The 72089-nt window shown below is 38.3% G+C and overlaps 1 protein-coding gene and 2 pseudogenes across 1 annotated transcript; 1 reads left to right on the top strand and 2 right to left on the bottom strand.

Moving 5' to 3' along the window:
- Window positions 1-38621: 38621 nt before the first annotated feature.
- On the bottom strand, window positions 38622-41740 carry LOC114905906 (annotated as a pseudogene).
- Window positions 41741-47100: 5360 nt separating this feature from the next.
- On the bottom strand, window positions 47101-49202 carry LOC114905905 (annotated as a pseudogene).
- Window positions 49203-63556: 14354 nt separating this feature from the next.
- CDR1 (cerebellar degeneration related protein 1) lies at window positions 63557-64450 on the top strand. Its single transcript, XM_029240242.1, is given in 6 exon segments — window positions 63557-63848; window positions 63885-63950; window positions 63953-64008; window positions 64010-64132; window positions 64134-64252; window positions 64420-64450. Coding segments are annotated over 6 exon segments (687 nt in total).
- The last annotated feature ends 7639 nt before the right edge of the window (window positions 64451-72089 follow it).

Here is a 72089-nt window from a genome sequence, read left to right as displayed (position 1 = left end):
ACTTTTTAAATATATTTATACATAAGGAAGGTGAAGGCTGGAACAAGAAACTTTGATCTTCCTGACTTGTTTTTTGTTTTTTTTTTTGTGGTACGCGGGCCTCTCGCTGTTGTGGCCTCTCCCGTTGCGGAGCACAGGCTCCGGACGCGCAGGCTCAGCGGCCAGGGCTCACGGGCCTAGCCGCTCTGTGGCACGTGGGATCCTCCCGGACTGGGGCACTAACCCGTGTCCCCTGAATCAGCAGGCAGACTCTCAATCACTGCGCCACCACAGAAGTCCCTGACGTTTTGTTTTTTTTTTTAAGACGACATAATTTTATTTTTCCTCTTCTACCCACAGGATGATCCAGGTAAGTGAGAATCTGAAGAATGTCCTAATGTGAGCATCTTATCAAAGATCGGATGCTAGATAGAACAGAATTAAGTGCTATAATTTTTCTACTCATTTGAAGAGTAAGCCAAATGGAGGTATATTAGGATGCAGGGTGTGATAGGTTTGGAGGGTTAACAGAAAAAGGTGATTTCTCCAGTCTTGCCTTTTCCCCAGTGCACTCCACTCTTAAAGGCAGAGCACTCTTTCTAAAAGGCAGCTCTTACCAGCTCTAACCTTGACTCAAAAATCAACCTTCTTAGTCTGGTGAGATAAACCTCAGGAAGCCATAATGCCAAACAAAATGAGCTTCTCACCAGACCCTGAGTGCACATTGTCCTTCAAGGATCAGCTCAGATGCCACTACCTCCCTCTCTGTTCTCCAAACCATATTCCCTCTTTACCCACATGTACTGGCAGTACTTTGCCCTTCTATTGCCAACTACAATTTGCCCAGGATTGGCATGATTTAAGTATATGTGAGTCTTCCCTTCTAGACTGTACATTCCAGAATCAAGTGCACATACTGACACATGAAAAGTACTCAAGAGTAGAAATAAACTGAGATGGGGACACCAAAGATTGCCTTCAGCATCAGAATACCCATGCCCCTCTTCACCATAGGAATCATAATGCTAGAAGTCTGGATGGCACAATGGTAGCCAAAGGTGACTGACTACTGCAGGCCAACTGAGGACAAGATGACTTGAGGATGACCATATCCTGGCTTCTGTCACTAACTGGTATTTTATTAGAAACAAGTAATTCTTAAAAGTTGCATCCATTGGTTGTTCCAGCTTTTGAACACTTCATTCCTAAATTTCTCTCTATACTAAAATGTGGCATCTTCTTTTCCACTTGGAGCATCTTGTGAAAAAATATGCTCTTTTCTCTCTCAAGTTCACTTTCTGTAGTATACTTACATAATTATACTCAATACATTTCAGTTGAGTGTACTTCTCTCTCCTCTTATTTATTTCTGATATTTTGTGGAAAATTACTTAACTGATGAAACACTCTGTTTCCAAGTATATCTTTAGGCAAAAGAAGAAGGAATGGATTTACAGACAGTGCATAAACCCAACATTATGAATATCTCCCAGCAAACTGATATTTACAACAAGCAGGCAATTTTTGCCATACTTACAAGAAGACATAAAATTTTCTGGAATCCATAATACATCATATGGACAACAGAAAGGAACTTCAGGCAGTTATTTCCTCATGGCAAAAGGGCAAAACAAGAAACCAAAAACCTGCTGGGATATCAAAGTAGTTACACCAGGATAGGATATTAATGTCAAATATAGCTTAAATGTTACAATTGTCAAAATAATAGAAGGATTCTTGCAGTAAATACTGAAGAATTACCCTGTAGTCTAGGCTACTTTTACTCTTCCACATTATTTTCACTATTTTAAAGATAACCCTTTAAATTGTAAATGTTTATTATAGAAAATATGAAAAATGAAAAAAACATGTAAAGAAAATAAATTCACCTGTAATATACCACCCAGGGATAAGGGACTTGAAAATACTGATAAACAGTTGCACCTCAAAATGGGTTGAACTGCATGGGTCACTTATATGTGGATTTTTTTCATTAAATACGTATAGTACTACCCATCCACAGTTGGTTGAATCTGCAGATGTGGACATGTAGATACAGAGGTGGACTATAAAGTTATAAGCAGATTTTCAACTGAGTGGGGGGTCAGTCCCTTTAACTCCCATGTTATTCAAGCGTCAACTGTACTTCTTCTCAGTCTTTTTTAATGCAAATACAGAAGACCTCTTATTTATTGTAAGCAGTCTAAAAAGTCAGCTAAAACAGGAATCAAAAATTATACTAAATATTTTTAATAGACTTTATTTTTTAGAGCATACAGTATGTAGTCTTTTCAGATTGGCTTCTCTCACTTAATAACGTGCACTTCCAGCAAGATTCCACCATCTCTTTTCATGGCTTGATAGGTCAGTCCTTTTTAGCTCTGAATAATATTCCACTGTCTGGAAGTACCACCGTTTATTTATCCATTCACTTACTGAAGGACATCTTGGTTGATTGCAGGTTTTGGCAATTATGAATAGAGCTGCTATAAACATCCATGTGCAGGTTTTTGCATGGACATCAGTTTTCAACTTTTTTGGAAAATACTAAGGAGTATGATTCCTGGATCGTATGTTTAGTTTGGTAAGAAACTGCCAAACAATCTTCCCAAGTAGCCGTACTATGTTGCTTTCCCACCGGCAATGAATGAGAGTTCCTATTACTCCACATCCCATCAGCATTTGGCATTGTCAGTGTTCTGGATTTTGGCTATTCTAATACTTGTGTAGTGGTATCTCATTGTGGTTTTAATTTGCGATTCCCTAATGATATATGTTGTTGAGCATCTTTTCATGTGCTTATTCACCATCTATATATCTTCTTTCATGAGGTGTCTCTTCAGGTCTCTCGCCCATTTTTTAATTGGGGTGTTGTTTTCTTACTGTTGCGTTTTAAGAGTTCTTTGTATATTTCGAGTTATATATTGGGTTACAGTCCTTTATCAGATATGTCTTTTGCAGTATTTTCTGCCAGTCTGTGGTTTGTCTTATTCTCTTGACAGCATCTTTTGCAGGGCATAAGTTTATAATTTTAATGAAGTTCAAGTTACCAATTATTTCTTTCATGGATCATGCCTTTGGTGTAGTATCTAAAATGTCATTGTCATATCCAAGGTCTTCTAGGTTTTCTGTGTTGACAAACTGATTCTAAAGTCAATGTCCACAAAATAATTCCCTGGGATTTTAACCGGGACTGCTTTGAATCTATAAAACAAGTTGGAAAGAACTGACATCTTGACAATATTGATTCTTCCTATCCATGCATATGGAATATCTCCATTTACTTAAATCTTTGATTTCTTTCACTAGAGTTTTGTAGTTGTTTTCCATATTTTTAACATAAAACATGAAAGTGTACATTCCTTAACCAGTCCTGTAATGTGAAGCCGAGGTCTTCTCTTGAGATGTATCCAGAGTTCTGTTCATCTTTCTTATGAAATGCATACTCATAGTGAATACAGTATAATTTCTAGTTACATTTTGTTTGAATTGGAGCAATAACTTAAAAAAACGCCTGCCAAACAGTCTGAGGGAGGCCTTCTAATTTTTAAAATATTTTTACAAATCTTTTAATTTTCTTGCTCATACCTAATTAATACAGATTTATTTTAGAGGCTCACCTTTACTGTGTCTTTCCAAGGCTTTTATCTGGGCATTCCTACAAGAAAAAAATCTTTCTTTTACAGTTATATCTCATTGGTTTTCTTGACATTTAATTAAATAGTTATGATACCAAGCTTAATTAGCATACAAAAAGATTGTGAGCATACAAATGATTCTTGATAAGCATACACCTCAACCAGTAGGAAAAGGGCCACATAGGCACATAGGGAGATGCCTACCAGCTATGAACTTTACATGTGCTGCAAGTATTACATGTATCATAGAGGAACCAGAAACCACTCAGCAGTCAGCTAACAGAACTCCTACTGTTTGGGAGTTTTTCTGTTTGTTTTTGTTTTATGAAACAGAAAAATCACAAAGGAAAACGGAACAAAAACCAACTTAATCTCCATACTTTAGAAACTGTCAATAGAATAGGTTTAAAAAATAGAATTTTAAAGGTTTTTTGGGGGGAGGGCATTGTGATGTTTACAGTGTGTTTGACATAAATTTTGCAGTTTGTTCTTTAATTATGAAATATTTTATATAGACTTTTTGATGATGGCCATTTTGACCGGAGTGAAGTGATAACCTCATTGTAGTTTTGATTTGCATTTCTCTAATAATTAGCTATGTTGAGTGTCTTTTCATGTGCCTGTTGGCCATCTGTATGTCTTCTTTGGATAAATGACTATTTAGATCTTCTGCCCATTTTTGATTGGGTATAAGAGAACTACAACGGACGTGCAGAAACTTGCAACTAGTAGCAACTAAACTGTTACCACCATTAGGCCCAAAGGGATAAGAAAAGGAGAGATGCCTGGAATCCAAAGAATAATCATGTAGAATTGGCCTCTTTGAAAGTAGCAGAGACCTCTGGTCAAGGGACATAGTCAGTTTGAGGTGACCTCATGGAGAGGGAGCCAGAAGAATACTCCCTAGTCTCTTTCTGATCTCCTACTGGCTTTCCCATTGTCCAAACCCATCCTGAAGCCACAGAACATGGAGAACCCACCAATGAGGTTGATACAGGTCAGCCTCCCCTGGCAGAGAGCAGAGTGGAGAAAAGAGTTAACTGAAGAGGTAGATACCAGTTATTCAGCTTTCTCATCCCATCCCACTCTCCTCCTTCCCTCCCTCCACAGAGGTATCACTAATCTGAATTTGGAGTTCAATAGTTCCATTCAAATCTGTGTACTTTTACTATACTTGTATATATCCATATGCACTACAGAGTATTGTTTAGTCTGGTAGTTATTAGAGTTATTCACCAAATACTTGGGGTGATCTTACCCTCAAAGCACATGGTAAGATTATCCTTCCCAGTCCCCTTAAAGTTCAGTGTAGCTATGTGACTTGTTTTGGACAAAGAAATATGAGTGAAAGTGAAATGTGCCACTTCCAGGAGAAGCTTTAAGAACTACCATGCAAGTCACTTTATCTGCTTCCCATTGGTAAAGTGATCAGTGAAGCATGTGATAAAATGAAGCTTATATCAGCCTGCGACTCTGAATTACTTATGAACAGAGGCCCCAAGTAATCTATGCCAGCCATATCATGGCTGTAAGCCACTAAGATTTGGGAGTGTTTCTTAAAGCAGCATAACCTAGCTTATCCAAACAGATACATTTTGCATAGTTTTTAACTTTGTATAAATGGTATCCTACCATATTTATCATTCAGCATTTTTTAACATCTTTATTGGAGTATAATTGCTTTACAATGTTGTGTTAGTTTCTGCTGTATAACAAAGTGAATCAGCTATACGCATACATATATCCCCATATCCCCTCCCTCTTGCGTCTCCCTCCCACCTTCCCTACCCCACCCCTCTAGGTGGCCACAAAGCACCGAGCTGATTTCCCTGTGCTATGCAGCTGCTTCCCACTAGCTATCTATTTTACATTTGGTAGTGTATATAGGTCAATGCTACTCTCTCACTTCGTCCCAGCTTACCCTTCCCCCTCCCTGTGTCCTCAAGTCCATTCTCTACGTCTGCGTCTTTATTCCTGTCCTGCCCCTAGGTTCATCAGCAACTTTTTGCTTGACAGTTTTGAGATGCACCCATGCTGATGGATGGAGCATATACAAATATATATAATTTATTTCTGTTATCCCATTGATAGAACACTTAAGATACTTACAATTTTTGCTATCACTAATAAAGAACATCCTGGTACATGCCATCTGTGCAGATGTGCAAGAATTTCTCTAGGCAATACACTCGGGGGAAGAACAATGTGCTTTTAAGCTTTTCTGAAAAAGTAACAGGTTCGGAGGAGACTTTGATCATTATGAACCGTAGTTTCCATCAAAACAGTTTTCAGAAATGTTTGTCCCTCAGGAGTGTGAAAACTGCCTTTCTCAAAACACTAAAATATAATATTCAGGAAAATTCTGTTTTAAAATTGGCCTGACCTTGAGAAGACCAAAGTCATCCTTAAAAATTAAAGAGACCCATCCTAGAGAACAAATGGTTACACAAAATAACACCAATTACGCTTTTAAAAATCTCTCAGGATAAAAGGCAAATTGAGATAAAGGAAAAAAATAGTATAATTTGGAGTCGGTTCTTGAAGAATTTCCTTTTTATAGATGTAATGAGAAATAAAAGAACATAATCAGTCACTAACTGATTAAAAGTATTATCAGCAAAGACAACTGGTGAATAAACAATGAGCTGCCAGTCATAGGTCAGAGACTAATAATACACAATTATCCATATTATCTTTTCCATTCTCAGTCTAGGTTACTAATATCAAACAATCACTGTAAAAAAGAACAATCTGAACAACGGGATTGGTCCCCCCACCCCCACCCCACTCCTGACCAAAGGTGCTGAGAAACAGAGAAACTAGTGACAGCCTAGTTTGTTTTTTAAAATATGGAGTCTGTAACAATATACATGAAACTATTAAGAGCTGTTCTCTAAGCAGTTGGATTGTGGATGCTTTTAATTTGTTTTTTATGTATACATATATCTAATTTTCTACAAAATTAAATATTAAAAACACATTAAGGACGTCCCTGGTGGTCCAGTGGTGAAGAATTTGCCTTCCAGGGGACGCAGGTTCAATCCCTGATCAGGGAACTGAGATCCCCCATGCCGCGGGGCAACTAAACCCGTGCGCCGCAACTAAAGAGAAGCCCACAACAAAGAGCCCACACACGCAACGAAGACCCAGCGCAGCCAAAAAAAAAAAATGCACATTATATATTACATTTACATTACTTACATTAAAAATTTGTTAATGGCTGGAGAAAAAAAAACAAAAATTTGTTTTTGCCTCCACATCAGCACTGCTCAACCGCCAGTTTCTTGACTTTCGGTGTAGGGCTTTTGAGTTGTCTTCATGCCTTCAGATCCAGGCCATTGGGATGTGCTCACCTCCAGAGGCTAGTGTGCTAATAAGAGGAGAATCCAAAAAAGAACCTTCTTTCCTAATGTCCAGAAACTCTTCTCCCTCCCTCTAGGCCTTTCTGAAGCCCAGAATAACAAAGCCTGTTGAGAAAGGTACAAACTGGCCCAGAACAGAGAAGTGGCTCATATCACAGAGCAAGAGTGCCCATCCAAGCTCTAAGGTCCTGTTTCACCTGCACACCATTTTCACACCAGTTCCCCCTACTCCTCCACAACACTTCACCCCATCCAAAGATCTTGTACCCATTCATTCTTAAACGACTTTAGGGCTATCCCTGGTGGCGCAGTGGTTGGGAGTCCGCCTGCCGATACAGGGGACACGGGTTCGTGCTCCGGTCCGGGAAGATCCCACGTGCCGCGGAGCGGCTGGGCCCGTGAGCCATGGCCGCTGAGCCTGCGCGTCCGGAGCCTGTGCTCCACAATGGGAGAGGCCACAACAGTGAGAGGCCCGCGTATCGGAAAAAAAAAAAAAAAAAAAAAGACTTTAAAGATAGGAAAACTCACAGTCAAGTTCCTTCATTTTACAGATGGAGATATTTCGAGCGAGGGAAAGCATCTTCTCCAAGGTCACACAACAGTACAGTAAATGTTAGATCTGACACAAGACCCATGTAATAGGTAAAGGGTTAGAAAACTGGGTTCTCTAATGTGATAGACACAGGTTCAAATCCCAGCTTTTCACTCCCTGAACCTTTGCTTGCTCAGTTGTAAATGGAGCAACCTAAGGTTGAACTGAGGACAAATGAGATCGTATGGGTACATGCTTTAGTGTACAGTGCCTGGCACATGGTACGCACCAAACAAATGACAGTTGCATTATTATTATTATTTCCATTAGAGCTTACGGAAAAACCCGAACAGACTTTTTGACCAACCCAACGCTAACACCTAAACTAACACTAATACAACAGTACTATTATATTGTGATGTACATTTGCTGCTTTTAAAGGTACATCAGCTTCCTCTAGACTCTTGCTTTAAGTAGCCCTTTTCTAGGATGACCTCACATCTTTGAAGTTTTTTGGTCACTCTGGCCAAATTAAATATCACTCATTAACCTTAAGTGCCTTGTGCAAGACCTGTCAATTTACAGCTGACATACTGACACTTGCTCTAATTTCAGTTGTGATGCACCCATTGCAGTTCTTCTTTTTTAAAGCATTTCATTTGTAGTCACTTGAGTACATTGTGACACCCGGTGATTTTTAAAATCAAATAAATAATTGATCAATTTCCTCCTGAGCTTTGATGAAATGTCAAAATCAGTACAGAAATTGATGAGAATTTGTGAAGGTCTTGTCAATAGCCCACTGCATCACCATTACTATCATTCCTAGTCAAACTCTAGGTGATTGGGCTTCCCTGGTGGCGCAGTGGCTGAGAGTCTGCCTGCCGGTGCAGGGGACACGGGTTCGTGCCCCGGTCTGGGAAGATCCCACATGCCGTGGAGTGGCTGGGCTCGTGAGCCATGGCCGCTGAGCCTGTGCGTCCGGAGCGTGTGCTCCGCAACGGGAGAGGCCACGACAGTGAGAGGCCCGCGTACGGTAAAAAAAAAAAAAAAAAAAAAGGTGATTTAAAGAGCACATTTTGACCCAAATTCAGGTTTTAATTATAATAATTGGGATACAATGATACATTGACTATTTTTGTTTGGGATTAATTTGGATGGCACAGTCAGTACTAAATTAGGACCAGGAGAACGTGGAGGGGGAAAATACCCAGATAATTTTAAAATGAGTGCTTGTCCAATAACTTCGACCTCTTCTCTAAAATATTCTGTGCAGAGTGATGAAAAAGTATCACATTTTAGGACTGTAATTGGTCACCCTCTCTTCCCCTTGCTGGGTTTCCTTCTGATCAGAATTCTAGCTCACCATGACATGTACAAAAAGTGGGCCATAGCAGAAAGGGAAAAGACCAGCCCAACAGAGACCCTGGAAAATCCACAATTTCAAAAATTAAGAATTGGCTTCATTGAAATGGAGATATCCCAAACCACGCATCACTCTGGGCAGGTGCCATACTCTAACTACACTCGCTGTTATACTGAAAGATAAGATAATGCTGTCAAAGGTGCAGATGGAACCGGCTGTAAAGTAGAAAATCAATAATGTCACTCCCAGAAGACTTACATAGTTTACAAAGTCAAATCTCTTCTACAACCAGAACTGCATGAACTACCTAGACTAAAGTACCTTTTTGATAGTGCCCAGATTACAAAAGGTCTAATCACACAGTGAAAAGAGCCACAGACTGCAAACCTGCAGACTTGTGTAATAGTTCCTACAACTCCACTAACTGTATGGCCTTGGGAAAGTCACTGTTCCTCCCGAAATCTCAGTCCTGTGGCAATATAAAAATGGAGGTACACCATGGATAATAATGTATGTGAAAATGCTTTAGCAACTATGAAGCACTATGTTAATGTAACTGATAATTATAAAAACAATAACTGCTCTAAATATTTATTATACATGCAGCACTGTAAGGAGATAAGAAAAAACTTCAAAGTTGATCTTTATCCTCAAGGTGCTTACAATCACATTGGGGAGACAAAAGTGCTAATGTCAATGAAACAACTAAACTTCAATACTAGACAGCATGTAGCTGCTCAGTGCCTTGAGTTTCCAAAAATCATTTGTAAGAATCATCTCATTTAACCCTCATAACAACCGTATGAGGCAGGTAGAATTATTACTACCATACCCATTTAACAGACAGGAATCAGAGTAAGTGAGTTACTTGCCCAGTGGGGCCACATGGGCACAAACCAAAATCTATGTCTTTGAACTCCTGATAAAGTACACTTCCTTGAGTTATACCATTCAGTCTGCTTATTAAGCTAGGTTAAGTAGTGTGGGCCCTATAACTTCTGTAGAAGTTCAGAGAAGGGATGAATGGTCCATGAATAAGAAATAACAAAGGTCTGAGAAGTCTTTATGGAGGCACTCCCAAAAGCTAGGTAGGATTTCAGTAGCCTGAGAAGCTATGAGAAAGCATTCATATTAAATTCCGGGCTTTTCAAGCTACACACCTGAGACCCTTCAGAATTTTATACGGCTCCATTTCCACACTGACTCTGCGAATCACTGCATTGTGAACCATCATTACTAAGAGGAATCTTCTACCTCAGGTCTGTTAAAGTACAAAAAGGCAAACCACCTAATCAGAGTCTAATTCCCTTGTCTGTCTCTCTCACACATTTATCCTTCCCCACAAAATAGGTTCGATGCCCTTTTCCTGTAAGCCTGAACTTGGACATTTTACAACAGTAAAAACAACTTTATTTCATTGAAAAAATATTAATATAAAGACAAATAAACATTAGTGACAGATCCTTCTGAGAAATTATTTATGCAGTTATTAAGTTAATGAAGCCAAATGACCTAATTTAATCACATGGCCTTCAACTCTCGACATTCCAGAATCCCTCCTTACAGATTGATGATAAGCTAACTGGAAAGGGAAAGAATATTAACAACACTATAAAAATTCAAATATTCCTTCAGTTCCCCAACCAAATTTTGATGAACACAGCAATTGCATTTCAACTGGAGAGCAAAAGGCTATTGCTTTGTTTCCAGGGGCTGTGCCCGAGATAGTTGGCAAAATGCACATCCATGTCATGAACATTGCAGGAAAATTCCCATAATGCCTCATTGCCAGGGCTATCCAGGCCATACCTGCCTACACCACCAGAAAGTCAGCCTACCTAAATTTGAGGTAGTTTAGGGTGAAGCATAGTGCTAAAGGGCTTGGATTACCAACAGAGTTTTACAGAACCCTTGGACTGCTTTGAAGTGCTTCAAGGGTACAGATATTTTGGATTGAGTTTAATTTTAGAAAAGCACTTTAAATTCTTTGTTAAACTATAGTAAACGTAATAAGCTCACTCAAACGTACCATGTTTGAGCACATTGAAAGCCATAGATGTATTTCCTTATGTAGTACAGAACAGGTTTTGGGGGCAGATCTCAGAATATAACTCTTCCTGTCACATCTAGCATGGATTTGAACTTCTTGGACATATATGACTGATTGAAGAAATTATAGGTTTCCACTCACCATTTTATTTCAGGCCTGTGTGGGTTCACTCACACAAAATTGTACGAATAAGAAGCGGATCATAGAACACACGTACTGGACCCAGTGAAATGCAAGACAAGGCACAGTCACGTCATCAGTGCTTGGTCTCACTTTCCGCATGGTAGTCAGTTGTGCAACTACAAAGGTACACATAACATGTTGCATTATGAAAGTATTATCATACTTATAAGTGCTGCAGCAGGTTTTCCATAGGGGCTTCTTGTCAGACTTTTATATTAACGGCACAGCATGGCAGTTAACAGTTAGATGTTGTTAGTGATTCAAATTTAAAATAAAGATATCCTTTCCTAATCCTCAGGATCAGTCGAGTTTAAGCATACTGAGATGGCTGGCACACTATTTAACACCTGTTACCATTTTCAACTATTATACTTCGTAAGGTTCATCTGGATTTTCTCAATACTGGGCATTCAAAACAAAATTCCTTAATAAATTGGATGGTGAGACTGTCTTATGCGGCCACTATCATCCAGGCACATGATGTCTAATTTCTGTGTCCATCAAAACAACTGTCATCATTCTCAGTGACTGACATAATAAATCCTATAACATTGAATTTATAAAATATTTATAATGTATTGATAACTGAAGTTTTTGTTTCCATATCCAAGTGAAAAAAATTTTGTTTGAAAACAAAGGGTTTTGCTGCTTGAAGGAAGGAAAGAGAAAAGGAAGGAGGAAAAGGAGGAAAAAAGGGAGAAGGGGGGGGGGGGGGTGGGGAAGAGACTTGAAAATCACTGGCCAAGTTATAATATTGGCCCAGGGGATGAGAACCATGAATTCTAGATGATTCTGTCATGAACATGCTGTGTTCCCTTGAGCATTTAAGTCCTTTCCCCTCAAAGCCTTGAGTTTCCAATCTGTTAAACCCATGCATTCAACAAAGATTTACTTAGTACTTCTCTGAACTTTACTTAGTACTTCTTAGAACTTTACTTAGTACTCCTCTGAACTCAAAGCTGTGCCTGATGCTGGGGGTGCAGTGGTACGAGAACAGGTATGGCCCTGCCCTCATAGCGCTTATCATCAGGGGAAAGAGAGAGAAAATAACCAGGTTAAATAAGCACAGTGGCAATAAGAGTACCTGCTTCATCGGGCTATTGTGAGGACCAAATAAGGTGATTCTTGCAAATGTGATTTGAAAACTCAAAGTGCTGGTCAACTACATACTGTCTAGTATTGAATTTTAGTTGTTTCATTGACATTAGCATGTTTGTCTCCCTGATATGATTATAAACACCTTGAGGATAGAGATCAACTTTAATGCTTTTTCCTTATCTCATATTTAGAGCATTTATTGTTTTAGTATAAATTGACCAGTTTCCCCATTTTGGTCTCCTTGCATTTCCTGGAAAACACCATACTCTTTCCTGCATTTGAGTTTCTGGTCATGGTGTTTCCAAAGCCTGGAATTCTGTTTCTCACTCCCCCCATCCTCACCTTCACATGGCTTGCTCCTCCTTATCCTTTAGATTTCAGCATAAATGTTGCCTCTGTAGTAAGGACTGCCGTCTCATCTGTAAGTAGGTGTTCCCCTTGATTGTCCACCAAGTCTGTCTCTTAGGCTATAGTTCAAGTCTCATTTAATTTCTTCTCTATTCTTTTAACCTTTAGCTCAGCTGCTTTGAGTCTACCCTGCACACATGTGATTCAGCCAGAGATGCAGAGGCTGTAATTGCCCAGACTCTGTACTCTAATTCTTTAGGCTGGAAAGACTACAGGTTTTCAGTCAGAGTTCTAGCCACTTTATGGTGCTGCATTCAGCCTGCTCTTGGGCTGAAACCTGAGAATGGGACTCTCACCACCCCCTGCCATTGCTTTTTCCAAGTGTCAACCCCTCCAACATGTCCCCCAGCCCTGCCTTTTGTTCACTTTCCTGTGCATTCAATTTTTTCCAGAGTTTATAGTTGTTATGGAGAGCCGGGTCCAGTAGGAAGTACTCAGGCTTACCAGAAATAGAACTCCCAGAGTGATCCTTTTAGACACAAACCAAGCCATGTAATACCTCTGCTCAAAACCCTGCAATAGCTCCCCAAATTATTCAGAATAAAAGCCAAGTGACCTATATAACTCTATACAATCTGGCCCTCTCGATTACTACTATGCCTTCATCTCCTTTTACTCTCCCCTTTATTCAATCCATTTCATCCTCATTGATTTTTGTTGTTCCTTCATGATATCAGGCATTTTCTTTATTTCTTTTCCCCTGCCTATAGCAGTTACCCCAGATATCCAGAAGGCAGACTCTCTCACTACTTTAAACCTTAGCTCAAATTGTCACCTTTTCATTACCTTCCACCCCTAACCTTCATTGCTCCCATTCCCCTTCCCCACTTCACCTTTTGTTTTCTTTGTAGCACTATATCACCTCCTAACATACTATTTGTTATTTATTATGTTTATCGTCTATTGTTTGTCTCACCTCACCTTCCTGTAAGCTACATGAAGGCAGAAATCTTTGTCTTTTTTTCTTTACTCCTGCATCTCCAGCATCTAGAGGAAATCGGGAAAATAGCTATCAGTATACATTTGTCAAGTAACTAAGTGGGTGAATAAATGAATAAATAATACACATATATTTTTTACATGGGGAAGCTACACACATTTCAGGGAAGCAACTACTGCACAAAGTATTTGGGGGGATCTTCAAACACTGGGGACATAGTCTGGCCTTCTTTTGTTCTTAAGGATGAATTTACCTTTTGGAAACTACCAAAAGTCTTTCAGAGCCAAGCATAGTTAAAGAGAAGGTGAATAAACCAGACATTATCTTTTTAGGTTAAAAAAATAAATTATATTACAAGACTACGTTTAATTCTTTAGCTCATAGGCATTCTATGAAGCAGTTCTCAGGAAGGAATTCCAAAAATATTTCATTTGCCTGCTGCATATTTTGAATTAGAACAGTAAGCTTTCTGATTTTTTAATTTAAGTACCATATTTCTCCATTGCAACACCGCTGAGATAAACGTATTCACCGAATTTATATAGTCTACCAAAATCCAGCTCTTGATTTCCACCAGATGTGAGCACCCATTTATGATAAAAAAAAAACCCTTCAGAAAGTAGGCATAGATAGAGCACTTTCACCTTACTGTGCTTTCAGAAAGTGTAGGGCTACTGAGGTTGGTGGAGCTGGAAAAGACAGCTGGACCAGAAAAGTCTTGATTCCATTGATGTTGATGGTTAGTGACATAGTTGTTGTAGCTCAATAATGGGTAAGTAAAGCTTATTTAGGGTTAACATTAAAGGACATTGTTGAGTTTGGATTATTTCTTGCTTCTGGTATACTCTTTTTTTGCAACGTGGCTTGTGGTATCTTAATTCCGTGACTAGGAAACGAACCTGGGTCCACGGCAGTGAAAACACAGAGTCCTAACCACTGAACCGCCAGGGAATTCCCTGGCTTCTGGTATTCTTTTTTTCTTTAAACATCTTTATTGGAATATAATTGCTTTACAATGGTGTGTTAGTTTCTGCTGTATAACAAAGTGAATCAGCTATACATATGCATATATCCCCATATCTCCTCCTTCTTGTGTCTCTCTCCCACCCTCCCTATCCCACCCCTCTAGGTGGTCACAAACCACCGAGCTGATCTCCCTGTGCTATATGCCTGTTTCCCACTACCTATCTATTTGACATTTGGTAGTGTATATATGTCCATGCCACTCTCTCACTTCATCCCAGCTTACCCTTCACCCTCCCCATGTCCTCAAGTCCACTCGCTACGTCTGCATCTTTATTCCTGTCATGCCCCTAGGTTCTTCAGAACCTTTTTTTTCTTTTTTTAGATTCCATATATATGTGTTAGCATATGGTATTTGTTTTTCTCTTTCTGACTTACTTCACTCTGTATGACAGACTCTATGTCCATCCACCTCACTACAAATAAATCAATTTCGTGTTTTTTTATGGCTGAGTAATATTCCATTGTATATATGTGCCACATCTTCTTTATCCATTCATCTGTTGATGGACACTTAGGTTGCTTCCATGTCCTGGCTATTGTAAATAGAGCTGCAATGAACATTCTGGTACATGACTCTTTTTTTTTTTTTTTTTTTTTTTGCGGTACGCGGGCCTCTCACTGTTGGGGCCTCTCCCGTTGCAGAGCACAGGCTCTGGACGCGCAGGCTCAGCGGCCATGGCTCACGGGCCCAGCCGCTCCACGGCATGTGGGATCTTCCTGGACCAGGGCATGAACCCGTGTGCCCTGCATTGGCACGTGGACTCCCAACCACTGCGCCACCAGGGAAGCCCACATGACTCTTTTTGAATTATGGTTTTCTCAGGGTATATGCCCAGGGATTGCTAAGTCATATGGTACTTCTAGTTTTAGAATTTTAAGGAACCTCCGTACTGTTCTCCATAGTGGCTGTATCAATTTACATTCCCACCAACAGTGCAAGAGGGTTCCCTTTTCTCCACACCCTCTCCAGCATTTATTGTTTATATATATATATTTTTTATTTTTTTTGGCTGTACGCGGGCCTCTCACTGTTGTGGCCTCTCCCGTTGCAGAGCACAGGCTCCAGACGCACAGGCCCAGCGGCCACGGCTCACGGGCCCAGCGGCTCCACAGCATGTGGGATCATCCTGGACTGGGGCACGAACCCGTGTCCCCTGCATCAGCAGGTGGATTCCCAACCACTGCGCCACCAGGGAAGCCCTGTTTGTAGATTTTTTGATGATGGCCATTCTGACTGGTGTGAGATGATATCTCATTGTAGTTTTGATTTGCATTTCTCTAATGATTAATGATGAGCATTCTTTCATGTGTTTGTTGGCAATCTGCATATCTTCTTTGGAGAAATGTCTATTTAGGTCTATTGCCCATTTTTGGATTGCTTTCTTTGTTTTTTGCATATTGAGCTTCATGAGCTGCTTGTAAATTTTGGAGAGTAAACCTTTGTCAGTTGCTTCATTTGCAAATATTTTCTCCCATTCTGAGGTCTTTTCATTTTGTTTACGATTTCCTTTGCTGTGCAAAAGCTTTTAAGTTTCATTAGGTTCCATTTGTTTATTTTTGCTTTTATTTCCATTTCTCTAGGAGGTGGGTCAAAAAGGATCTTGCTGTGATTTATGTCAGAGAGTGCTCTGCCTATGTTTTCCACTAAGAGTTTTATAGGGTCTGGCCTTACATTTAGGTCTTGAATCCATTTTGAATTTATTTTTGTGTATGGTGTTAGGGGGTATTCTAATTTCATTTTTTACATGTAGCTGTCCAGTTTTCCCAGCACCAATTATGGAAAAGGCTGTCTTTTCACCATTCTATACTCTTGCCTCCTTTATCAAAGATAAGGTGACCATATGTATGTGGGTTTATCTCTGGGCTTTCTATCCTGTTCCATTGATCTATATTTCTGTTTCTGTGCCAGTACCATACTGTCTTGATTACTGTAGCTTCGTAGTATAGTCTAAAGGCAGGGAGCCTGATTCTTCCAGCTCCATTTTTCTTTCTCAAGATTGCTTTGGCTATTTGGGGTCTTTTGTGTTTCCATACACATTGTGAAATTTTTTGTCCTAGTTCTGTGAAAACTGTCATTGGTAGTTTGATAGGGATTGCATTGAATCTGTCAATTGCTTTGGGTAGTATAGTCACTTTCACAATGTTGATTCTTCCAGTCCAAGAACATGGTATATCTCTCCATCTGTTTGGATCTTCTTTAATTTCTTTCATCAGTGTCTTATAGTTTTCTGCATACAGGTCTTTTGTCTCCTTAGGTAGGTTTATTCCTAGGTATTTTATTCTTTTTGTTGCAATGGTAAATGGGAGCGTTTCCTTAATTTCTCTTTCATATTTTTCATCATTAGTGTATAGGAATGCAAGAGGTTTCTGTGCATTAATTTTGTATCCTGCTACTTTACCAAATTCATTGATTACCTCTAGTAGTTCTCTGGTAGCATTTTTAGGATTCTCTATTTATAATACAATGTCATCTGCAAGCAGTGACAGTTTTACTTCTTCTTCTTTTCTGATTTGGATTCTTTTTATTTATTTTTCTTCTCTGATTGCTGTGGCTAAAACTTCCAAAACTATGTTGAATAATAGTGGTGAGAGTGCAAAACCTTGTCTTGTTCCTGATCTTAGTGGAAATGGTTTCAGGTTTTCACCATTGTGAATGATGTTGGCTGTGGGTTTGTCATATATAGTCTTTATTATGTTGAGGTAAGTTCCCTGTAAGCCTACTTTCTGCAGGGTTTTTATCATAAATGGGTGTTGAATTTGGTTGAAAGCTTCTTCTGCATCTATTGAGATGATCATATGGTTTTTCTCCTTCAGTTTGTTAATATGGTGTATCACATTGATTGATTTGCATATATTGAAGAATCCTTGCATTCCTGGAATTAACCCCACTTGATCATGGTGTATGATCCTTTTAATGTGCTGTTGGATTCTGTTTGCTAGTATTTTGTTGAGGATTTTTGCCTCTATGTTCATCAGTGATATTGGCCTGTAGTTTTCTTTTTTTGTGACATCTTTGTCTGGTTTTGGTATCAGGGTGATGGTGGCCTCGTAGAATGAGTTTGGGAGTGTTCCTCCCTCTGCTATATTTTGGAAGAGTTTGAGAAGGATAGGTGTTAGCTCTTCTCTAAATGTTTGATAGAATCCGCCTGTGAAGCCATCTGGTCCTAGGCTTTTGTTTGTTGGAAGATTTTTAATCACAGTTTCAATTTCAGTGCTTGTGGTTAGTCTGTTTATATTTTCTGTTTTTTCCTGGTTCAGTCTCGGAAGATTGTGCTTTTCCAAGAATTTGTGCATTTCTTCCAGGTTGTCCATTTTATTGGTATGTATTTGCTTGTAGTAATCTCTCATGATCCTTTGTATTTCTGCAGTGTCAGTTGTTACTTCTCCTTTTTCATTTCTAATTCTATTGACTCGAGTCTTCTCCCTTTTTTCTTGATGAAGCTGGCTAATAGTTTATCAATTTTGTTTATCTTCTCAAAGAACCAGCTTTTAGTTTTATTGATCTTTGTTATCTTTTCCTTCATTTGTTTTTCATTTATTTCTGCTATGATCTTTATGATTTCTTTCCTTCTGCTAACTTTGGGGTTTTCTTGTTCTTCTTTCTCTAATGCTTTAGGTATAAGATTAGCTTGTTTATTTGAGATGTTTCTTGTTTCTTAAGGTAGGATTGTATTGCTATAAACTTCCCTCTTAGAACTGCTTTTGCTGCATCCCATAGGTTTTGGGTTGTCGTGTTTTCCTTCTCATTCATTTGTTTCTAGGTATCTTTTGATTTCCTCTTTGATTTCTGCAGTGATCTCTTGGTTATTTAGTAGTGTACTGTTTAGCTTCTATGTGTTTGTATTAAAATCTGCCTCCATGTGTACAGATTTTTTCCTGTAGTTGATATTTAGTCTCATAGCATTGTGGTCGGAAAAGATACTTGATACCATTTCAATTTTCTTAAATTTACAAAGGCTTGATTTGTGACCCAAGATATGATCTGTCCTGGAGAATGTTCCATGAGCACTTGAGAAGAAAGTGTATTCTGTTGTTTTTGGATGGAATGTCCTATAAATATCAATTAAGTCCATCTTGTTTAATGTATCATTTAAAGCTTGTGTTTTCTTATTTATTTTCATTTTGGATGATGTGTCCATTGGTGAAAGTGGGGTGTTAAAGTCCCCTACTATGATTGTGTTACTGTCAATTTCCCCTTTTATGGCTGTTAGTATTTGCCTTATGTATTGAGGTGCTCCTATGTTGGGTGCATGAATATTTACAATTGTTATATTTTCTTCTTGGATTGATCCCTTCATCATTTTGTAGTGTCCTTCTTTGTCTCTTGTAATAGTCTTTATTTTAAAGTCTACTTTGTCTGATATGAGAATTGCTACTCCAGCTATCTTTTGATTTCCATTTGCATGGAATATCTTTTTCCATCCCCTCACTTTCAATCTGTATGTGTCCCTACGTCTGAAGTGCGTCTCTTGCAGACAGCATATATACGGGTCTTGTTTTTGTATCCGTTCAGCCAGTCTGTGTCTTTTTGTTGGAGCAATTAATCAATTTACATTTAAGGTAGTTTTTGATATGTATGCTCCTATTACCATTTTCTTAATTGTTTTGGGTTTGTTATTGTAGGTCTTTTCCTTCTCTTGTGTTTCCTGCCTAGAGAAGTTCCTTTAGCATTTGTTGTAAAGCTGGCTTGGTGGTGCTGAATTCTCTTAGCATTTGCTTGTCTGTAAAGGTTTTAATTTCTCTGTCGAATCTGAATGAGATCCTTGCTGGGTGGAGTAATCTTGGTTGTAGGCTTTTCCCTTTCATCACTTGAATATGTCCTGCCACTCCCTTCTGGCTTGCAGAGTTTCTGCTGAAAGATCAGCTGTTAACCTTGTGGGGATTCCCTTGTGTGTTATATGTTGTTTTTCCCTTGCTGCTTTTAATATTTTTTCTTTGTATTTAATTTTTGATAGTTTGATTAATATGTGTCTTGGTGTGTTTCTCCTTGGATTTATCCTGTATGGGACAGTCTGTGCTTCCTGGACTTGATTAACTATTTCCTTTCCCATATTAGGGAAGTTTTCAACTATAATCTCTTCAAGTATTTTCTCAGTACCTTTTTTCTTCTCTTCTTCTAGGACCCCTATAATTCGAATGTTGGTACATTTAATGTTGTCCCAGAGGTCTCTGAGACTGTCCTCAATTCTTTTCATTCTTTTTTCTTTATTCTACTCTGTGGTAGTTATTTCCACTGTTTTATCTTCCAGGTCACTTATCCGTTCTTCTGCCTCAGTTATTCTGCTCTTGATTCCTTCTAGAGAATTTTTAATTTCATTTATTGTATTGTTCATCATTGTTTGTTTGCTCTTTAGTTCTTCTAGGTCCTTGTTAAACATTTCTTGTATTTTCTCCATTCTGTTTCCACAATTTTGGATCATCTTTACTATCATTACTCTGAATTCTTTTTTAGGTAGACTACCTGTTTCCTCTTCATTTGTTTGGTCTGGTGAGTTTTTACCTTGCTCCTTCATCTGCTATGTATTTCTCTGTCTTTTCATTTTGCTTAACTTACTGTGTTTGGGGTCTCCTTTCCACAGGCTTCAGGTTACTAGTTCCCGTTGTATTTGGTTTCTGCTCCCAGTGGGTAAGGTTGGTTCAGTGGTTTGTGTTAGCTTCCTGGTGGAGGGGACTTGTGCCTGTGTTCTGGTGTGTGGGGCTGGATCTTGTCTTTCTGGTGGGCAGGACCGCATCCGGTGGTGTGTTTTGGGGTGCCTGTGACCTTATTATGATTTTAGTCAGCCTCTCTGCTAATGGGTGGGGTTGTGTTCCTGTCTTGCTAGTTGTTTGGCATAGGGTGTCCAGCACTGTAGCTTGCTGGTCATTGAGTGGAGCTGGGTCTTAGCATTGAGATGGAGATCTCTGGGAGAGCTTTTGCCGCTTGATATTACGTGGGGCCAGAGGTCTCTGATGGAGCACTGTCCTGAACTCGGCTCTCCCATCTCAGAGGCTCAGGCCTGACACCCAGCCAAAGCACCAGGACCCTGTCAGCCACACAGCTCAGAAAAAAGGGAGGGAAAAAAAGAAAAAAGAAAATAGAATAAAGTTATTAAAATAAAAAATAAAAAAATTATTAAAAATAAAAAAGTAATTAAAAGCAAAAAGAAAGAAAGAAGAGAGCAACCAAACCAAAAAACCAATTCACCAATGATAACAAGCGCTACAAACTATACTAAAAAAAAAAAGGACAGAGAAGCCTAGGACAAATGGTAAAACCAAAGCTATACAGACAAAGAAGCATACACATACACACTCACAGAAAGAGAACAAGGGAAAAAAATATATATATATATGTAAAATAAAGTAAGAGAGCAACCAAACCACTAAACAAATCTACCAGTAATAATAAGCTCTAAATACTAAACTAAGATAAACATAAAACCAGAAACAAATTAGATGCAGAAAGCAAACCCCAAGTCTACAGTTGCTCCCAAAGTCCACCACATCAATTTTTGGATGATTCATTGTCTGTTCAGTTATTCCATAGATGCAGAGTACATCAAGTTGATTGTGGAGATTTAATCCGCTGCTCCTGAGGATGCTAGGAAAAGTTTCCCTTTCTCTTCTTTGTTCAGACAGCACCTGGGGTTCAGCTTTGGATTTGGCCCTGTCTCTGTGTGTAGGTTGCCTGAGGGCGTCTTTTGGGAAGTCTGAGGTCTTCTGCCAGCATTCAGTAAGTGTTCTGTAAGATTTGTTCCACATGTAGATGCATTTTTGACGTATTTGTGGGGAGGAAGGTGATCTCCACATCTTACTCCTCTGCCATCTTGAACATCCCCCTGGTATTCTTAATAGGATATTTTTATTGTCAATTATTTGTATTATAAGCCCATAGTGTAATAGGCTTTCTAAGCATGCTGTAGTATGTTTTAGTTTATGCTTGTAATCACCCTACGTTTCCTCTAGGTGTTGAGTGGCCATATAATTGCACTTTCTTGCACTTCTTAACTGGTCACTTTTTATCAAATGGGATAATAACCTATTGATTTAATACTATGGGTGCTTATTCAGCAGTACTTCCTAGTACGGGGTGAATTAGAAAAACCTTGCCCTCATTTAGTAAATAGCTTATTTTGCTCTCTGGTCTACTGCCTTCACCCCGCATGTATTTTTTTTGTCTCCTAGCATTAGACTATATAGACACAACTGTTTACCCTTATACTTTTGCTGTCAGCCTGCTAAGAAATGAGTGAGCAGGTGATCAGGCCTTCCTATAGTTGTTTCTAATTCTTTTTCCTGATACTATAGACCCGAGACATCAAATAGATTTCATCTCAACTTCCAACCCAAACAATTTGTAGTAGCTATGTAACCGGTCTAGCTCAATAGGAAATCATGCCATAATTGATTAGTGATGTCTACCATCAGCATATGATAGGAGAAATTCAGGACACAGGCTAACCTCATTACAGGCCATGGGAGCAAGGACAATAGACCTCAGCAGAGGAATAGAAGGTGGTAATTAAGGGGTGAGAATAACTATATTTCCTTAACCTGAGCATTCTGTGTTTGTGGACTTTTAGATGACTCTATTCTTTCTCCAACACACCACATGGTTCTGAACACAGTGACAGGAGGTAGGGGTGGGGTGGAGGCAGGGAGGAAACAGGAATTTATATCCTCTTTGGCTGAAAGTCTCTTCCTACTTGGAATCCAAATTTAAAAGATTTTCCTTTTGTAAAGTGCTCTGATACCTCCTGGGTAACACAATGAAATATAGACCACCACCATCCAAGGCAAAGTAGTTTGGGATATTACTATTTAAATACTTCATGCTCAATATTGTTTGCATTAAATATGCATAAAATATATAATTCATAAGACTTTATAAACACCATTTTCCTTGTACATATCAATACTCCTGGTAGTCAGCTATTTACTATTTAAGATGTTTACCTGGGTGGTATGATCCAATTTTCATTCCTGAGGGATCTGAACTCTCAGTGCCCTACCTGCATAGTTTCATTAATGGACCATTATGCTTTACCTGTGAGCATACTTGTAGAACAACAGAACACCCCAGGAGATTCCCCCAAGTTCCCTTCATGGTCATCTCTGCTGCACCATGTTTCAGCACCTTTACTCTTCTATATAATGTCAATCACCCAGCAAAAACCATAACTTAATTTTTTGCTTGGTTGCCTAGTGGGCCCCAGATGGCCAAGTGTCAAACTTAACTTCCAGCCACTGAAGGCACAAATAAATTGCATGAGCAGAGTGGTAAGTGTCTTGATCGGCCTCTTATCATACTACTATGTTTCCCTCAACCTGCACCTATGATCTCTTGAGGATTTTCCTATGACTAGGTGAGTAAAGGGAAAATTTAAGCCTAAGTTATAGATGCTCGTCCCAATCAAAGTGGTCTCTTACAGTATTATAGCCTCACTTGGACCTGTTCCCCCTCTTCCTGAGACCTCTTTGGTATTATCTGCATCTCACATGTTGCCTCTTCCTATGGATTTTAGTCTCTAGACTACTGTTCTCAAGGCCTGCTTTTTTCATTTTTCTTCTGTCCCTGATTCTGACTCCCACCACTTTCTGGCTTGATTCTTTGTATACCATTGAAATTTGATTGTAATCATCTTACCCCTGATCCTGCGTTAGCCAACAAAGCACTCTAAAAACTAACCACAAGGTTGGAAAGGCTCCTTGCTATACTCTCCTGGCTCCTGAAAACTATATCACAACTAATTTGATTACCTGTTTAATGATATCATGGTCTATCTTTTATTTTCTGCTAACCACTCATCATTTAGGAAGAAAGATTTCAGGTTACCAGACACTAAATACTTTAGAGTTATTCATCATTTATTATCAGTAAGCAATTTACTCTCAAGATGATTTGTTAAGGCCCAGACTAGCTATGGAACCAGGCCTGCCAAGAATTTACATGTTAAATTAGAAGTCTAAAAGTGTTCTTGTCCTCTTTCCAAATATAGAGATAAACATTTGTGATAATATGGGCATACATTCTAATTAATTAGTCAAAAGTTGTATAGAAACAGCAATACTTTTTATCCCAGAAAAAGTACTGATGGTAGTTAATAAATAAGAATTATATTCTCATTTTCAGTAATCAGAAAAATAGCTTGAATAGAACAGATGAATGATTTTCCACAGCTGAATAAAAATCAAAATAATTAACATAGTGTTATAAAAGTTCACTTCAGAAACTAGCTATTTTTAGGACTCTGTCCTTGCAATTAACTATCCCAAGATATCCTACACAAAATAAATAAATACAAGAATGAATGAAAACTGCCATGAACAGCTCCAACTACTTATTCTGAATAAGAATGAAAGATGCATGGGCTTGGGGCTTCCCTGGTGGCACAGTGGTTAAGAATCCGCCTGCCAATGCAGGAGACACAGGTTCGAGCCCTGGTCCTGGAAGATCCCACATGCTGCGGAGCAACTAAGCCCAAGTGCCACAATTGATGAGCCTGCACTCTAGAGCTCATGAGCCACAACTACTGAGGCCTGCACGCCTAGAGCCGGTGCTCCACAACAAGAGAAGCCACCGCAATGAGAAGCCTGCGCACCGCAATGAAGAGTAGCCCCTGCTCGCTGCAACTAGAGAAAACCCATGCACAGCAACAAAGACCTAATACAGCCAAAAATAAATAAAATAAAATAAATTAAAAAGATGCATGAGCTTGGAAAAACAAAGTGTGAAACAGACCAAAATATTATTCAAGCCACTGTCTACATAAAGCATACCAGCAAAGTGTACAAACCACAAAGCAGCAAAGTGTACAAACCACAAAGCTATGTCTTGAAGAGCAGGGATTCCCTACATTCAAAACATCGTCAGGAAGTCCTGGCTAATTGAAAAAGGTAAAAGAATTCTTTGCAACAACCTGAAAAGAACTGAGTAAAATCTGTTGTCACAGAAAGCATTGAGTTCATTAATTTCCCATCTCCTGAAGGTAGAAGTCAATTGACTGTAAATAGGTCTTCCAAGCTTAAAGATTTATTATTTACCTACTTCTTCTAAATAGCTTAGCATCGTTAAACAGAGTAACAAGGCACAAAATTCAAGACTAAATTAGGTCATATAAACAGTGTTCTTCTGGATATTGGTTCAAATAAATACACATCAATCAAATAAGTACCAAAAATAGGGGTATGACCCTGAATCCATCAATGAAGTGACATTTTTTAAATACTATCATCAACCAACAAGAGAGAAGAATGTTCCAGTTCAGAACAGCCGCTCTAATGCTAAAATGGATTTTGGACACATTGCACATTACAAGTTTCTTTGGAGACACATGGCCAGGTAGAAAACTTTTGAAAACACGAATTGTAATTATGTTGCTGTGGGAAATTCTGGATTCTATAGCCATAGATGGAAACCAAAGTATGATCTAGAAATGCATTTCCAGATGTTTGCTGACCATCTCCACTTATGTGTCCCAAACATATCTTTAATTTAGTATGCCCAGACTGGACCATTGTTTCTCTCCTCAGAGCAAACAAATGAAGAATATTTTTAAATGGCTCAGGATTTCCTTGGTGGTGCAGTGGTTAAGAATCCACCTGCCAATGCAGGAGACATGGGTTCAATCCCTGGTCTGGGAAGATCCCACATGCTGTGGAGCAACTAAGCCCGTGTGCCACAACTACTGAGCCTGAACACCTAGAGCCCATGCTCTGCAACAAGAGAAGCCACCACAATGAGAAGCCCGCACATCGCAACAGAGTAGCCCCCGCGCACTGCAACCAGAGAAAGCCCGTGCGCAGCAACAAAGACCCAACAGAGCCAAAAATAAATAAATTAATTAATTAAAATTTCTGCTGTACTGCAAAGTGACTCAGTTATACATATATATACATTCTTTTTTAAAAATTTTTTAAATAAAACAAACCGCTCTTCTCCTCCTCACTTGTTTCTTATCTGGGTGAATGGCGTCAATATTCATCCAGTCACTCACACCAGACACCTGGAAGTCATGCTTGATACCTCCCTCTCTCTTGCTGCCTATATTCAATCCATCACCATATGCTATTGATTCTGCCTTCAAAATAGCTCAAATTTGTCCTGTTTATCAGCATTGACCAAGTTCATCAACATCTCTGAGTTCCTCTACTGCAAAAGCCTCATAAGTAGTCTCTGTCACCCACTTCAAACCCCTCCTATTTATTCTCCGTGCAGCAACCAGTGTGATTTTTTTTCCAAAAACAAAAATTTGGTCACATCACACTGTTGCTTAAACTCTTCTCTGGTTCCCCATTGCTTTTACAGGGGGAAAAAGCCACATTATTCCAGTTCCATCAACTCAAATGACATAAAAAGTTAAAACCAGTTATAATAAAAAAAATTAGGTAATGGTGAAACCTAGAAGACACCCAAAAGAATCCATGATGTCCATGGCTGCAAAACTATATCCAAGTTAAAATGCATGGGCTTGGGGTCACCACTGACATAGCAGGTCAAATTCAGGTAATTTGAAATAGCTCATCATGTTAAACTGTGACTTGGGTAGAATCATCCATGAAGTAGAACCCAGGTCTCTATAATTTCTGATTAAGATCCCTAATCTGTAACCATATTATAGTCATGAATCTTCGACCCTGTAACAATATTATGACCACAAATCTCTGACCAAGTAAGTACAGCCCACCAGAACTGGTCTAACTCTGCTCTCCTAGTAGGGTAGGTGATTTTGCAAACCCAGTAGGGCTGCCAGATAAAATACAGGACACCCATTTTAATTAAATCTCAGTTACTAAAGTTATTTGTTGTTCACCTGAAATTCAAACTTAACTAGGTATCATGTTTTTATTAGCTAAATCTGGCAACCCTAATAGCCAATAAGATACAGAAATAAGTATATAAATATTGAAGCAAACCAAACCCTCAGTAAATAACTGTTCCATTTTAGGAATACACTTTGGTATTATCTTGATAATCTGTGTTTGCAAGTTAAGGTATTTGAGACATTTAATAAAAACCTATTAGAGATTCTAAAATTACATTTGTAATTTGAAATGTTTAAATATCATTAAACTACTGAAAGGAGTAAGAAAATTTTGTTACGTGTATATACAAACTTTGAATGCTCATCAGAATGTAATTTAGACCATTATAATTTGGGGTTATTAAATTTATCAGCATTACTATAGGACTTAGAAACATTTTGCTTATTAGGTATGTAAGATTACCCTGTCAAGTATTTGAAATGTTTATGGGAATCAATTTATTAAATATCCAAATGTATTTAAGGTAAAAAATTTAAGGGAAAATCTACTGAGCTAAAGAACAAATGAAAGTGTTTTTTTTTAATTTTATACAAAAATACCAGGTTTATGAATAGAATAACAAAGCTTTACGTTGAACTTAAAGGCTTAAGGAAAAACTTGATTTTAAACTTAGAGCTTTAATTAGTGAATATTAATGTAATCACAGCTATGTGTAGCTTCACTGTATACCCCAGTCACACTGGCCTTCTTTCAGGCTTCTCTAGACAGCTTCCCACCCCAGGTATTTGCCACAAGTTGTTCCCTGTCTTCCTTGAGGCTACCTATGCCCCCACCCCACCGTCCCCTAATTAACTCCTTTTTTGCATTTCAGATCTCAGCTAAAACTTCCAAACTTTCTAATTAGGTCAAACCTCTCATTACACACTCCTCCAGAATAGGAATAAGAGACTATTAGCTGTTATGGTTATTATGGCTGTTGTTTTTATTTTTACCTCTTACTTTTCCTTCTTACCACTTGTCTTAGTTATAAATTTACATTAATTTTTGCCATTAATTAGGTTCTCTTTATAAGCTCCACAAAGGTAAAGACTACATTTGTCTTTATTCACCATTTTATTCTAGGTAGATGGTAGAGTCTGCAACATACTAGCCACTCAATAAATTTTGTGGGAAGAAAAGAGAGGCAGAGGTAGGCAAAGACAGATCCTGTTCTGTTTTTCTCAGGAGGCGAACTGTGGGATTGAAAACCTGCATAAGAAACACATCTACTCACCCTTCTCCTTTCCCTCCTTACTTCTCTCCCCTATATGGACAGAAGGGAAGTTTATATTTAGACTCTGAAGAAATTAAACAATTTAGGGACACCAGGCTGAAAACAGAGGACTTGAGTGAAAGTCTAAATACTGAGAGGGAACTTCCCTGGCAGTTCAGTGGTTAAGGCTCCCTGCTTCCACTGCAGGGGGCACGGGTTCAGTCCCTGGTGGGGGAACTGAGATCCCACATGCCACGGTGCAGCTGAAAAAAATATGTTAAGGCCATTAAAGAGAAAGACTGAGAAACTATTCAAGATTAAAGGAGACTAAACAAAAGTAATGAATTATCCTGAACCAGAAAAAAAAAATTAATAATAAATAAATGGCAAGGAGCCCCAGCAGTCCCCTTTCCCTGCTTGACTCCAAGAATGCTATTAGCCAAGTTTATATCTATCACCCAGGAAGAATGGGGCACTTCTCTCTGAAGTGACAGATACTGACAGCTGGGCCCTTCATAACTCTCCTACAGTGCAGACTACCAGTCAAAACCACCACTGATAAACAAGGAGCTTATAAGTTTTTTGTACATAGCCATTAAATACAATGAGAGCAAATCTAAAGAAAGTCTCCAACATAAAGACCAAGATAAGCAAACAACTCAGTGGAACTAGACAACCCATAAAGTAGAAAAAAACTTCAAAATATTTATAATTAATAGCCTGAGAGATTAGAAATAATTGTTGAATCTATGAAAATATTGAATCCAGGATATTTTTTTAAAAGAAAAACAATGATGATTAGAAATTAAGAGTGAGCTCTTGGAAACTTAAAGCATCCTGGCCACATTTTAAAATCCATTACAGGTGGTGAAAGATAAAGTTGAGAATATTTCCCAAGAGTAGAACTGAAGAAAAAGAGATAGAATAAAGTGAGTAAATGTAAGAAAATTAAAGAATCATTTGAGGGGAACCAACACCCAAATAATAGAAATTTCAGAAATAGAAGACAGGAAAAACATAGGGGTAGGAAATCAAAGAAATAATACAAGAAAAATTCCCAGAACAGAAGGATATGTTTCCATATTAAGAACACCCACTTAGTGCCCAGCGTGAACTATTATACCAAGTGTTAAATCAGAATACTTTCTCAGAGATACAAAGTACCAGAAAAAGTTATCCCCCATAAATCCTTCCAAGTTGGAAAAACTCAAACTCGTGCTCTTCCCTCCTGTGTTTCTCCTTTACTCTCACACTACTACCACACTCACACTTCTGACACCAGAAATATGGCTTTTCCCCACACCACCAAGCAATTCTCGCACAGGAGCCCAGCATTTTACAATTCAACTCAATTCTGACACCATCCACAGGGAGATAGCAGCAGATCCCACAGGTTAAGAGCTCAGTCCCACAAGACTGCCCCCCACTTCAGATGCCAACAGCAAGTCCAGGTTGTCACCTGTGCTTCTGACTGTTTATAAACCAGAGAGTCCAAAGACTTTGGGTTCAAGTAATTTGCTAGAGCAGCTCACAGAAGTCAGAGAAACATTTTACAGTGGTTCCCCCTTATGTGAGGGGGATACATTCCAAGATTCCCCCGTGGATGCCTGAAACTATGGATAGTACTGAACCCTATATATACTATGTTTTTTCTTATACATACACACCTATGATAAAGTCTATTGTGTAAAGTAGGAACAGTAAGAGATTAACAGCAATAACTAATAATAAAATTGAACAATGTGCTGTAATAAAGCATAGTCTCAATGAAGCCCAGAGGAAAACTCAACGGGGGAAAGAATTTTAGAAAAAAAGACTTCTTTTTATTTTATTACTATTTTTAATTTCTGAATACAGTAGTCACTCCTTATTCCCAGGGATGTGTTCCAAGACCCCCAGTGGATGCTTGAAACCATGGATAGTACCGAACCCTATATAGACAATGTTTTTTCCTATACATACACACCTATGATAAAGTTTAATTTATAAATTAGGCACAGTAAGAGATTAACGACAGTAACTAATAATAGTAAAATAGAACAATTACAGCAATATACTGTAATAAAAGTTATGTGAATGTGGTCTCTCTCTCAAAATATCTTATTGTACAAATATAATGCCTTTAACATCTTAACTAAGTACTTATTTCACACTGTGGCCATAACTTTTGTAGTTTGAAGTGTGACAGAAAAACTAGCATGAATTTCTCTTTTCTTCTTCACAATTTCACGGATAGAATATTTGTTCTTACTGTAGATCTTAGCAACCTCAAGCATACGATGTTATTTCTTTCCTTCTTAAGTTGAGAACTTTCACCTTTTCACATAAAGGAAGCACTTTGTGGCTTCTCTTTGGTGTATCTGAATTGATAACATCACTACTCTTGAGCTTTGAGGCCATTATTAAGTAAAATAAGGGTTACTTGGACACAAGACTGTGATACCTCTACAGTTACTCTGATAATGGAGCCAGCTACTAACTGACTACGGGCAGGCGGGATACTCTGGGCGAAGGGATGATGCATGTTCTGGGCGGGACAAAGATCAATAATGCGAGATTTCATTGTGCTACTCAGACCGGTGTGCATCTTAAAACTTATAATTGTTTACTTCTTGAATTTCTCCATTTAAGATTTTCAGACTGTGGTTGACCACGGGTAACTGAAACCACGGAAAGTGAAACCGCTTATAAGGGTGGAGAGGACTGCTGTACTTATTAGATTACCGATTTATTACAAAGGATATTAGAGGATGCGAATCAACAGCCAGATGAAGAGATACTTAGGGCAACACCCAGAACAAAAGAGCTTCTATCCCAGTGGAGTTTGGGGCCCCGGCTGGGCGGCATATGGATGCATTCTTGTTCACCAAACTGGAATCTCTGTAAATCCCATTCTTTTGGGGTTTTATAGAGGCTTCATTACACAGGTGTAATTAATTCAATGATTGGCCATTGGTGATTGAACTCAATCTTCAGCCCATCTCCCCCCCAAGAGGTCGGGGCAGGACTGAAAGTTCCAACACTCTACTCCCAGGGTTGGTTCCCCTAGCAACAAGCCCCCACCCTTTCGTGAAACTGGGGCTTTCCTAAATCACCTTATTAACATAACAGAAGACACCATTGTTGCTCTCAACACTTAGGAAATTTGGGAAATTCCAAGGGTTTTAGGAGCTCTGTGCCACAAAAAGGGGATAAAGATCAAATATAAATTTATTATTATAAATCACAACATGACACCTTCTTAGCAAGCTATTTAAGATGGGCTGCACTGAAACAAATAAGTAAACCAAAACTGAGCGAGAAGTGGAGTCCAGGAAAGCGGGGATCAACACAAGAAAGAGATGAAGAAAATTCCCCCACACAATGATGAAGGAAAGCCCCCAGGATGGCAGTTGTGGAACTGGCTTAGAGAGGAACCAGTCCAGATCAGCATGAAGAAGGTCTGAGCCAGGAGATGCAGGATATGAAAGGTGGGGAGAAGAGTGGAGCAAGGGAAAGATCGGGCTGCAAGAACACCGGTCAAGGGGTTTTAGCTATCTGGTAGAGAGACTAGGGAAAATGTACGGAGAAATATATAAATAAAACAAAGAAACAGAAAACAAGGGAATTGTTAACTCTATGGAAAGTAAAACTGTATAATTTTTTTTGAATTTTATTTTATTTATATTTTATACAGCAGGTTCTTAATTAGTTATCTATTTTATACATATTAGTGTATATATGTCAATCCCAATCATATGATTTTTAATAGTCACAGTACGCTGCATGACTCAGCAATGCACAATAATCAAAATAATGTTTGCATAGATAATATTGAATTTATTTTTTTATTGGAGTATAGTTGCTTTACGATATTGTGTTAGTTTCTGCTGTAGGGCAAAGTGAATCAGCTATACATATACCCTGTCATTTTTGGATTTCTTTCCCATTTAGGTCACCATACAGCATTGAGAAGAGTTCCCTGTGCTATACAGTAGGTTCTCATTAGTTATCTATTTTATACATAGTAGTGTATATATGTCAATCCTAATCTCCCAAATCATCCCACCTCCCTCCTTCCCCTTCCCCCCCACACCCCGGTATCCATACGTCCATTCTCTAAGTCTGTGTCTCGATTTCTGCTTTGCAAATAAGTTCATCTGTATCATTTTTCTAGATTCTACATATAAGCAATATTATATGATATTTGTTTTTCTCTTTCTGACTTACTTGTCTCTAGGTGCATCCACATCTCTGCAAATTGCACAATTTCGTTCCTTTTTATGGCTGAGTAATATTCCATTGTATATATGTACCACATCTTCTTTATCCATTCTTCTGTTGATGGACATTTAGGTTGCTTCCATGTCCTGGCTTCCATGTATGTAGTGCTGCAGTGAGCATTGGGGTGCATGTATTTTTTGGAATTATGGTTTTCTCTGGATATATGCCCAGGAGTGGGATTGCTGGGTCATATGGTAGTTCTATTTTTAGTTTGTTAGGGAACCTCCATACTGTTATCCACAGTGGCTGTACCAATTGACACTCCCACCAACAGTGTAAGAGAGTTCCCTTTTCTCCACACCCTCTCCAGCATTTATTGTTTGTAGATTTTTTGATGATGGCCATTCTGACTGGTGTGAGATGATATCTCATTGTAGTTTTGATTTGCATTTCTCTAATGATTAGTGTTGTTGAGCATCCTTTCATGTGTTTATTGGCAATCTGTATGTCTTCTTTGGATAAATGTCTATTTAGGCCTTCTGCCCATTTTTTGATTGGGTTGTTTGTTTTTTTTAATATTGAGCTGCATGAGCTGTTTATATATTTTGGAGATTAACCCTTTGTCCATTGATTCATTTGCAAATATTTTCTCCCATTCTGAGGGTTGTCTTTCATCTTGTTTATGGTTTCCTTTTCTGCACATATAATATTGATTTTAAAATTATAACTAATGAGAGAATAGAGATATAGGTTTGGTGGGAGGGAATAAGAAAAATAAATCCTGTTTTCCATAGTTGCAACATAATAGCTGCATAAATGTAAAAATAGATAAACAGATGTAGATGCAAATGTTTAAAAAATATGGAAATGAAACTGAGTCCCCCTAAAACCCAAGTTCTCCTGCCAAGTTTAGGATTAACCTCTCTATCCAAAGCTTTATTCCCTTTCTTGTCCCCTCTGACCTCAATCCTGTGTTACCTAAATACTAACCAACCAGAATCAGATGACTACAATTGCTGTTGTCGATAACATCGTTAACATACAGACTAAGGTTGTTTCTCCAGGACAAGATGAGCTAACAGACAACCCCCTGCCACCCGTCATAGACCACCAGACCAGAGACTTGTAAAGCATAGGCATCTTGACTGCCAAAACTGTGATTAAGAAATGTCACAAGACAATAATTAACCACAGTTTCTTGTTTCTTCCCCATTAAAGAACTCAAAGACCAACTTGGAAACTTGGAGTGGATCTAAGGCTGTCTCCCACTCCCTTGCTTGGCACCCTACAAGTAAACACTGTTTTGTTTTGTTTTGTTTTGTTTGCGGTACGTGGGCCTCTCACTGTTGTGGCCTCTCCTGTTGCGGAGCACAGGCTCCGGACGCGCAGGCTCAGCAACCATGGCTCACGGGCCTAGCCGCTCCGCGGCACACGGGATCTTCCTGGACCAGGGCACGAACCCACGTCCCCTGCATCGGCAGGCGGCCTCTCAACCACTGCGCCACCAGGGAAGCCCAAACACTGTTTTTTACTTCATCACAACCTGGTGTCAGTAGATTGGCTTTGCTGTGCATCTGGTGAGCAAACCCGAGTTTGGTTTGGTAACAACAGAAATATATACCAGAGCAGGAAAAAATGCTGAAAGAGATAAAAGTGGTTGCCTCTGGAGAACAGGACTGGACTAAGGCATGGGGGTAAGGGACTCCTGTTGTTCTTTTCAAGACTTGTAATACAATTTAATTTTTTAAATTGTGTAATTGAATATATGATTTTTGGAAGAATTTTGTAAAATAAACTGAGTGCCTAACACTGTGCATGACAACCTTTTACTGAATGATGAATAATGGACACGTTCCCCATTGTAGTGAGCAGCATCCACATTGCCTGTTACCTCTACAACCACCTAAGGACTGTGTTTGGGAACCTGAGTTCGAATTCTGACTATGCTAGGTACTGGCTAGGAGACCTCAGGCACGGGACTTCATCTCTCTTAGCTTCAGTTTCTTCAGCTGTAAAATGGAGATAATACCACAACTGTTAAAGGGTTGTTGTGAAGAATTCATGAGTCACTAGTGAAAGCAAAAGTAATGATGCCATGTTCCTTCTTAGAAGACCTCAAAGACTCCTGTTGCCTTTGAAACAAAGTCAAACTCCTTCAAAGAACTCCACTGTCTATACTCAGCTCTCTGTTTTTCTAATGTATCTCCCACTACAATCCTACAGGCATTTTACAATCCAGCCATATCAGATTATTTGCCATTCCCCAAGTGCTTTCACATATGTACCTTTTTGCTTGCTAACCCTCCACCTGGAATGCCTCCTCTCTGATTCTCCCCACCCTGCTACCTCACTATATCCACCTGTAGCGGTCCTGCCCTTTCCTCATTGCCCAGCTCAAACCAGTCTTCTTTTTGCAGACTTCCTTAAATTTCACCAGTCACAAGTCATCTCCCCATCCCCAATACTCCCGTTAGGCTCTGTAGCTCTACTGTTACCACAGTTCTTTGTACATAACTGCTGCTTCCTCCAGACCAGTGTTTTGTAGTGTGGATCAGAATTACTTGGAGTTCTTGGTAGCAATTCAGACTCCAGGGCTCCACCCCAGCCCTGTGGAATCAAAAGCTCTGCAGATGAGTGCTGAAAATCTGCAGTTTCACCAGCTCTCCAGGTGATTCTTAGGCTTACTTAAGTTCTAGAACATTTGCCCTACACTGAGACACCCCTCAAAAGAATCATACCTCATACTTCTGTGGATTCTTTCTCTCTCTGTATCTGTTGCCCTGGATATAGTAATCATTCAATAAACAAATTTACATATTAATTTAATGTGGCCGCAAGGGGATCTTGGAATGGAAGTCATAAATGCAAATCCCAAGAATTTTACAACACCTTCTCCAACTTAGTTTTCAGTGAATTTTACTCTAAAGGCAAGGGAAAGCACTCAAGATCTTAAGGCTATCACAATGTATTATTCTCTCTTCTCTCCACATTTCCTAATCCACTATTAAGTTTTCAGAAATGTAAAACAAAAGGTATAGCTTTTAATTTCTACTATACTAGAAAAAGAACTCTGTGTAGCAATTCTTAATCAGAATGAGAATAATGTTCTTGCCCTCCATCCCTGCAGCTTTTAATATCTGTACACTATATTTAATCATCTAGGCCCCTTAATTTACTGACATTTAAATGATCTCAAATTAGATTTCCTGGAGCACTGTTCCAAATAAGTAACTTTTTCAGATAACGCAAGGTCTTATTAGTCGCAAATCATGCCACCGGTTGCCACTTGCAGCTTCTACACCTTCTTGAAAATTTACCCTATTTAAAGGATATTTTTTCCATGTGGTCAGAGTCTATATAACTATGTAACCATCTGAGTTTTTACATTTTAGCCAGAATAATGTCAAAATAGTGTAACATAATAGAGAAGAGCCTTCTTTCTCATCCTTAGTGCAAAGCAAGTTTGAGCACTTTAAATACTTTACATTTAAGTATGCGATAATATTTTTATATTTATGCCATATTATTTTCACATATATCATTACGTTGGCTCCTCAAAATATCCCTGTGAGGCTAATAGACTTGCTATGTATGCAGCTATGGTCAACTTATCCATGACAAAGGAGGCAAGGATATACAATGGAGAAAAGACAGTCTCTTCAATAAGTGGTGCTGGGAAAATTGGATAGCTACATGTAAAAGAATGAAATTAGGACACTCCCTAACACCATACACAAAAATAAACTCAAAATGGATTAAAGACCTAAATGTAAGGCCAGACACTATAAAACTCTTAAAGGAAAACATAGGCAGAACACTCTATGACATAAATCACAGCAAGATCCTTTTTGACCCACCTCCTAGAGTAATGGAAATAAAAACAAAAATAAACAAATGGGACCTAATGAAACTTAAAAGCTTTTGCACAGCAAAGGAAACTATAAACAAGACGAAAATACAGCCCTCAGAATGGGAGAAAATATTTGCAAATGAATCAACAGAGAAAGGATTAATCTCCAAAATGTATAAACAGCTCATGCAGCTCAATAGTAAAAAAACAAACAGCCCAATCAAAAAATGGGCAGAAGACCTAAATAGACATCTCTCTAAAGAAGACATACAGATGGCCAAGAGGCACATGAAAAGCTGCTCAACATCACTAATTATTAGAGAAATGCAAATCAAAACTACAATGAGTATCACCTCCCACTGGTTAGAATGGGCATCATCAGAAAATCTACAAACAACAAATGCTGGAGAGGGTGTGGAGAAAAAAGAACCCTCTTGTATTGTTGTTGAGAATGTAAACTGATACAGCCACTATGGAGAACAGTATGGAGATTCCTCAAAAAACTAAAAATGGAACTACCATATGACCCAGCAATCCCACTACTGGGCATGTACCCTGAGAAAACCATAATTCAAAAAGAGTCGTGTACCACAATGTTCACTGCAGCACTATTTACAATAGCCAGGACATGGAAGCAACCTAAGGGTCCATCAATAGATGAATGGATAAAGAAGATGTGGCACATATATACAATGGAATATTACTCAGCCATAAAAGGAAACGAAATTGAGTTATTTGTAGTGAAGAGGATGGACCTAGAGTCTGTCATACAGAGTGAAGTAAGTCAGAAACAGAAAAACAAATACCATATGCTAACACATATATGTGGAATCTAAAAAAAAATTGGTTCTGAAGAACCTAGGGTCAGGACAGGAATAAAGACGCAGACGTAGAGAATGGACTTGAGGACACAGAGAGGGGGAAGAAGTGAGAGAGTAGCATGGACATATATACACTACCAAATGTAAAATACACAGCTAGTCAGAAGCAGCTGCATAGCACAGGGAAATCAGCTCAGTGCTTTGTGACCAACTAGAGGGGTGGGATAGGGAGGGTGGAGGGAGATGCAAGAGAGAGGGGATATGGGGATATATGTATACGTATAGCTTACTCACTTTGTTATACATCAGAAACTAACACAACATTGTAAAGCAATTATACTCCAATAAAGATGTTAAAAAAAAATAAGACACATGCACCCCAATGTTCATTGCAGCGCTGTTTACAATAATGAGGTCATGGAAGCAACCTAAATGCCCACTGACAGATGAATGGATAAAGAAGATGTGGTGCATATATACAATGGAATATTACTCAGCCCTAAAAAGGAATGTAATTGGGTCATTTGTAGAGATGTGGATGGACCTAGAGACTGTCATACAGAGTGAAGTAAGTCAGAAAGAGAAAAACCAATATCGTATATTAACACATATATGTGGAATCTAGAAAAATGGTACAGATGAACCAGTTTGCAAGGCAGAAATAGAGACACAGATGTAGAGAACAAACGTATGGACACCAAGGGGGAAAAGTGGTGAGGGGTGGTGGTGGGATGAATTGGGAGATTGGGATTGACATATATACACTAATATGTATAAAATAGATAACTAATAAGAACCTGCTGCATAAAATAATAAATAAAACTAAAAAAAAAGAATGTATGCAGCACAAGAATAAAACATGAATGCCAGCTCAGAGGCAATGAAGTATAAAACCAGAAATTGCTTCTTAATTCCTTTGTCAATTAAAAATAAATAAAAGTAAGTTAAGAGCTTGGCCTTACAGTTTTTCATTTTTTGTTTTTTTAAACAAAATTCACATTTTATTTAGGTTGAAATGAACTATACAAAATTGATTTTCTTCACCAAAAATAACAGCAATATTTTCTGTATTATTCCTAGATAAACCACAAAACACTTATCTTTGTAGGTTTTCCAGGTTTTGCTTGTAAATCAAGATGAGGCAATAGATACAGTCGTGGAAAAAGACAGAAGAAAACAGACGTATCAATTGTCACTATCAATGACCTCTGATCCTGTCTTGACCATGAAACAGAAATGTTCAACATATACCTGCCAAAAAGCTTATGAAGATGTAGGCTCAATAAAGGAATGTAAACAGCAAGAACCAGATGTGGAACAATGGCAGGCTCTTCCATTCAAACTTTAACTATAACTTGTTCCTTTAACTTCATTTGATAAAGACAAAATCTACACTGAAATCCTTGTATGGCGATCTCACACGTTTCTCTTACAGTCTGACAATTTTCTTAATGGTCCCTTACAGATTTTTAACAGCATACTAAAAACTCCTACTATTCAAAGATCAGTCATGAGCTTCATTGTAACGTTTCATAAAATGTATTCCTTCCTCCCATACTCCTCAAAGTTTATTTCTTCAAAGAACTGATAACTCAATACCTGACAATTGGATCCACAGTGATAAATTTTATGTCTAAAATGACTTAATTAATACAATTCCAAACTGCCATTAGCAAAGATCACACAGAGTGTAACATGGTACTTTCAGTGCTATCTTCTGGAAGAACAGTTAGGTCTCCAAAGCATGGGAGTTCAAATGGGCCATTTAAACAGGCAGATTATCAATGACTAATGTACTCAATGGGAGGCCTACAGGTCAAGATATTCAGTGATTAAGTGGCCTGCGTACACCTTACAACTTTTCTGTAAGATATTTTCAAATTTCTTACAGATTTTTTCAAATATCAAATATAAGAAAAAGCCTATTTTAAAAGTCTCTTAAGGGGCTTTCCTGGTGGCGCAGTGGTTGAGAGTCCGCCTGCCGATGCAGGGGACACGGGTTCATGCCCCGGTCCAGGAAGATGCCACATGCCGCGGAGCGGCTGGGCCCGTGAGCCATGGCCGCTGAATCTGCACGCCCGGAGCCTGTGCTCCGCAACGGGAGAGGCCACAACAGTGAGAGGCCCGCGTACCGCAAAAAAAAAAAAAAAAAAAAGTCTCTTAAGTATTTAAATGGTCTCTGAATTATCTGTAGGAAGCACTTGTATAGAGTTTGATATATGTATCCACCATTAAATCCAAATCATGTTTTATATTAAAATTTATGTTAAGCAAAGCCAAGTTACTTGAATTTTGGTCTGTCAAAGTGTTCCTCAGGTATGCTTTGAGATGCTTTTGCCCATTTTCTTAGCATTCATTCTCAACCTTCATCACAGGAAGAATACATAGGACCTTCAGCAATGCATAAACATTAGGAAAAAACTTGATGTCTAGCCGATGAAGGGTTTCATAAATAGTGGTGGAAGTTTTATATCTTTCCCTCTGTGTTTCCACTTGATTCTCCAACACTGCAGCTCAGCAGACAGCGTGTCAGGATTAGGTAAATCACTTCCGTACATGTCAGCATGATGCTCCTCTGATGTATTAAATTTGAGCTGTCCCATGACAGAGGGTACCAGAGATAAGCATTTAAGAGCTTTGAGGTGCTTTTCAAAGAATATATCTTTCAGTTCCTGAATAATGTGTTCCACTGTTGGAACACTTAGAGTTTCTTTATAGTAACTCTCAGAGGTTAGCTGAGATTCCAGGTTACTATGCTGAGCTCTGTGAAATTTCCCTGGGAGTTTCATCTGAATACCAAGTTTGGTTGCCAAATTTGTGGCTTCCTCAAATGAAAATTCATGATAAACTTCGATATTTTCCATCACTTCATTTAGTGAATGCAGCACTGCAGTCAAACTGCTGGCCTCAGAGAAGACATCAGAGGTTTGCCCCTGAAGATTTTTCCCAAAGGCTCTTGTAAAACATAGAACATTTTTAAGAACAACAATGGTAACGATGAAATCACAATCTGTTACCACACTACAGAGTACAACTGCTCGGCCAGCTATACAGTTATTCCATTTAACATTTGTGTCACTATTTATACCATCTAAACACAAAATAAGTGCTTGTAGGAGGTCCACTAAGATTTCAAAAGCATCATGCCTGCCTGTCCACTGAGAATGGCAAATTTCCTTCAGTTCTTTTGCCTGTTTCTCATTGTTCTGAAAGAGGACAGAAATTACATTGTCAAACTCTAAAATCAGTTCTAGGGGCTTCCCTGGTGGCGCAGTGGTTGAGAGTCCGCCTGCTGATGCAGGGGACACGGGTTCGTGCCCCGGTCCGGGAGGATCCCACATGCCGCAGAGCGGCTGGGCCCATGAGCCATGGCCGCTGAGCCTGCGCTCCGCAATGGGAGAGGCCACGGCAGTGAGAGGCCCGCGTACCGCAAAAAAAAAAAGAATCAAAATTTCAAATAAAGATTTTAAGTATTCTTTGTTTTCCTTCTCTTCAAGGGTTAAAGGTAAAATGTCTTCATCCTGCTCTTCACCCCCTTCTTCTGCACTGGGGTTCTGAACATTGCTGTTGTTTATTTCCTTATGGTTTGGTTCCTGTTCAGAAGTTTCATCAGTTTTTTTCTGTTTCAGTGTCGTGATTTCATCTTCACTCAATTCTTTATTTGTTTTCTGTGTCTACTGTGTGGATTATTCAAAGAGCTGGTAAGATCAAATATTGTTGGTATTGCATTATCTTGAAGAACTGTTCTATAAGGACTCTCCCAATGACTTCACAAGTATCTGCTTCAATTAATTTTGAGAATAAAATAACCCAATCATTCTTCAGTTTTCTGATGCCTCTGCAAAATGTATAGTTCTACAGATCATAGAAGTCTCAAAGTGGCACACAATCGATAATGTTTATATAGTTGATCAGGTGTTTTATCTTCTTAGTCTGCTCTCCTACAATTCTCCACCCACTTCTGGCATCTGGCTGGATCCCGCCGGAACCTGATAAAGGCCAGGTCCGACTGCGTACTCATCCCCGTGCAGTTGGGGGCATCGTCCTCTGCACGCCGGCCGGCCCAGCCCTCCCCTCCCCGCCTCCTCAGGGCAGCCAGCCCGCCCGTAGGGGCCGGAGAGGGGAGGCCTTACAGTTTTTAAAAAGACATTTCTGAAAGTGAGGATTGTGAATCCATATGCTGTATTTCTAATACCCAGGGAGCCCTTACAAGATACATCTGATGAAAAGCAAAGCAGAGATTCTGGGGTACTGCCTAAAATAAAAACCTACCACTTTGTAAATTTGCATTTACTTTAATATTTATCATTGACTAAAAACCCAGTCAGTTAACAATTGTAAATATGAAACGCCCAAAAGCAAACTCATCAGTTGGAGTCTTTTTACATTTCCCTTACAGACCATGATTATCTGTTTGGACTAAAGTCCTATTATTTTATCACAACTATTATTGCTTCCCAGGAAGCAGTGATTGAGGTTTGGCCAAGCGTGTGAATTGCACAAATCATACATTTCTTCTTATGGGTTTCATTAACCTCAATATTTGGCACTACTAGAGTAATAAACAATTAGAATTCAACAATGAGATATCAATAAGGCACTATGTAATAAATATGTTACTATTCTAAAGAATTACTAGAGAAAACAGGTTAATGGACCGTGGTACATTATGAAAACCTTAGATTCAGTATGTCAGAACTGGAAGAGCTCTCAGAGGAAGTGCTGCTTCAGATCACTGACTTAGTCTTGGAGTCAGTAGTCTTCTGGATCCCTGTCCAGTATACTTCCAAGTTTGGGATTTTTTATTTGTGTGTGTGTGTGTGTGTGTGTGTGTGTGTGCATGCATTTCAGTAAATATATTTCCTGTTTGAGGTTCATATCAATTTGGTTAATTCCAAGATTTTTCTCTAGAGCAAATCATAATCTAACCAAGTTTCATAGAGATAAGTTCCCATTTATGGATATTAACTCTTGTTAGTTCTTCACCCGTGACATATTCATATTTGGAAGAAAAAGAAAGATAATGGGGAGAACTTCCACATTACAAGCATTTTCCATTGTTTATAAACATAATTTTTCACATGTGGCTTCTTAGATTTATATTAAAATGTTATGTACCAAGCAATTAGCTATAGAATCATTTCTGTGGTCTTCTAAAGACAATTGTACCAGTTAATTTATTTTAGACAAACTAAGAAACTAGGTAAACAGAAAAACCTTCTTGAAAATGGAATTGCACAGCAATGACAAATGCATGGGTCTTTTTAGTGACTTCATAGAAGCCCATTGCCACAATATATCCTTCTAAACTCTCAAGAGAATGGACTTGAGGACTCGGGGAGGGGGAAGGGTAAGCTGCGACAAAGTGCGAGAGTGACACTGACATATATACACTACCAAATGCAAAATAGATAGCTAGTGGGAAACAGGTGCATAGCACAGGGAGATCAGCTCGGTGCTTTGTGACCACCTAGAGGGGGGGATAGGGAGGGTGGGAGGGAGACGCAAGAGGGAGGAGATATGGGGATGTATGTATATGTATAGCTGATTCACTTTGTTATACAGCAGAAACTAACACAACATTGTAAAGCAATTATAGTCTAATAAAGATGTTTAAAAAAAATAAACTCTCAAGAGCGGACAGCATAATCATATAATAACCGTTCAAACTTTTTCTCTGATTTGGCTTCAACAGCTTTTTTTTTTTTTTGGCGGTATGCGGGCCTCTCACTGTTGTGGCCTCTCCCATTGCGGAGCGCTGGCTCAGTGGCCATGGCTCACGGGCCCAGCCGCCCCGCGGCATGTGGGATCTTCCCGGACCGGGGCACGAACCCGTGTCCCCTGCATCGGCAGGCGGACTCTCAACCACTGCGCCACCAGGGAAGCCCTCAACAGCTATTCTGACGCAATGCTCTCCTTGAAGGACACATCAGCCTTGTATAATCCTTCCTTAGAACTTTACATGATGCTGTAAACCAAGACCAAGCTCCTCACTCACATTATCAGGGCATTTTGTCTCGTAGCCTTATCAACTAAACGTGCAGTTTGTTGCTTTTTCTTTGCTTACATCTCCCACTTACTCAAATGAGCTGACTTATTTGCCCACTTATCAGCTTTTATCTAGATAGTAGAGTTTAGAGGAGAGCTCCATGCCAACCCCCTTAAGGGAGAACTGCAAGCTATAAAACTTCTCAGCTGTGGTGTGGAATTGGCCCCTCAGCAGCAATGTACTCCGCTACTTATATTGCCTGTCACCTGCCCCCTTTTGTTTCAGTGTTTCTCTGTGGCGCAAAGGATATGGGGAGCTGATACTATAGTGATCTTGCTTTTGTTGACTATATAATACATTGTCTGAATCTATTTGGGCTAATTGGGTTTTTTTCCAGCAGAATCTGTCATGGAGTCTGACATACTGTGTATCAGTAAACGTCTCAAACTCCAGAGTAAGACAACCTGAATATAAATCCCAACCCTCTCACTTATGAGCTGTGTGATCTCGGGCAAGGTGCATAAACTTTCTGTGTCGTCATTTCTTCATGTTATGTATCATCTAAGTCTCCATGACAGTAAAACAGCAAGTTGCTGTGTCAAAGTCCATTCAGTGTCATAAAATGAGCTATGCCACTTTTTTCATCAGCCATCACATATTCATTGAATAACTATGCACTAGACTTTACAGAAAATACAGCTTTAAAGACACGGAATCTGTCCCCATGAAACCACTTCGTTGGGAATACTGGAGTAAAGGACATGCACTTAATGAGTAATATGCAAAATAAACCCTCCAAGAGTTCAGAGGAGAGACAGACCACTTTGACCTGGGGCCAGAGTGTGGATAAAATCTAGATATCTTCTCCATTTAATCCCTAATATGTTTTAGCAAAACCATAGTTGTCTTTCCTCACTATTCCAGAAATGTATCAACCATTCTTTAGTTAAATGATTTTAGACACCAACATTATAATGATAAACTCATAACTTACACAGTATGAGCACAAAAAGACCTATTTTTTTGTTCATCTTGTGAAACTTATTTTTGTTCAACTGTTTATTTTCTGCTTAGAAAATATTATATACTCATTAAAGATATTTTAAAATACAGAAAACATTTTAAAAATCATCTATTACTCTGTTATTACCATTAACATTTTGGGATCTTTTCTCCCATTTTTTTCTATGCATTTTTACACTATTGAGCTAACATTGCATAATTTGCTTTTTAAATAACTTTCTTCCTCTTAGTTTAAAATATGTAAGACAGGAAACAAAAGTTCCACATAACTGTACTATCAGTTAACCCCAGATGACATTTTTTTTAAAGTTACACACATGATTAGAAAACTCAAACAGTATAGTAGTGCATCCTTCCACTGCACATATATCAATATATATGCTGTATAATATGCCAAAAGATCTTCTAATATGTTTTCAATCATTTGAAATTGCAAACTATGCTGTGTTGAATATTTTTATCACCACATATCACTTTATGGCTGGATAAATTTTCACCAAATTTGCAGGACATGTTTAGAATAGTCTGACTCAAAATATAGGCTATTTGAAATACAGGAGCTTCACTTTTTGTGAAACTTCACTTCATAAAAACATGCTTCAAAGCAGCTATAGCAGAGGCCTCTATGACTGCTAATCAGGAAAGCACTGTCATATGCATTAAGATGCCAAGGAGAAAAAATCAAACAGTGCTTAAAGAGAAGCCCCTTTTTGAAAGTCACAGAGGCAGATACTCCAAATTATAAGCACTGCTTTTCTATTGAATTATTTCTCAAATAGATAACTCGATGTTATGTGATCCAGAGTAACAACAGGGATAGTATTCATATTATGATCATTGATAATTAACTTGAGCAGTTCAGAAGAGGCCAGCTGAAAAATAATTGCCCATTGCCTGAAGATAATGACAGCATGAAAAAGTGATGCAAAGCTGAATAGAGGTTACTAACTCCAAAGGATTAATGCAGGAAACAGAAGAAAACTTTAGAAAAAAAATCCTTAGTGATATTCAAGAAAATTTTGTATCCATAAAAGAGTAGAACAAGCTACTGCGATAAAAGGGTATAATTGTAAAGTAAACAGTTTATGAACATTATAAATATAATTTCCGGATTAAAAAAGAAAATATTGCCTCAAAATAAGGCCTAATAGCAGAAGGGACATAGCAGGAAATCAAATTAGATGTCTGGAAGATTCCATTAAAGCATTCTTTTAGAATATTTGGGGAGGGGTGGAAGGAGAGATAAGAAAGCTAAGAAAGAAAAGTTGTGAGGCATGGAGAATAGATATAAGTGAGTCAAAAGTCTTTCTAATAGAATTTCCAAATGGTGAAGGAGAGAAAGGAGAGATGGGAAAACATAATTTATGGAGTAACAGAAGATACACCTCCCCGAGCTGAAGACTATTGTTTTGAAGCAAAATACTGAAAAATAGCACACTATGGTATGTTGCTTGCAAGAATGACCACAATTTTCCCCCTCATTGTATCCGTGCCCCTTTGCAATGTGACTTTGAAGTTCCTCCCATCAAGGAGCACCTTGAATCTGACTTGGCCTTGTTGCTTGCCCAAGATATCCCACATTCCACTAATAGAATGTGGTGGAAGTAACATTGTGTTAGTTCCAAGCTGTATCTCAAGAGGCCTTGTGTGCTTCTACGCTTGCTTGGAACCAACCCTCTGATTACTATGCGAACAAGCCCAGGCTACTCTCCTGACAGGTAAGAAGTGATGTGGAGCAGACACAAGCCATCACAGCTGAAGTCTTCCTAGCACTCAGCTGACCTACCAGATTCTCACAGACACATGAGTGATCCCAGCTGAGACCAGAAGAACTGCCCAGCTGAGCTCAGGACAAATTGCCAACCCACAGACTTGAAAGAGCCAAAGGAACTACCTATGCAGATACCTGGTGGAACAGTATTTTAGGCAAAGGGATCAGTGTGTGCAAAGGCCCTGGGGTGAGAGCATGCCTGCCATTTCTCAGGCAAAGCAAGGAGGTCAGTTTGGCTGGAGTGGAGTAAGTGATGGAGGGAGGGGTAGGAGATGAAATGAAAAGAGGAGCATGGTAAAATTGTAAAAACAGCCACATATTATTCCCCTTTCTGTATCCTCACCCTTGCAGTATGATATCACAGATCCTTCCCTCAAGAAGTAGACTCTGTATTTCCACTCCTTGTATCTGGGTTGGCCATGTGGCTTGCTTTGGCCAATGGGATATTAGCAAATATAACACAAGCAGAGGCTTGAAAAGCACTTGCATACAAAGGATTGCTCTCTCGATGTTCCTGAAGCCCCTGACTGCCATGCAAGAAAATCCAGGCTATTCCCCTGGATTATGACACTCAGTCACTCTTGTCATCCGAGACAACACCTAGTCAGCCCCCAGACATGTGAGACCATTCACTACACCTGCAGATGCATGAGTGATTCCAGCAGAGATCAGAAAAGTTGCCCGGCTGAGCCCAGCCCAAATTGCCAAACCACAGAATCGTGAGCTCAATAAATAATTTAAGCCACAAAATGTTGAAGTGTTTTGTTATACAACAAAAGTTAATTGATGCACATACTTTAAATTATGAGAATAATGTGAAAATCATGGAAGATTTCAGAGAGAGGGAATAAAAGTTTAGCTGTAATAGCTGGCATTGAATTCTTTATCCATAATATGGAATAATATTAGACATTATGATAATGTTTATAGAGTTCTGAAAGGAAAGGATTTTGAACCTAAAATACCATTGCAAAGAAATGGGCTTTGGGGATACCAGAAAGCTATCATCACCTAGGGTCAGAGACAATTTCTTTTTTTTTCTTATTAACATATTCTGCAATTAAAAATTGTCTGCATTTAAGGTATATAATTTGATTATTTGATATGCATATACATTGTGAAATAATCACTCTAATAAAGCTGATTAACATTTCCATCACTTCAGATAGTTACCACTTTCTTTTTTCTTTCATTTGTGTGAATGTGTATAAGAATAAAGATCTACCTTCTTAGAAGAGTCCAAGTATACAGTAAAATATTGTTAATCATAGTCACATTGTTGTACATTATCCTCAGAATTTATTCATCTTGCATAACTGAATCTTTGCAGCCCTTGACCAAAGTTTCTCCATTTCTCCCTCCTCCAGCCCCTGATAACCACCATTCTACTCTCTGCTTCTATGAGTTCAACTATTGGGCTGGCCAAAAAGTTCATTCCGGTTTTTCCGTAACATCTTACCGGAACGAACTTTTTGGCCAACTCAATATTTTAGATTCCACGTGTAAGTGAGTATTCATCTTTATCTGGCTTATTTCACTTAGCATAATGTCTTCCATATTCATCCAAGTTGTTGCAAATAGCAGGATTTCCTTCTTTTAAAAGTATGAATAATATTCCATTGTGTGCTATACAGGCATACTTGGAAGATATTTCGGGTTTGGCTTCAGCCCATCACAATAAAGTGAATATTGCAATAAAGCAAGTCACATGAAATTTTTAGTTTCCCAATTTATATAAAAGTTATGTTAACACTATAAACTGTTACATGTGCAATAGCATTGTCTTAGAAAACAATGTACATACCTTAATTTTAAAATACTTTATTGCTAAAAAATGCTAACCATCATCTGAGCCTTCAGCAAATCATGATATTTTTGCCAGTAGAGGGTCTCACCTTGATGTTGGTGGCTGCTGACTGATCAGGGTTATGGTTGCCAAAGGCTGGGGTGGCTGTGGCACTTTCTTAAAATAAGACAACAATGAAGTTTGCTGTATTGATTGACACTTCCTCTCACAAACAGTTTCTCTGTAGCATGCAATGCTATTTGATAGCATTTTACACACAGGAGAACGTCTTTCAAAATTGGAGTCAATCCTCTTAAGTCCTGTCACTGCTTTATCAACTAAGTTGATGTCATATTCTAAATCCTGTGTTGCCATTTCAACAATCTTCTCAGCACCTTCACCCAGGAGTAGATTCCACCTCAAGAAACCACTTGCTTTGCTCATCCTTAAGAAGCAACTCCTCATCCCTTAAAGTTTTATCATGAGATTGCAGCAATCCCGTCACATCTTCAGCCTCCGCTTCTAATTCTAATAGTTCTCTTGCTATTTCCACCACAAATGCAGTTACTGCCTCCACTGAAGTCTTGAACCCCACAGAGTCATCCATGAGGGTTGGAATCAACTTCTTCCAAACTCCTGTGAACGTTGATATTTTGACCCATTCACATGAATCACGAATGTTCTTAATGGCATCTAGAATGGTGAATCCTTTCCAAAACGTTTTCAATTTACTTTGCCCAGATCCATCAGAGGAATCACTATGTATGGGCAGCTATAGCCTTACAACATGTATTTCTTTTATATTTTTTTGAATTTTATTTTATTTTATTTATTTATTTATTTATTTATTTATTTATTTATTTATTTATTTTGCAGTACGCGGGCCTCTCACTGCTGTGGCCTCTCCCGTTGCGGAGCACAGGCTTCGGACGCGCAGGCTCAGCGGCCATGGCTCACGGGCCCAGCCGCTCCGCGGCATGTGGGATCATCCTGGACTGGGGCACGAACCCGTGTCCCCTGCATCAGCAGGCGGACTCTCAACCACTGCGCCACCAGGGAAGCCCTTTATTTATTTTTTATACAGCAGATTCTTATTAGTCATCAATTTAATACACATCAGCGTATACACGTCAATCCCAATCGCCCAATTCATCACACCACCACCCCAAAAAATGTATTTCTTAAATCGTAAGACTTGAAGGTCAAAACTTATCCTTGATCCATATGCTGCAGAATGGATGCTGTTAGCTGACATGAAAACAACATGAATCTCATTGTACATCTCCATTAGAACTCTTGGGTGACCAGGTGCTTTGTCAGCGAGAAGTAATATTTTGAAAGGAATCTTTTATTCTCATCAATAGGTCTCAACAGTGAGCTTAAAATATTCAGTAAATCATGTTGTAAACAGATGTGTTGTCATCCAGGCTTTGTTGTTCCATTTATAGAGTACAAGCAGAGTAGATTTAGCATAATTCTTAAGGGCCCTAGGATTTTCAGAATGGTAATTGAGCACTCGCTTCAACCGAAAATCACAAGCTACATTAGCCTCAAACAAGAGAGTCAGCCTTGTCCTTTGAAGCTTTGAAGCCAGGCATTGACATCTCCTATCTAGCTATGAAAGTCCTAGATGGCATCTTCTTCTAATAGAAGGCTGTTTCATCTATTGAAAATCTGTTGTTTCGTGTAGCCACCTTCATTATTTACCTTAGCTAGATTTTCTGGATAACTTGCTGCAGCTTCTACATCAGAAAATGCTGCTTCACTTTGCACTTTTAAGTTACGGAGACGGCTGTTTTCCTTAAGCCTCATGAACCAACCTCTGCTAGCTTCAAACTTTTCCTCTGCAGCTTCCTCACCTCTCTCAGCCTTCATAGAATTGAAGAGTTAGGGCCTTACTCTGGATTGGGTAAGGTTGTGGCTGGTTTGATCTTCTATCCAGATCCCTAAAACTTTCTCCATATCAGCAATGAGGCTGTTTTGCTTTCTTATCATTTGTGTGTTCGCTGGAGTAGTGCTTTTAATTTCCTTCAAGAACTTTTCTTTTGCATTCACAACTTGGCTACCTGTTTGGTGCAAGAGGCCTAGCTTTTGGCCTCACTAAGCTTAATTATTTCTAGCTTTTGATTTAAAGTGAGAGACTTGTGGCTCTTCCTTTCACTTGAACACTTAGAGGTCATTGTAGGAATATTAATTGGCATAATTTCAATATTGTATCTCAGGGAATAGGGAGGCCTGAGAAGAGGAAAGAGATGGTGGAAACAGCTGTTCAGTGGAAGAGTCAAAACACACACATTTATTGATTAAATTCACTATCTTATTTGGGCACAGTTTGTGACACCCCAAAACAATGACAATAGTAACATCAAAAGTCACTGATCACGGATCACCATAACAAATATAATAATAATGAAAAAGTTTGAAATATTGCAAGAGTTACCAAAATGTGACACAGAGACATGAAGTGAGCAAATGCTGTTGGGAAAATGGCACTGATAGATTTGCTTGATGCAGGGTTTTCACAAACCTTCAATCTGTAAAAAAGCACAATATCTGTGAAGTGCAATAAAGTGAAGCAGAATAAAACAAGCTATGCCCGTTACTACACACACACACACACCACACTACATTTTCTTTATCCATTTGTTCATCAGTGGACACTTAGGTTGTTTCCATATCTTGATTATTGTGAATGATGCTGAAATGAATGTGGGAGTGTAGATATCCCTTTGAGATCCTGATTCCATTTCCTTTGGATATATACCCAGAAGTGGGATTGCTAGATCATATGGTAGTGCTATTTTTAATTTTTTGAGAAAACTCCATGCTGTAGTGGCTACATCATTTTGCATTTCAACCAACAGTGTACAAGGGTTCCTTTTTCTCCACATCCTCACCAACACTTGTCTTTTGTCTTTCAGTAATAGCCACTCTAACAAGAGTGAAATGTTATTCCATTATGGATTTGATTTCCCTGATGACTAGTGGTGCTGAGAAACTTTTCATGTACTTGTGGGCCATATGTATTTCTTCTTTTGAGAAATATCTATTCACATCTTTGCTCATTTTTCATTGAGTTATTTGCTGTTTTGTTTTTGCTGTTGAGTTGTATGTGTTTCTTATACATTTTAGATATTAACCCCTTATCAAATACATGATTTACAAATATTTTCTCCCATTCCATAGGTTGCCTTTTCACTCCATTGATTGCTTTGTTTGCTGTGCAGAAGCTTTTTAGTTTAATATAATCCCATTCATTGATTTTTGCTTTTGTTGCCAATGCTTTTCCTGTCATATACAAAATATCCTTCCCCAGACCAATGTCAAGGAACTTTTCTGATCCTTTTCTTCCAGGAGTTTTATGGTTTCAGGTCTTACATTTAAATCTTTAATCCTTTTAGAGTTGATCTTTGTATATCGTGTGAGATACTAATATGTATTCTTCTGCTCTAAATGGAAAGTTCTGTATATATCAGTTAGGCTTATTTGGTCTAGAGTTCAAGTCAGCTGTTTCTTTATTGATTTTCTGTCTGTATTTTCTATCCATTATTGTAAATGGAGGTATTGAAGTCCTTTGCTTTTATTTATTGCTCTCAATTTCTGCCTTCAAATCTGTCAGTATTTGCTTTATATATTTAAGTGTTCTGATGTTGGGTGCATATACATTTATAACTGTTATATCTTCCTGTTGAGTCACCCTTTTAATCATTATGTAAAGACTTTCTGTGTTTCTAGAGATAGTTTTTGACTTAAAGTCTATTTTGCATGATATAAATTTAGCCACCCCTGCTTTCTTATGGTTACCATTTGCATGAAATATCTTTTTCCACCCCTTCACTCTCAGCTTATGTATTTAATTCTAAAGTGAGTCTCTTGTAGGTAGCATATGACTAGATCATGTTTATTTACCCATTCATCCATTCTATACCTTTTGTTTGGTAAGTTTAATCTGTTTACATTGAAGGTAATTATTGATAAGTGAGAACTTACTGTTGCAATTTTTTTTATTGTTTTATGTTTATCTTGCAGTTGTTTTGTTCCTCTCTTTCAGCTTCTTTATTGGACTTCTTTTTTGTACTCTGGAGCTCTCCTAGAGGTATTCTTATTGGCATGTCGTTCACTGTTTTTGTTGTTTTTGTGGGAGGGATGAGTGTTGGGACCTCCTAGTTTGCCATCTTGCAACAGGACAGAGACAATTTTCAGTAACTCATCAGGACAGAGACATAAAGGCAGAGACAATTTTCAATAGCTCAGGGATTCTATTTGAATATATTCTCTGAAATGGAAACATCCATTCATGAGGGCTTTACCCTCATAACCTAATCATATCCCAAAGGCCCCATCTCCAAATACCTGCACCTTGGGGATTAGGTTTCATCATATGAGTTTGGAGGGGGACACAAACATTCAGTTGATAACACCCTGTAACTTGCTTTGGCCAATAGAATGTGGCAGAGGGATGATGTGCCAGTTCCATCTCTAGGCGTCAAAAGGCTTAGTCCTTTTAAATCCTCTCTTGGATCCCTGCCATGTCTTGAGAACAAGACTGCTGAAGAATAAGAAAATGTGGAACAAACCCCAGTTGTCCCAGCTGAGGTCATCCTAGGTCAGCATAAGGCTAGTGACCCCCAAATATGTAAGAGCACAGTGAAGAGCTCATCCACAGCTGATGGCCACCATTAACACACTCCCTATATCCATACCTGCTGCAGTGTGACTTTGCAGTTCTTCCCATTAAAAGGTGGAGTTTATTTCCCCACACCTTGAATCTGGGATCCATTGCAACTTCCTTTGGCCAGCTGAATGTGGAAGAAGTGATAATGTGCCAGTTCCATCTATAGGCCTCAAGAGGACTTGCACACTTCTATTCTCCTTCTTGGAAATTTGCCATGCTGTGAGAACATACTTGGGCTAGTCTGATGGAGAAGGAAAGGCCATGTAAATGGGAAACTGATTATTCTAAGAAATTCCCAAATATGAGAGAGAACCCAGCCAAGATCAGCAGAGCTGCTTCCTAACTTACCCATAACTGACTGCAGACACATAAGTGAGTCTAGCATAGATAAGAAGCCATGCCCAGCTAACTCATAGTCTCATGATAATAGAAGATTATCAACTTAAGCCACTGTATTTTGAAGTGGTTTTTTATACCACAATAAGTAAGCAATACAGGCCCCATCAGCAAAGTAACCCAGAACAGAGTGACTTTGTATATCTTTTCTGTAGTGATCAAGTTACCACTGAACTCAAAATTGGGCTTACTGAAATGAGACATCTTAATCCATGTTGCTCTTTGCACTAAAACTTTAAATAGCTATCTTGTCCTTGTTTTAATAAGAAACCATGTAAAGAATGTCAATACTTGGATTAGTGGGAATCAGCGGAGGGTGAGAAAAAGGAGGGTAAGTAAATGTGACTTGGACATACAATTGCAATTGAAGTTTGCTATCTTAATTTTCTGGCATTTTATGTTTTGGTGCTTATAGTAAACAAACAGAATTGTGAATTATACAGGCGTACAGAAATAAGCCCACTTGAACTTTCTGGATAAAATTTAAGTTTGATGATTTTTTATATTGGCTACATTTTCTGATATTCTTACTTGCTATTTGCAAAGATGCACTGGTACAGTACTGAGATAATAAATATCTGTATTTATCTAAAAGCCTTTAAGAAACTGGAGCTTAATATTAAAGCTGCCTGCAACAACAGAAAAACACTAGTTCCCGTAAAAATAAAGCATTAATGATAACTTTTAGACAACTGCTTGATAATCTATTTGAGCTAGTCATGTCCCACACTTCTGGATTCCTTTGGTGGGGGTGGAGATTTTTCTTTTCAGATCACTGGGGTTTGAAGACTATTGATGGAGATTGTCTGGAGCTACACAAATTGTGGCCTTTTCTTTTTTTTTAACATCTTTATTGGAGTATAATTGCTTTACAGTGGTGTGTTACTTTCTGCTGTATAACAAAGTGAATCAGCTATATGTATACATATATCCACGTACCTCTTCTCTCTTGCATCTCCCTCTCACCCTCCCTATCCCACCCCTGTAGATGGTCACAAAGCACGGAGCTGATCTCCCTGTGCTATGCGGCTACTTCCCACTACCTATCCATTTGACATTTGGTAGTGTATATATGTCCATACCACTCTCTCACTTCGTCCCAGCTTACCCTTCCCCCTCCCCATGTACTCAAGTCCATTCTCTACATCTGCGTCTTTATTCCTGTCCTGCCCCTAGGTTCTTCAGAACCTTTTTTTTTTTTAGATCCCATATATATGTGTTAGCATACAGTATTTGTTTTTCTCTTTCTGACTTACTTCACTCTGTATGACAGTCTCTAGGTCCATCCACCTCACTACAAATAATTCAATTTCGTTTCTTTTTATGGCTGAGTAATATTCCATTGTATACATGTGAATTGTGGCCTTTTCAAAGAAATATAAGACTTCCAGTGCTGTCATTTGAACTCATAGTTTTATAACACCTATCATGGTATAATAAAGCCAGTAGAAAAGGGAAAAAAAATTAGTAGCTTAAAAACACAACTGAAAAATTGGATGAATAAGCCCTCATTAAACCAGATAAAAAGAAACAGTGACTTAAAAGCAATAACATGAACTTGGGTGTATTTTGGAAAAAAAGTAATTTTTTTTCTTTGTGGTGCACAGGCCTCTCACTGCTGTGGCCTCTCCCGTTGTGGGGCACAGGCTCCGGACGCGCAGGCTCAGCGGCCATGGCTCACGGGCCTAGCCGCTCCGTGGCACGTGGGATCTTCCCGGACCGGGGCACGAACCCGTGTCCCCTGCATTGGCAGGCGGACTCTCAACCACTGCGCCACCAGGGAAGCCCAAAAGTAATATTTTTGATTCATCATGAAAGTGAATAGTAGCCACCACGCTACTGTGTTCTACCCCAAGCAGTCATGTGAAACTATTTCCACTCTTAGCATCCTGAGTTTGGTCTCTCTGTTTTTCAATAAAAAGGAACTGGGGTCCTTAGATAGTAGCATACTTTCAAATCAGCCTGAAACATCCTGTTCCTGGAGGAAGCAAGGACACTTTCGAAGGTGTCTGAGTTGTGGAATAAGAGTCAGCTTAAAGTCATTACCACCGGTCTATGAAAATTTGAACATTAAAAAAGTGATTTTGGTCTCCTGGAACCAATGGAGTCTGTGAACGGCCAAATGTCCATGACAATACTCAACAGGGGCGACATAAAGTAAGCAGGCAATACAAAATGCATATATGATCACAATCCTCAGACAAACTCTGTATTAGGACCATCTGAGTCTGGATATTAAATTGAATCTGTGGGCTTTCTCACCTGCTGGGGACTTGGGGGCAGATACAGCATGAACACCTGAGCTCGTCCTCATTTTTCACAATGCTGATGAGGATGGAAACTTTCTGATGCTGAACTTGGTTCAAAATGGAGGCACCAATTTTGCTGTGTTCTTCAGGAATGACATGAGACCCACGTATAAAAAGGTGGTTGCTGTAGTGAGTTTATACATGTCAGGACCTGTGTGGACTTTTGCACCTATATGTTCCTGGTGATCTAGGTACCCAAGAGAAGCTTGGTTGCGATATGAAAAAGCTGAGACTTTATACCACACTCCAGGGAGGGAAAATGTGTTTTATTCACGAAAAATGAGAAATGCATGCAAGAAGGGAGACGACTTGGTGCTAACAATGGTAACCAGGAAAACATATTGTCTCAATAATTACTGGTAATGTGGTTCTGAAATTGTCAACTATTAAGTTAAAGTCATAAAGTAGACAGAGCATAGTGTAAACAACCAAAAATATTTTGAAGTTTAGAAAAGGAGCAGTGGTTCATCAAGAATTCAGCTTTGTTGATCCAGAGAACACCACATCATGAGGATAGCATTACTTACAGTTGTACTCCTTTCTAGGAACTTTGGGGGCAGAGTGATCTGGAGGAGGTGGTAAGGGAAATAAAAGTACAAAGTATGCTAAAGACCTTGTCTTTTGGGGGTGGGAGCACTGTAGATGAATGATTATTTCTTGGCACTGATAAGAAAATATTTCCTCAGTGCCTAGAGATTTGGGGCCCCATTCCCAGCTCCATTCTGGGGAAGGAAGGGTCACACTGACTGAAATGGAAGCAAAAGCTCTGTTGAGGAATCAGGCCTGGAGCAGTTGACAGAAACTTCCAGAGGAGCTTAAGGTCATGGACTAAATGCTGACATGCCCCCAAATAACTCTCAAGGAAATGAGAGACTGACTATCCTTTGTTAGAGAGGATCCAGAAACTACAGAAACTCGGGAAAGGTTTACATTGAGGTGATGTTGTCCTGCACTGTTATTAAGGAAGAACTGTAAAGAAACCTTTGGTTTGGGTGAGGGGTTAATATCAATCTCAATGTTAAAGCATTTTAGGACACAGTCAAAATTGTCCCTCTTCAATAGACATCAAATGCTTTAAGGTTTCCTGGTCAAAAATGAAGTCTGTTCCCATAGTTTTGTGACCAGAATGTTGCATCCCTGAAGACATAGGTCTTCCCTAATGGAAAACTATCATGACAGAAGAATAACTTATCTTCTAAGACAGGTATCTACACTCTTTGTGGTTGGGTAGGACTCCAGGTAAACATAGGAAAAAAGTAGGAAACAAAATAAATGAAAGTAGAGGAACAAATGCTGATTTATAAGGGAGTGAGGAAACCAGCCTGCCTGGAATAGATGGTCCATGGTCAAGTAGAGAACAGGAACGGTTATGGTTATAGGGATAAGGTCATGGAGAACTTGGATGTCAGGTGTAGGAGTTTAGATTTAGTTAGGAATTGAGTTGTATGGAGAAACATATTTTAAGGAGATGATCTGGTAGCAGTATACAAGATGGACAGGTGTAGTGAGAGACTGAGAGGTTTGTGGAAGGATATAAAATCTAGATGATGAAAGCCTGAGCAAGAATGAGACTGGTAAGGAATGAACAAATACTGGACACATTTAAAAGCAGATGCTTTTTTTTATTACAAAAGTATTATATGCTCACCTTAAACATATTTTTAACATATAAATTTTTAACAATGTAAAAATACATGAACTAAAATATGTATATATCAGTGCAACCACTCTTAGAAGCTATATTTCAAACTCCTAAACCACTATATAGGAAAAAGGAGGAAACACACTTTGACAAATCTAGGAAGAAGAAGAAAACCAAAAAAATTTGACAGATTAATAATAAATATTTTACAGTTGTAATCTATGTAAAGTGTTTAATTATGAATTAAGAGGCAGACATTCTCAGATGAAGTTTAAAAAATCGCATCACATGCTGTTTTGAAAAGATACACCTAAAACAAAACACAAAAATGTTGAAAATATGGGAGTGGTTAAAGATACACCAGACAAATGCTAACAAAAATCAAGTGGCGGGGGGAAGAAATGTAAGGCAAAAAGCATTAAATGGGTTAAAGAAGGTTTCTTTATGTTGTGAATTAACACAATGCAATAAGAAAATCATGAAATTTAACACAATGAAAAAGAAGTTCAAATATGTAAAGCAGAAAACGTTAAAAATAGGAGGCTGTGATAAAACAACAGTGGGAGATTTTACATACTTTTATCTGAAAAATTAGATCAAGCAGTTAAAAAGGGAAAATCTAAATAACAATTAACAAGTTTGATTTAATATGTATAAATATGATATAATATTACCAAACAAAAAGAAAATACACTTTTGCTTTAATTGCCATGATTTGAAAAAGGTAAGGAGGCACTGCTCTAGGGACTTATTAATACAGAGATTTATATTCTAAATGAAATATCAACATAGTCAAAACATCACTACCAAGTCAGTTTTATTCCAAGAATGCAAGAATAGATCAACATTAGGAAATCTATTAGTGTAATTAATACATTAACAGGTTAAAAAGAATAACAATATTATCACCTTGGCAGATACCAGGAAAGGTCTTTGATAACATTCTATATCTGTTCCTGACAAAACTATAAGTCAATCAGGAATAAGGACCAGAAGGGCATTTCCATAACTTGAAAAAGTGTATCTATCAGAAACAATGGTAATCATCATATTTTAGAGTGAAACAATGAGTTACTTCTATTAAGGTCAAAAACAAGAGAAGGATGCCTACTCTTTTTTTTTAAAATTAATTAATTTATTTATTTATTTTTGCTGTGTTGGGTCTTCGTTTCTGTGCGAGGGCTTTGTCTAGTTGTGGCAAGCGGGGGCCACTCCTCATCGCGGTGCGCGGGCCTCTCACTATTGCAGCCGCTTTTGTTGCGGAGCACAGGCTCCAGACGCGCAGGCTCAGTAGTTGTGGCTCACAGGCCTAGCTGCTCCACGGCATGTGGGATCTTCCCAGACCAGGGCTCGAACCTGTGTCCCCTGCATTAGCAGGCAGATTATCAACGACTGTGCAACCAGGGAAGCCCCCCTACTCTTTATTAAGCCATATAAATCTGCACTGTCTTGGAAGTCATAAGATCTTTACCAATGTGCTAAAAATGAATAAAATTAGATGTAAACATTAGCAGGGAAAAGACAAATGTTTCATTATTTACTGCTGACATGATTGCATATCTAAGAATTCAAGATAACTAACTGGAAAACCCCCCACAGAACTGAGTTTACAAAACTCTATATTGTAAAGATGCCAATTTTGACACATTACTCAAAAGGTCCAAGGCACTTCCAGGGATTTTTTTGTTTTACAGAAGTTGATGAGTTGATTCTAAAATTCGTCTGGAAAAAGAAAATGTACAAAAACAACCAAGTAAATTCTAGGAAAAAAAAAGAATAATGAAGGGTGGACAGATTTCAAAAATATATTACAATGCTACAATAATTAAAGCAGTGAGGTACTAGCTCAGTAACAGACAAAAATTGAATAGAAAAGAAACATAAGCAGCATACCCATAGAGAGAATTCCAAATCAGTACAGATATAATTCAATACAATAAATAAGTTGGGAAGACTAGCTATCTCTTCTGAAAAAATAAACATAGGTTCCTACTTTCCACCATACACAACATATATGGATTAAAGCACTAAGCTATACAAATATATAAACTAGTAGAGGAAAATAATTTTGGGTACAGAAGCCTACCTAAATATAAGACAAAACCAAGAAACTGTAAACAAAAGATTATAATGTTTGCCTTTTTACATAATTAAAATCTATGCCAAATACCATCATAAATAAACTTTTAAAAAGACAAATGACAGGGGCTTCGCGCAGTGGTTGAGAGTCCGCCTGCCGATGCAGCGGACACGAGTTCGTGCCCTGGTCCGGGAAGATCCCACATGCCGTGGAGTGGCTAGGCCCGTGAGCCATGGCCGCTGAGCCTGTGCGTCCGGAGCCTGTGCTCTGCAACGGGAGAGGCCACAACAGTGAGAGGCCTACGTACCGCAAAAAAAAAAAAAAAAAAAAAAAGACGAATGACAGACATTGGCAACATATAGCAGACAAAAGGATACCAGCTCTAATATCCAGAGGCCTCCTACAAATCAAGAAGGAAAAAAGACAAATGATTCAACAGAAAAAATAGGCAAAGGATATGAACAAGCAATCTCCCACAGAAGAAATACAAATAGCTAATAAATATATTAAAAGGTGCTTAACTTCACTGGCGATTAGGGAAAAATAAAGGAATGAGATTCGATTTTTCATCCAAAGTGCTGACAAAAATTAAAAAGAATAATAGTGTCCAGCATGCTGGGAGGCAATTTAGCTCAAACTCTTTGATCTATCAATTACATTTCTAAGGTACTGGCCTATGAAAATACTTCTAAATGTGCAAAAGATAGATTCAAAAGACCATTTTTTATAGCATTATCTGTAATAGAAAAAAAAACTGTTAACAACCTAAAGATGTATCATGTGGAAAGGGTTGAATAAATTATATAGTACACCCTACTATAGAATTCTACTAGCTGTTACAATGACTTTCTACTGATCTGGGGATGAGAGGTATGGGTTGATCAAGTTGTAGATAGAATAACATGCATAGGATAATTTCGTTTTGTAAGACACACAAGAACACATAAACAGAAAAAGTACTTGGAAGATACAAAACAAATAATCATGCCTGTCTCTGGGCTGTGGGACTAGGAGAGGGATATTTTCACTTGCTACCTTATAAACCACTGTACTTTTTACTTTTATAATAAGCATGTATTACTTTTCTAACAGAAAAAGTAACATAAGTTCATTGTATAACATTTGGATTTTTAAAAAAACTGTAAGGAAACAGAAGAAAAGCGATATGAATTCTCACCACACAGAGGCATTAGTGTCACCACTTGTCTTTTCAGTCCCTGTTATGCATTTTTAACATACTTGAGATCTTACTCTACATAATTTGGGGCTTGTCTTTCAACTAAGATAATATTGTATTTTCCCTATAGAAAATTCAGAGAATAAAGAGACACAGAGAATAAAAAGCCCATGTATTTCCACCACCCAGAGATAATTGCTTAAGAAAATGTGAAATTCAAGTGCACAGAACTGAATTATGAGTCATGCATCCACACTGTCATAGAACATGCACACTGTTTCACTGACCTGTGCCCTCTTTTATTTTGATCCAAGAACTTGTTCTTTTATTTAATTTTCATAATACTCATACAATCACTAAATAGTCAATGATATGTTTTTAGTTATAGAATGAATACCCACCTACCCATCCACCCATCAAATCTGAGCACTAGAATACTGACAATAACTTCCACCTACTTCTCTGATCCCCTCCTATTCCAACCCCCTTTCCTCAGCCCCAGTGGCCATTATCCTGAAGTTTTCCTTGCTATTCCTTTGATTTCTAATAAAATATTTTTAATCCCAAATATATATGTACACCTAAATAATATAGCCTTCAGTTTTACTTGTTTTTGAATAGTAAAAAAGGAATATTCTATTATATGTAGTCTTCTGGGACTTGATACCTTAATTTAACATGATAGAAGTAAAATCTACCCATATTATTTTTATTATTTACCTGTAGTGCCTTCATTTCTCTGCTGTATAATATTCCATTGTGTAAATATACCACAATCCTTTTTGGACTTTCACTAATACTTTAGTGTATATTCTACTGGTCATTTTTCTGAAGACATTTATATAGTTTTCTTTCTACAAAATTGGAATATTATACATACTTTCATGTGACCTGTTTCTCTCACTACTGAGATCTTGTGAACATATTCCCATTTCAGTAAATATTCTTCTGAATATTAAATGACTGCATAATATGTCATCATATTGTTGCAACATAATTTTAGTTAACCATCCCCAACTGTCGGACATCCAGATTGCTTTTAATTTTTTTGCCATGATAAGCAATATGGATGCATATACCCTTTGACTCAGCAACTCTCCTTTTCAGAATTTATCCTAAGTAATATCTGAACATTTATGCACACAGTTATGTACAGGGCTACCACGTGGGACAACACAGTTTGTGTTCTGCACAACTTACACAATGTATGTGCTCATCACAGCAGTTTTTAGAATACAAAACAAATTGGAAAGAATTTAATGCCCACCAGTAGGAGACGAAGTAAATAAGCTATGTATTAAAATTATAATACAGATGCACATTTACTGACATGAAATGTTTACAATTTATTAAGTGGAAAAAATAGGATAAAAGGCAGTATGATTCCATTTTGTAAAAAAAATTAACATACATAGAGTGTGGAAGAGCATACACCAAAAATTTTACAGTGTTTGTCTGAGTATTGAGTTTATTTTTTAATTTTTTCACTTTGCTTACTTACATTTCAAAGTGTTTTCAACAGTAAAACTTGATTACATGTATAATAAAAAATGAATAAATAATGGATTTTATGCACAATCATTTAAATATTTTTCCTGAATATAAAATACTTTCACACTGTAAGAACTTTCGCAGAAAATAAGAACATAGAGAAGTAAACAAAAATCACACATAATCCTACCCACCTAGAGATAATTAGTTCACAATCTTCAATGTGTGTATTTCTAGTCATTTTTCTCTGATTATATATATTTAAAATAATTGCAGCCATACTCCATATAATCTTATATGCTGATTTCTCACTTAACATTATATAATATGAACATACCATAAATATTTTAATGGAAGAATAGTCTATCACATGGAAATAGCACATTTACTTAATCATGCCCTTAAAGTTAGACCCTTAGGTTTTTCTGTTTTTCACTATACCAAGTAACTATGGGAGGAATATCTTTGTGCATGAATTATCCATATTTTAGATCATTTCCTTGAGTAAATTTATTGAAGTGAAAATACTAAGTCAAAGAGTACCAACATTTTCATATACCTTGATATATATTGCCAAAACTGTATTTACTATATATTTTAAGGCAGCATGGAGAAGTAGAAAAAAAAAGTCAAAATATGTGGATCCCATGCCCGTCTTTAGTACTGGCTGTTAACCTCTAGTTAGGTAAAAGTGATATAAAAACATCTGTCTTAGCTTAGTCACAAGGTTATTTTGATAATCAAATAAGAAAATAGATCCTCCAGCAACCATATATGTTACTTCCTCAGGAATGCTTTTCTTAACTTTCTGGACTCTTACAGCATCCTATACTTAATTTTCCTTCATGGCTTTACAACAACTGATAAATAATTGTTCAATTATTTGTACATTGTCTGTTTCCCCCAAATGATTTTAAGCTCCATTAAAATATGCCTGGCACACAGTTGACGCTCAATAAATATTTGTTGAATGAAAGAATAAATGGATGGATGGAGATGGAGGAATGAAGTGACAGCACTTTGTAAACTAAATCATTAGACATTTATTAGGAAGGTATTTCAATTATTATTAATTTGTATAGATGATTCTAGATCTTTAGAGCTTCCTTGCCTAACCATAATTTCATTATGTAGCGTTAATGCTTGCCATGCCAGCCAGAGGCACAGGTAGCAACGTTGCTGGAAGCACCTGGTAGGAGCTGAGACTTGGAGAACCAAGTAGTTAGTTCTCTAGGTCACCAAGCTGGGAGTTAAGGAGTTGTAGTTACCATTAATCAAACACAAGGCAGTGGTCAGGAATCCAGGATGTCAGTGATATTTGAAGAAGCAGGTGGATCCTGGAGGTCAGAAACAAACTAATGGTAAATGGTCTAGATAGTAAGGTGCAAACTGGAGAATGGATTAAAGTAGATGGGAGAGAGTTAAATTCCAGGCATCAGTGCTCAAATCATGGAGTTATGAATATGATTCTAAAGCAAAGGGTACTTGAATTCAGTTCTCCCTTGTGTTATTTCTGGCCAAACTGAAAATGATATCAGGAAATGTTTGTGCCTAGTTCCATATACATGAGCAAGGAAATGATAGTAGCTAGTTGAGGAATGAGATTTGAGGAACACAAATAGGTTCTGATAAGTGACAGGATAAAGTGAGACCATTTATATATAAGATCTTATAATAATTTACACATAAAATGGGAGCAATCAAGCTTCGGATCCTCTAATTCTCATCTTGATTTTCAATAGCAGATATTATGGCATAATGGATAGGGTCATAGACTCTGGAAACAGGCTAGCTGTGTTCAAATCCCAGTGCTGTACTTTATTAGTTGTGTCCTTTGGACAAGTTACTTCACCTCTGTGTGCTAGATTCCTCATCTGTAAAACAGGGATGATAGTATCTACCTCAATGAGTTCTTGTGAAGATTAAATGAGTTGATGCATGTAAGGACCTTAGAACAGTGCCTGGACATAGTAAATGCTATGTTAATGTTATTATTATTATTATTTATGTCACATAAGACCAAACAACAAAAATTGATGTTATAAAAAATGGATAAATACACTGTATGTCAGCTTTATCTAAAATAATAAAGTCTCTAAACAGGAATTTTTCTCATCAAAATAAGAATTTTACTTGTACCTAAACAGAGTTGACTGTATAAAATATATGAGCATTAGTAAATTAGCAAAATTTGTCACAGCAATCCCATCTATGTGTTTATTCTATAGAAGCTGTTTTATGAACACTATCTTTAAAAGTTGTAAAGAATGAATGCACATTTCCTAGTAGCAAAAACACTATTGAGCTGAAGTACAGTTGATCCATAAGATCTGGTCTATAAGAAGGAATGCCCTATTCAATTTTTTGAAGCTAATTCAACTAGAAGCAGAAATATTTGAGTTGGAAGGGTTGTATATGGGAAAATCTGAACATGGAAAGGCTCGAACTTGGGAAGACTAATTTTGAAAACGTCTGGACCTGGGGAAAGGTCGGAAGGCCTGAACTATGGAACATGTTAAAATACCTGGATATCGTAGACACTGGAAGACCTGAATGTTAGAAGACCGGTACACTGGAGACGTTGGAAGACGTGGATATTGAGCCTGCTTTTGGAAGACTGAGTAGTTGTTTGGAAGACATGGAGATGCTGGAAGACGTGGAGATGTTGGAAGACGTGGAGATGCTGGAAGACACAGAGATGCTGGAAGACGAGCAGATGCTGGAAGCCCTGGAGATGCTGGAAGACCTGGAGATGTAGGAAGACATGGATTTTCTGGAAGACGTGGTTTTTTTGGAAGACGTGGATTTTCTGGAAGACACCCCTTTGTTGGAAGACATGGATTTTCTGGAAGACGCACCTTTTTTGGAAGACGTGAATTTTCTGGAAGACGCATCTTTGTTGGAAGACATGGATTTTCTGGAAGACACGGCTTTGTTGGAAGACGTGGATTTTCTGGAAGATGCCGCTTTGTTGGAAGACGTGGATTTTCTGGAAGACGCACCTTTGTTGGAAGACATGGATTTTCTGGAAGACGTGGATTTTCTGGAAGACATGGGTAGGCTGGAAGACATGAATTTGATGGAAGACACAGTTTTGTTGGAAGACAAGGATTTGCTGGAAGACATGGATCTCCTGGAAGACGTGGATTTTCTGGAAGCCAGGATTTGATGGAAGACATGGATTTTCTGGAAGACTTGGATAGGCTGGAAGACCTGGAGGTCATTGGAAGACATGGATTTCCTGGAAGACATGGCTTTTCTGGAAGACATGGATTTTCAGGAAGACCTGAATTGTCCGGAAGACCTGGATTATTCGGAAGACATAGATTTGCTGGAAGACTTGGAAGTTACTGGAAGACATGAATTTTCTGGAAGACGTTAATCTCTAGGAAGACATAAGTTTGCTGGAAGACCTGGATTTAGTGGAAGACATAGATTTTGTCTGGAAGACGTGGATTGATTGGAAGACTGGATTTGGTGGAAGACATGGATTTTTCTGGAAGATCTGGATTTGATGGAAGACGTAGATTTTTCTGGAAGACGTGGACTGAGAGGAAGACCTGGATTTCTTTCTGGAAGACATGGATTGACTGGAAGACTTGGATTTTTACGGAAGACGTAAATTAGCTGGAAGACTTGGATTTGGTGGAAGACATAGATTTTTCTGGAAGACGTGGATTGGCTGGAAGACTTGAAATTGTTGGAAGACATGGATTTTCCTGGAAGATATGGATTTTGTGGAAGACCTATAATTGCTGGAAGACTGGATTTGCTGGAAGACATGGATTGTCTGGAAGATGTGGATTTTCTGGAAGACTGGGTTAGCTGGAAGACCTTGATGTTGTTGGAAGACTTGGAATTAGTTGGAAGACTTGGAGTTGCTGGAAGACTTGGGAGTCGTTGGAAGACCTTGACACTGGCGCCATTGGAAACCCTGGACATTGGAGACATTGGAAGCACAGGATGTTGGAGACATTGGAAGCCTTAGATTTTGAGGACATTCGTTATTCTGGACATTGGAGACTTTGGAGGCCCTGAGTGTTGGAATTAATGGATATGGAAGCCATAGATACTGGAAGCCCTGAACACTAGAGACATTGCAAGTCCTGTACCTTGGAAGCCCTAAACATTGGAAGGTATGGACAGTAGAAGACCTAGACATTTAGAAATCTTAAATCAGAATCCCTGGATATTGGGAGACACTAGAAAACCTGGATATTGACATATTCATGTTAAAAGACATAGAATTTGGAAGATGTACTTTTCAGGATGCTGGAAGTCAAGAGTGTTGGCAGCCCTGAACATTAGGACACCTGGACACTAAAAGATCGGGATATTAAGAGAGACCTAGTTATTCAGACACTGGGGATGTTGGAACACCTGAATGTTAGAAGACCAGGCTCTTGGAGATATTGAAAGACTTGGGCATTAGAGGAACTTGTGATGACAAGACTTTGTAAAATCAGGATTTAGACGATACTATAAATTGTAGGAACTGAATTATTTATGTGCTGGAAGATATTAGAAGAGCTAGACTTGGACACAATGAAATAAATGGACTCTAGAAGACCTGTAGCTAGGAGGTATTGGAGGATTGGGAACATAGAAAAATTGGAAATTAGAACTCTGGCCCCTGAAAGACAAGACCTGGAACTTGAAGATTGATTCTTGGAGTTATTAGAAGACCCAGACTTTTAATGACTCTGATATTGAGGAGTCTAAAAACATTAGCACTGGACATGTTGCAAGCCAGAGAGTAGAAGACATGGATATTGTAACATTTAGAAGATCTGGCAATTGGAGATATCAGAAGCTATGTAGCTTAGAAGACCTGATATTAGAGACACTGAAGAATTGAAAGGCCTAATCTTAGAGCTATTGGAAGGTCATGTTGAAAAATATTGGCAATGTTGAAAGACTATCATATTAGGACCTGATGTAACATTAAAAGACATAATAAGGCTACTCAGTCTTTATGACTATGGCATCTCTTTCACTAAAAAGTAAAATACAGAGAAAGGACTTCTTAGGAAGATGACAAAGAGGAAGCAGGGAAATTCAATTAAAAATGAGTAGTTTCAGTGGGTTGGAACCTACTTCATAGTCTCAACGAACTGGGATTCTGGGGGTTTATTGATTGACAGCATGAGGAATGAGGAATTATCAAAGAATAAGCAACAACATGGCAGGGGAACTACTTGACTTTAGGTCAGGGGTCAGCAAAAGTTTTCTGTAAAGGATCAGATAGTAAATATTTAAGGTTTTGCAGGCCATATGGTTTCTGTTGCAACTACTATACTCTGGCATTGTAGTGAAGCCTTAGATAATACGTAAATGAGTTGGGCCAGATTTGGCCCACGGGCCTCAGTTTGCCAGGCTCAGCTCTAGATGCCAAATCCAGGGAATGGTAAACTTAACTACTTCCAGGCTAGCATTCACATGCAAAAGAATGGATAGAGCAATCTGAAGCCCAATGGTAAATAAAGATAGTATTTATGTGATGATATTCGGAGATGAAGCTGGCAAGAACCTAAGAATGTAGTTTAGATCTCCAATTAATTGTTTCAGGGCCCTAAACAAGGAGATTTGTATTCAGAGCCAAAATTAAGTGGGTAGCATTCAAGGCCCCTGGCCAGGGGCATAAGGTTCAGTGAGGATGCCCTAATTTAGTAGGTTGGAAGCTTAAGAAGAAACTCACAAAAAATATTTTTTTTAAAAAAAGAAGAAACTCACCCCTAAAGACTGGGGTTATCCTGCCAAGACTAAGTACCACTCATCCAAAGAAAGACAGAGTCCCCAGCCAGTGAGAGACAAGAAGCCAGTGGCAAAGCCTTCATTCTATGTCCCATGTTCTTGTCATCATACCACTGCCAAATAATCAAGAGCCAACTCTAGGTGTTTGCAATGATGGAGAACAGGAAGGAGATTACAGCTTGGTAGGCTCATCTCAGGCACTCCAGCTTCAGATAATCTGATTTCCGATCTTACCCATCCAAGACTGACAAGCTTAAGAGATCAGGATTGAGCTATAGGCCGGAAGATCTTTAGTACTTAGATAGGGCTGAGGAAGAGAGGTACTATCACATATATTGCATAAAAGAGAACACTGGTAGATAAAACTGGTTAAGGTACACTGGGATTAGGCCTGGACTTAAAGGTTAAATAATGGAATATATAGACGATGGGCAGCCATTGATGATTTTTGAACAAGAAAGTACCAGAATCAGAATTGTGCATAAGGAAAGTTAGTCAAGCAGCAAGATGCTGAATGCCAAAGACCACTAGATAGATACACTAGAACACCAAAGACTCCAAATTAGAACACTTAAAAGGTTGGGATGTGAGTTATAACATTACAGTTGAATTAAGGTTGAATTAAGTTGAATTACAGTTCTGTTGCTCAGCACACACAGCGTCAGAGTTATGATGAATACTCAGAATTCTGAATACCACTATTTCAAACTTCTTGATTGCCAACACAGAATACATGAAATATGAGGAAGTTCAGCAGTTAGTTACAAGGAATTGTCTTGTTCTCACCTAGTAAGATTACTTAGACATCCAATTTTTCTCAAAGGCAGCTGAGCTAATACTTTGTGGTTTAAGCAAAGTAGGTCCTATATAGCTTTATCTTTGGCTCCTATAACACAGAGTGACTTTATCTTAAAAGTGGGATCAAGTGGATGAATTAGTTTCTAAAGAATAGGAATACATCCATGTGAGAAAAGTCATTACTTCTAATCACTATTTAAATAAATAACCACATTATAAATATAGTATATAGAATCTCTGTAGGTCAAGGTGTAACAGGGACGGAGGAATTATTGTTTCAGGTATCTCTCATAAGCAAACAAAGAAAAATATTTAACATCAATTTTTAGTCATTCTCTCTTCTTAAAACCATCATGCATAACTTATTTTGAGGGAAATTAGATAAAATATCAAAATGGTAAAATTTGGCAAAGAGTAAACGATCATATTCTAATTCTATAAGGATTATTCATGTTATAATAATAATAATAGCAACAGTTTATTGAGCGCTTACTATGTGCCAGGCACTGTACTAAACATTTCATACAATCTCATAGCAATCCTATAATGCAAGTATTTTCGACCCTGTTTTACAGATTAGAAATTCAAGTTTGAAATGGTCTAAAAAATGGCCAAAGTTACATAGCTGGTAATTGGCAGGGAGAGACACAGGATTGAAAGTAGGCAGATCTGTCTGATTCCAAAGCCTAGGCCCATGCTGACTTCTCACACCCCAATAGGCCAAGGGTTATCCTACCAGGACTAAGCACCATTCACCCAAAGAGAGGGAGTCCTCAGCCCAGGGCAGACAAGAAGCTGTTGGCAAAGCCCTAACTCTAACTCCCATGTTCCTGTCATTAGGGCACTCATCATACCACTGCCAGTTAATCAAAAGCCAACTCTGGGTGTTTGCAATGATAGGTTAATTATATCTTTGGCTTTATGTAGTAATGCAAGAAAAATGAAGCGCAGTGTCTCAAGCGCACTAGATTCATATTTAATTTATCAATATTTGTTATTCATGCTAATGAAATGTACTATTAATCCTTTCATCTATTTCTACTTGATTTTATGGTTCCCAAGAACATATACATTCTGTTCATAGCACATCATATTTATTTCTGAATTCTTAGAGAAACAACCATAACAAACTGACATCAAAGGCCATTAAAAGGTAATAAAAACTATGCAAAGTTCAATGAGTAATGTATTTCACAGCACAAATATGACCCACACACTCTTAGACTATACACACTGTAGAAGCCCTTTATTAGCATTCAGGTGCCGGCAGCTATGTAATCCAAATGTGTAGTTTAAAGAGCCTTCTCTGCACTTTGATCTTAAAAGATTTTAAGTAAACAAAAAGCTCTTTTTTAATGTAATGCCAGTTTTCTAATATTTTCTACAAATTTCAGCAACCTGGACTGTCCTTTCTCTCTACCCCCTTTTTCTTTCTTTTTTTCTTCTTGCAAGTTGTTAAATATCCACAAAGGAGGAAATTACCATGCACTTCGTAATATTGACCACAAGAATTTACCTGAACCATCTGACAACAGAAAGATTCTTTCCGCTCAAACTGTGTATAAAATATACTAAAAGAAATTTCAATTTTAGGGACTATTCTTAACTTAAAAAAGAAAAAAGAAACACCCATGCACATGGCACTGTTGTCATTAATTTCTATTTCTACCACTTAGCCTAAACCAACTTTCACATCCTCCTATAAGTTCTGCTGACTTGTTAAACTGAACCATATTAAAATGTTCTTTTACCCTCACCAGTGATAATTCTCAGATTATTTTAACTGGATATTGCCTTAAACAAGAATTAGACCTATCCCAATATTTTATTTCAAATGGCCTGGGACCTAGACAAATGTTTCCATATATCAAGCCAAAGTCTAGGCATTCCTACCACAATCAAAATCATACAATAGTCAGTTTCCCATTGTATTATTTTATACTAATTGGGCCCGATGGATGCTATTCAACTCAAAATTTGATTTATCTAATTCTGGTCAAATTAAGACCAAAAAATTGCCAACAAAATAATCTCAATAAATGGCAAAATTATCAAGAAACTACATTCTTTAAAAGCATATGGAACTACTGATTATGCTGGTAAAATAATCATTAACTTAAAAATATTTACCTCTAGGTATGATTAAGAGTACACCGATCATCCATGGAACCTTGAAACAGTTAACACAGATTTCTCTGCTTTGGTTTATGGAAATGATACAAAATGTTAAAGTGCTTTACTCACAATATCTATGCATTATATACATAATGCAAACCCTATAACTCAGAAGAAAAAGAGCCATTATCACATTGAAAAACTCACAGGAGGCACTCTCTATCTTTCCTTTCAGAGAGTTGATGTTATATTGGTTTCCCTTTTTTCTATGGCATCTATGCCTAACTCTCTTTTCTGAGAGGGACTAAAACATGATAAAGCTTGAACCACAAGAACAATTTTTGAAATAACAACAGTATAAGACAGTAATATTACTACTTACCTTGGTCTCTATGAAAGGGGTTGGGTAGTCTCAAAATCAACCAATGAGGCTGATGCACCTTTCTCTCAAGGCAAGAATGTCAGAGATAGAAGGACATCAGAGACCAAGTGGTCCTATTCTCTCCTTTGACAGATAAGGAAAGAGTAGGGTGATTTGAATAAGACCATCCATTGAGCTAGTGGCAGAGGAGAAACTTGGAATCAAGTTTTCCTAGCCCCTGGGCCCACTATCATTTGTATTACATTTCCTATCATAATTATGTGTAAACTTAGAGCAGTGGTTTGCAACCATGACTATATTAAAACATCATTTGAGAAGCTTTCAAAATAAACAGCTGCTGGCCTCACCTCTGGCTCAGCATGTCCAGGGGGCAGGTCCCAGAAATCTGTGTTTTTTGAAGCTCCCCATAACGCTTTTGATGGGCAGTCAGTGTTGAAAACCACCGTGGCTTAGAGAAGAGTGTAAGCTCCTATGGCATGGTGGCAAGTCACTAGATCCCTCTCACCCTATAATGGGTTTTCAACTCTCTGCCTCTTGTGAACATGTTGAGGAATGTCTGTCATCTCAACTGTAACTATGCAAGCAAGCCTTTGAACTTTTGTATTTTTTCCCTTTTCTCTGATCACTTCAAACTCAGATATAGGTAGCCTATCTTTCAGACCTCCAGGCTGGGAGGGAAATTACTGGATTTCCAACATCTTTAGGGAAGAGGATATTCAAGCATTCAAATCACTGGGAAGAGCAGATATGAGAACAGAGAAGATGGATGGAAATGAACTCTAGCAGCTTCTCCTCCTTGATTAGGTGCCAAAGTAAATCCAGGAATCCATTATAAATGTACTGCCTTTCAGGACCTTATACAATTGCTGCAAAACAAATTCACTTATACCAAACTAATTAAAAGGGGAAGATTTGTATCCTTTCGGTTGAGATAGCAAGTTAGGCTTAAACAGAATTAAAATAAATTTCAGGATCAAGAATACAAAATGTTCCAATCAAGTTGAGTACCCCCTCCCTAGGTCTTAGAGTTGAGTTCCTGAAACCCTCATTGTAGGGGAATTTGTGTTGGAGGAATATATAAGGTTTGGGGGGAAATTGGGGGAGAGAAGAGAGTATTATGAAAGCCCAGACAATTGGTTTGTTCACTGAAATAAAACACTAAGTAAAGTGACTCTTGGTGGTATTTCACTAATTTTACATTAGCAATAGTGATTGTTGGGCAATTAATTTCTATTTCTCTCTGAGCTCAAGGTGAGGAATATCATGCATCAATGAAAATGCTGATCATCACAGTAGTGACAGGGAAAGAATGGAAAAAACAGAATTTTGTCTGAATATGAGTAAGCTCAGTCTCCCGCTCCACTTTCATCCTTCAGCACGTGGATCATCACATCATCAGAGTTGTCAGTCTGAATCCCAAGGTTCAAATATCTGTGTGAGGTCTTTCTGCCTGCTGTTTGTAGAATGGGTTTGCATGACACAGCCCGATGGTCCAGCCTCTTCTCCCTGTTGAAGCAAGCAGAGAGAAAACACTTACTGGCCTTTGTTTGAAGGTTTCTTATTACTGCTTTATAGGGTTATGGGTAATCATTTAAGCCTTGCCTGAAGGTCAATAAATATTCCACCGAAGGATCTCTTTTCTCTGAATCATCACGGCAATTTGGTTTGCAGAGTGGGTGCTTCAACATTCTTCGAGTTCTGGAAGTTAACCTATACTGACCTCTTTCATCAACTTTTGATGTGATCACATCTCTGAAATATTTCTCAACTGTCTTCTGAGGGTGAGAATCTACAGTTCAGTAATGTCACTTAATTCACTGTCCACAAATCCTTCACCACCAAAACGTTTTGCAGATACTACAACATTTTCAATTCTTTCTGCAACTGGAAGGAACCTTTCAGAATCAGTTACAATCTCATTCCAAAGTTTCTTCCAGCCTCCATTAAGGTTTGATTGTTTTATTTCCCTCACTGATTCTTCTACCACAGTTAAAGCATTACAAACGGAGAAATTTTGCCAAGCTACTTTCAGAGTAATTTCTGATGTCTCTCTCATAAGATCTGCCAGGTAGTAAAATATACTCACAAGTGCATGGATTGAAGGAGTGGAGTCGTACTGGGGGGAATGGAGACGACTTCAGCACAAAGATCAGCATTTACAAACACGCTTTTGTCACTGGGAGCCGTGTCCAGAATCAGCAACACTTTGAATTCAAGATGTTTTGGGTTGAAATATTGTTTGACCTCA

This window comes from Monodon monoceros, unplaced genomic scaffold (genome assembly GCF_005190385.1).
Source record: "Monodon monoceros isolate NGI ecotype Baffin Bay Population unplaced genomic scaffold, NGI_Narwhal_1 Super_Scaffold_22, whole genome shotgun sequence".
Taxonomy (NCBI): domain Eukaryota; kingdom Metazoa; phylum Chordata; class Mammalia; order Artiodactyla; family Monodontidae; genus Monodon; species Monodon monoceros.
This window is presented reverse-complemented; position numbering and strand designations above follow the sequence as displayed.